The sequence below is a fragment of the Pelmatolapia mariae genome, linkage group LG18, assembly GCF_036321145.2.
Source record: "Pelmatolapia mariae isolate MD_Pm_ZW linkage group LG18, Pm_UMD_F_2, whole genome shotgun sequence".
Taxonomy (NCBI): Eukaryota; Metazoa; Chordata; class Actinopteri; order Cichliformes; family Cichlidae; genus Pelmatolapia; species Pelmatolapia mariae.
In genome coordinates, this window is record NC_086243.1 from 22,345,235 (window position 1) to 22,416,763 (window position 71,529).

A 71,529-nucleotide genomic window follows, 5' to 3' on the forward strand; every position below is an offset into this window, starting at 1 on the left:
TCTCAAATACACTCAGCATTGAAGTCACCGAGTAATAAAACAGATTTGCACCTGCTATACACTGTGTTGGCTGTTGGAGTCTGGGGCTCAAGCTCATATACGTGTAGGAGTAACAAAAGAATTCCAATCAGAGTATTTAATCAATTAAATGTTCAGTTTATTCCATAATAGAAAAGGCTTTTGAATTACATCTCTGCTCTCCTTGTAATGTATGCATTTAAATAAAATAATTTGAATGCAGCTAAACAGAAACAACATAAAAAACATTAAATTTTCAACTTCATTTAACCCGATTTAGGCCTAGAAGTCTTTTACCACATGTTGTGGGCATCTGTTGAATTAACAGCAGCCTTTTTTCTTCTTTTAAAGAAAGATATAAACTCATCATTTCAAATCCTTTTTGTAAATTGCTTCCATTTTACATTTTAAGCACCCCCAAAACAAAAGCTTCCCTGTCAACTTGTGGCATCACGGTAGCATCTTAGTACCATCTAAGTATGTTTCTCTAAGTGCGAGGAGAATGGTGATACTGTCATGTTTGGAGTTGGTTCAAGTGTGAACCCAAAACCAGACAGAGGAGGAGGCAGATTGCAAAGTGAAGCAAAACTAAATACAACATACATGAGACAAGAGTTTCCAAAATAAACCAGGAAATAACTAAAGCATGAGAACGCCTTAACAAAACATGGGAAAAACAGGGAAGGTGGTATAGACTAGGGGTGGGTTTTGATTATCGATTTATCGATTAAAATCGATTCTAGCTTGGATAACGTGATATCGATTCATTAAAATCCTGAATTGATTTTTTTATATAAATTTATTTTGCCCGAAAAGCCAGAATCTCAGGTTAAACCTCACAAAGTTTCAACAACCACCAAACAGCTAAAACAGTAAATGAGAGCAGGTACACGGATTCTGCACAAAGACGTAAACACAAAGCGGGGACCCGCCGACACATCAGAATCAGTGAGATGTCGCATTCTCACCCGACGGCACGGACATGGTCGGGGCTGAAAGCCGACAGCTCACTGATTCTGATGTTTCGGCGGGTCCACGCTTTGTGTTTACGTATTTTTTGCGCTAGATTCTGAGCTGCAGGTTTTATCTCTCTCCAACCAAAATTCACTGAACCAGCAGTAAAAGAAGCAACAAACTACGCTTCACGTTTGATAAACATCGTCATGAATTCCCTCTTACTTTTGCTGTTTTGCTTCCACCACGATAAAATCACACTTCATGCAAAGCGCTCTCGCTCTCTTTCTCAGTACACTTCAAGAACAGTTTCCCGTCTAAAAATCTGTTTTCTTCATTATTCGCTTGCGCACAAGTGTACCGCTGTTTTTTCCTTTTACTTACTTTCGAAAAGAAAACCTAATTTCTGTTGTTCAATAGGCTACTGAACAAATTTAAACTTTTTAAAATTATGCAAAATTTTGCATAATTTTGCATAATTGCAAAACACTCAGCTGTGTCTCTAATAAAACCTCTGTAACTTCGCTTTGCTTCACTTCAGCAGCATCAGGTACTGTTCATATGTTGATTAATGGTTTTCTTTCGTTTTTTAGCTACTGCAGAATATTTTTATAAAATCCCAGGCCAGGAAAATCACCATGTTTTTCTGTGTTTTATCCTCAGCTACTTTGACACAAAAGCATCTGCTGTGATGCTTACACCTTTGATAAAGTCTCTCAAGTGTCAGCTTTCTTTTTATAGATATAAAAATATGGAAATGTACTGATGCATGATCTGAATTATAATATTTCTGACTGTCTGAGGCAAAATTTAACCGATTCAAATCTAATCGAATCGTGGATTGAATCAATTCGGGACCTTGTGAATCGGAATCAAATCGATTCTAGAAATCAGTGATGATACCCAGCCCTAGTATAGACTGAAACAGTGACTATAAGCAAACTATAACCAAGAACTAAACTAGATAGCAAAACTGTAAATAAGAATAGCCCAAGGATGAAAACAAAGAAACTAACCATGAATATTTGCAATAGAAAACTCCAAAAACTCAAAGCACCATAACACAGGACGCCCAAAAATAAACATAAAAGCAAATGACATGATTTTAACTAGCTGTCTCTCCAGCAATATGCTGTCCCCAAATCTTAAATGAAGAAATAAGATGTCATTAATACAGCAGTAGGCCCAGGCTATAACTAAACAATGGACACACCATGCAGTTGTGTCCTACATACCTGGCTTTGAAATGACGACTCTGGTTCACTTTTGTTGAATTCCTATTTCCCGACTCCGCACTCCTTTGCTTGTATCTGTGAGGATGTAGAGACTGTGAAGAGAGAATGGGGGATTGAGAAACAACAAGGGAAAAGCAGAAGTGCAAAATGCTAACCAGTGTCTTATTTTAAGAGTAATATCTTTGACAGCCCATGTTGCTCATATGCAGAGGAATTTGGCTGAAAGTCTTTTCTCCTCAGTGCATCTCTCCATCAGTATTTTCTAACTGTATCTTTGGGAAATATAAACATGCAAAACAAGTCCATCTGAACAACACTATGCAGCTCTGTGTGTCTTCATACGTCCAAATCAGGTTAACTTAGTGTGTGCAAAGTAACTTTATTGCCATCAGTCAAACAGACTATTTAATAGAAATATATAGAAATGACCACACACACACACACACACACACACACACACACACACACACACACACACACACACACAAAATACAGCACTTACTTTCTTGCTATGTCAAAATAAAAGCAATACAAAAACAACTTCTCATCATTATACTGTTTTTATGCTTTATGTGTAATAATGGCCATAACTCCTAGCAGCTAATAGCCATACTTTAGGATAACCTCTTGAAGTAAAGCTGAAAGTCTGTGCATAAATCACATATTGACTGAAGAAATATGCATTAAAATCAGTCATTTAATCAAATCAAATTTGATTATTGGTCACATTTAAGTATAAACAGATATGAAAGAACGCCCTTAGCTCACACTGGATGTGCATGAAGTGTTCTGAAGTCTGCCACATATAAAATAACACATTTATGCTTTTCACCTGTCTCTTGCTGTGATTTCTTGCTGCCTCGACGTGAAGACAAACGTACACGTCTTTGTTTCAGAGGATCTCCAACACCGTCTGGGTTTACAGCTGTGTCATCCAGAAAACCAGAGTTTGTGTCCCCATCTGAGCTTTTATTCTGCCCGTGAGTTTCGTTTTGAGTCACTGTAACGGGACATGTTATGCTTTGTGCTTTTTTTAAACTTTCTGTTTTGGGGTTGTTTCACCAGCTATTTATTTTCGCTTTCAGAGTTAGTCATTTGAGCTGTTTGCAAAGGTCGAGGCATGTAAGGGCTTAGAAACGTGACACTGAAAACAAATGTTGACTTTTCACCTGAATCATTATTGTGGCTGGGGTTCACTAAACCTTAAAATATCAATGTAGCCTTAGAACACACATGCATCAACACTACACATGAGCAGGCGGAGGGAGGTTTGGAGTCTTCACACACCCCCGTTCTCTGTTGCCTGTTGGGGCAGGGGGGCTGGGAGGAGGAGTTGGCCGTCCTATTGGGGTCTGGAATGTGGGGCCTCCCTGCTGCTGCGGAGTCGGGGCGGTCTGCTTCTCTCCACCCCAGGGAAGAGGGTAACACTACCTGGGTCTGGGTGCAGTTTCCCCCTCCAGGAGCAAGGGTACCTAGACCTGGGGTATAGAGTACGCTTGGGGAGCGTGATTGTGTGTACAGTGTCTATTTATGTCTGTCTCCACATTGGGTGAGTGCTGAGTAATTGCATATGAGAGCATGAGGGTGGGAATGCATGTTTGTATCTGTGTGTGCCTGTTTGTTTGTGTCTATATGTCAGGTCGGGTATCAGACGCCACCTCTCTAGGGACATCTCAGGCCCTCCAAGGTATGGAGGCCTATCTCCCCCCACTACTCCCCCTGCCAGTGGCAGACGCCCTCAGACATCGGTGCATTGGTGGTTCTTTGTGTCCGGGGATGGGCGTCCAGGTACACACCGGCTCACTCCTGGTGGCTGCTTGTCGGGGCCTGGAGCCTGGGGCTCACTCGGGCCCCTTCTGGGGTGGGGTGCCCTCGGCCTCTCAGCCCGGGGCTCAGTCACTCAGCTGGCTGCCGGCGGAGCTCACGGGCACGTCACTGCAACCCCTCCTGGCTTCTGCTCCGCGGCTGCTGAGCGACTCCTAATCTGGGGCTCTCCTCAGCTCTTTCCGGGATAGTGGCGCGGCTGCCCCGCTATTGGTCTTCCTTGGTCTCTTGTGCTCTGAGGGCCTCTGGATGTCTGGAGCCTGGATCTCCTCCATACCTGCTTCATGCCCTGGAGGACTGGGCTATGGCTCCCCACACCCTCTAGCAGAACCTTTTAAATACAAGCGCACTCATGCTCACAGGTGTACACACGGTTGCTCACACACACAAACGACACCGTTTTTGGCTGCTACCTCAAAGCACACTATGCGCTGTCGATCTTACACAACAATATTCAATATTTAGTATTTACTGTTATATTCACATAGATCATCACGATGATGTTGTTTATTATATTGCTCTCCTTTCTTTGCTTGTTTTTTCTTTCTCAACAGGTGATAAAGGTGATTGATATATGTATTTTTTGTCTGTTTGTTGGTTTTTGTTTTTTGCCCTTTATCACCGTTCCTCTTCCCCGCTGTTTTTCTTCCCCTCTTTCTTTCTCCCTTTTCTTTTCCCCAGTCAAGTCTGTCCCATGTTTAGCAAGTGAAAATAAAATAAACAATAAAAGCAAAGGTGAATCAAATAGACCAATACGGCAAGGCTGGGATGGTCCATTTGGTAAAGTAAATCTGTTGGGCATCTTTCTTTGCCTTTAGACAATAATTCTGATGGCAAAAGAACCAAACGGGACAGGCGAAAAAATATATATATATATCAATGTAGCCTGACAGCGTGGTTGAAATAACACTGATTTATAGGATTTATAGTTATAACGTATTGATGATCATTTATTTCTAGATTAAAGATATTATCACTTGGACTATTCCACCAGGCTCCTCTCACAGTGGTACATCCCATCTTCCCAATATAGAAAAGTCACGAGTTTTCTGAGAAATTATGTTGAAATGTCCTTAATTTATGGTTGACCATAAAACGACAACGATGCATACTAAGTAGAAAACCTTGAATGAATAAATAAGTGAGTATAAAAGTTTGTTATGTTTTTTTTTCTCATTAGATTTATTCACTTTTTGCTTTTGGTTTGCTTTTGTAGATGGAGTCACTGAGTAGTTGGGCTGAATGGGACTCTCCTTTACAGATATGATCCAGACCAGTTGGAGGCAGAATATCACACAATTAAAAAAAACAATAACACCAACAAAACAAACAAAAACAAAAAAAAGATTCTAAACTTTTAATATTGATTTAATAAAATGAATATACCTGTGATTTTAATGCGAAGCTGCCTCTTGTTATTTACATGTTAAAATCCTAATGTTTAATGGTAAGGTTAAAAAGGTTAAAAATATATGAAACAGCATCATCACAACATTCATCCTGGCCATACATAAAGAAGCACAATAGTTTAAAGTGTTATTAGTAATTTGCTGTGTATCAGCAGAAATACCATTAAAGTCTTACTGCACTTTAGCAGTGACCTCACTGTTGTTTAAGTATTGTGTTAGGGTGCAAATATGGTCAAGAATCAATGTCAGACTTCAACATATATATTCAGTTAAATTCAGTGATGGGAATAACGGTGTTACTTTTTTCAGTAACAAGTAATCTAACTAATTACTATTTCTATCGTTACAACGCCATTACCGTTACTAACAAGAAACTTGACCACTTCAAGATGACAAAGCAACAAGGTGCTATATACCATTTTTTAAATTGTGTTGATAGGCCACGTAAAACCAGAGTCATGATAAAAAATATTATACGTGGTGTTTTTTCCTGAATACTTTCGTCATGTTTACCGTCTAAGGGCAGCGCTAGCAAGAACTCTCTGCTTATGACCAAAAAAATAAATAAAACAAAACAAAAGACACCCCTTTTGTGTTGGTGGAAAAATGCATCATGTCGACCAATCAAAAATGATATGGCAACATGACATTTGGTTGTTTAGGAAGAGGGGGAAGTTTTAGGAGTGACGGCAAGAGAGAGAGAGAGAGAGAGAGAAAAGAAAGAGAGAGAGCGAGTTTTGATATGTGAGAGATTTGTAATCTTTCTGTGTTGTGTGTCAGAACAATGAGGCGACTGCTGAATGTTACAGGTGCTGCTAAAAAGCCACCAAAGGCAGATTACAGTGTAAACGGTGTCTCCAGGTAGAAACAGGAGGAGTGATACACCTCCTGCTGTCAGACCTGCAGGTATCAGGCTGTGATGTTCTCCATACTCGTTTGGCTCTCAGCGAAGGCGGTCGCACTTTCTCCTCTCCTCTCCCTTATCTTCCCTGCTTAGCTTCTTATGTCCTTGTCTAGTCTCGTGTTTTCTGTACTTCCCTGGAACACTCTCTCATAGTCTGTGTCTAAAACCTAAAGAGAACTATGGATTTGATCAACTGGTCTCTGAATGCTATTGACACCCTCTTCTCAACGAGAAGTTTGGGCTCGGGAGAGCCTGAGTGCCCTGGAGGGACTTTCCCTGCTGGATACACGATGGACGGGTGGCAGAAATGGAGGATCGTGTGCCTGGCGGGACTGTCGATCGAGGACGCTGAAGATATCTACCTATTCGGAACCATGATAACAGGGTTCTTGCTGATCGGAGCTGGCTTGGCCCTGGCTTATCGAAGAATTATGACAGCGGAACCAGCTGCTAAAACCCCCACAAAGCTGCCCGCTGAGATTGAATTGACGGGACGAGGCGCGGCTTCTCAGAAAGGGCTCACAGACGGGGATATGGTCAAGAGCTTGGAGGCTATTGCGGCTGCAGTGAATACTCAGAATAACATCTCTGAGCGGATACTGGGTCACATCAGGGAAGAATCAGCTCAAATCAACAACTATGGGCGGAAGCTGGAAAACATCACGGATCAGTTGGCTGCGGTCGTGAGGTCTCAGAATCTGCTTTGTGAGCAAAGGATTGACAAGACCACGGAATTGCAGGTAAACAACATCATGGAGAAACTGGCGGCTGTCCAACGGGAGATGGAGAGACCAGTGTCGAGGTGCTAAAGCTAAAACAGCTCGAAATTTTCATGAGTTGTTGGAAAGAAATCGCCATCTTAATGCGGCTACCCCCTCCGGCGCCAGCTGCGGGCTCAAGGCTGGAGCCGAACAAAACAATCCCTGATAACGACTATGTTGACACTGTTCCTCCCCATTCCATGCAAGGCCACCTGGGTTGGCTGGCAGACTGTTTACTTAGCCTGGCAGGGCGAAGGACACTGTCTCAGCTGAACTCTGGACACGCATACACATACACTTACACTGATGAGCAAGCACTCATTCCCCTCCCTTTCCAAACGCCTTCGATGCTTTTTTTTCCTGTGGGGGAAGACGGCGGGTCTGCGCGCCACGCTGGAATGGTAGCGCTGTGCAGGACGACTGCTGTGTTTTCCTTCGGACTACTCCTCACCCCCTACCCAACCCTGTGGCTTGTCACGTGCTCCAATGTTGTACTGTGGACTTTTATGTGCTTTCTGTGCAGAGCAGTTTTTTTTGTTTCCTGTTCTCATGCTGTCCTCCCATAGGTGCCCAGCATGAGTAGAGGTCTCTTTTTTTCCTCTTGTATTCTCCCCATTGTTGTGTACATTTTCAGTGTTTTTTCTGTAACGCTGCCGATCTCCGACTTGTATTCCCATTGTGTTGTCTATGTTGTGTGTGTAAGTCGGGGGGGTTCTATTCCTCTGTGGGGCAACCTGCATATGGCCAATAAACCAATTCATTCATTCATTCATTCATTCATTTATAGTCCACAGAAATTATTTTTTTGGAGTGGCACAAATAATTTGTGTGGCATCTTATTTAATGCAGAATACCTGATTGTTCTGTAAATAGTTTGAAATGGCTGCAAATAACTTTGTTTGCAAAACTTGTGCATAGGATTTTAAAATTTACAATTTATATTTGCATTTAAAGTTATGAAATATGATTCATTAAACATGTTTGTGGTTGTTACAGTAAAAAATAACTCAGTTACTTTTTTGAAGAAGTAACTAGTAACTATAACTAATTACTTTTTCAAAGTAACTTGCCCAACACTGGTTAAATTAAATATGGGAGAGTGTGGTGGTCCTGGCATCATTGCTCGAAGGCTCGCCATTTGTAAGCGTACAAGCGTCTAGTGCAGCGGTCCCCAACCTTTTTAGCGCCACGGACCAGTTTAATGTGAGACAATAGTTTCATGGACCGGCCTTTAAGGTCTTGTGGATAAATTCAACAAAATAAAATGATACGACCAAGACAAAAACTGTGGTATTTTGTGAATATAATAATAAACGTGAATTCACTGTGTATTTGTGTAACTTTATTAGCAGCGTCCTCCTAAAATGCGCCAACAACACTAAGATTAACATCCTCCTTTCTGCCCCTTAATGCTCTCTGGTCGATATGGTAACGCATAAATATTTCTTTCAAAATAAGACACAAAACTACAACACGGGGAAAGACCCAGGGAAGCCGAGTTAACGATAAAAACCCTGAAAACCATGAATTTCACACCCAAGCCTCAACTCTCGTGGCCCGTACCAGTCCATGGCCCTTGGATTTTATGTTTTTTGTCTGATTTTAGATCAGGTGTGTTAATACAGTATGTCAAAATGAAAACATAACTGTAAATTCAGACATGTGAGGTTGTGCTGAAAAGAATGATACCAAACAAGGCAAAGTAAATAGTTTTTAAAGATGAAATGTAGAGGTAAAAATAAAAGTAGTCAAAAACGGCCAATTATACTCTGGACCCCAGAAGGTTAAACATTTTTTAAAGTAATGCAATAGTTACTTTTCCTAGTAATTAATTACTTTTAGAATCTTGTAACTCAGTTACTTTTTTGAAGAAGTAACTAGTAACTATAACTAATTACTTTTTCAAAGTAACTTGCCCAACACTGGTTACATTAAATATTCAGTGTTGAGAAATCACAGTACCAAAAAAAGATTTACTGTTACTCGTTATTCTGAAAGTCAATCACTTCCTTAAACTTTGTTTCAGTTCTGTTAAAAACTTTCCACTCAGTTTGAGGCAACTGGAAATCCCGGGAACTTCAGCATTATAGCATTATAATGTTCCATCTAGCTTTCACTCAACAGTGTTGTCACAAGTGGTTTACTTTGGTCTGCCTTTGTTTGTCCCACATTCTAGTGGCAAACATTTCAAAGACCCATGAAAGTCTCGCCAAAGACACAAAGAAAACCTCTGCTTCTTTCCCAGTCTAAATCCTAAACTTTACTTTAAATTCATCATCTTTTGCTTTCAAAGTAGCAATACCACAGTATAAGAACCAAGTGTTGAAATTACCATAAATTTGATTTAGCAATGTAGTATTCATCACCCTAGCTCACATAAATGTTGCTGGCCCATTTTGTTGTTTTTATATCCCTCAGCTGTTGAGATCGTGTGAGATTTACAGACTTTAATTGAACTAAAGCCAATTTTATTTCAGGGGTCTCATTTATGTCATGAACTGGAATCGGCTTGACTGTTTTTGGATTCAAAAGCACAACCCAACAACTGACTTTTCCTTGTTTTCCAACAGGTTTATTTACAAGATCACTCATCACCGGCGTTTGAGGGACACAGTTCAGATGGACGAGGAGAGAGTGGTAAGTTGGAGCCAGAGCAGATGTAAAGCACTCCTTCCTCAGAGAATGCAGACCAGCTCAGAGTTTCCAGGGAAGGCTCTCACTGAAGGTAACATATTAACAAAACAACGATGCACCAGTGCTGAATCTTAGAACCTGATATTGGACATGGTTTAACGAACAGTTATGTCTATAACTTCTGTTCCCTGAAAGAGAGGAACGAGATATAACACGTACAAGTATGGGATATCACGCCCTCGTGTGTCAATGTAGGTTTGCAGCACATGCACTGGACAAAGAGAATGCATCCTCCTCTGCTCCTCAGATGCAAAAGGAGGGGAGCAAAAGCTCAGCAACTCAAACTCCATTGAGCTATAAAATGTAGGCATGATCTTGGGAAAATAGGCAGCATTTGGACGCAATACGACCTTGTGGCAATCAGGAGAGAACTGTGTGCTGGAGGGACGCAAAGACAGCACATGAAGGTCACCAAGTCGCTTTGCCAAAGCCAAAGTGAGACGTAATACAGTCTTATATGAGAGAAATTTCATATCCACAGACTCAATGGGTTCAAACGGGGTGCTATAAAAGACCTCCAGCACCAAAGACAAGTCCCAAGCAGGGACACTGGACCTAAGCACGGGTCTCAGCCGGCAAAGCCCTTTCAGAAAACATATGGCGAGGGGATGTGCGCTTGGTGTCACCCCATCAAAGCCAATATGACAAGCAGATGTAGCTGCTAAATAAACCTTAATTGTTGAAAATGAAAGGCCTTGGTCAAGCAGCTCCTGCAGGAATGTCAAAACATCCACAATAGAGCATTGAAATGGGAGAGGGTGGCGGTCCTGGCATCATTGCTCGAAGGCTCGCCATTTGTAAGCGTACAAGCCTCTAGTGCAGCGGTCCCCAACCTTTTTAGCGCCACGGACCAGTGGCGCTAAAGGCAGATAAAGGCTTAAAGGCCTTTAAGCCGGATAAAGACCGGCTTAAAGGCCGGGAACACTTGATGTGGTCACCTGAACATTTAACACACCTGAACAGGGAGTTACAACCTGAGGCATTTTGTGGGCTTGGGTTTTGTGCTTGGGAGACAGTGTTAGGAAAGTGCAGAGCCTTCTGGGGCTGACAACCTGAACAGAACTTAAGCGGCACCTCTTGGGCGGCAACAGAGGGGTAAAAGCAGCGTCTCCCTCCCGCTGGACTCTTTCTCCACTCAGAGCCAAAGCTGGGAGGGCTGAGGCCTCTTCCTCCTTGGTGTTGGGTCCCGCCGGGGGCCTTTGCTCCAGGCCGACTGCCGTGTAGCTCGGACTGGAGGATGTGCTCCCGCTGGTGGCACACCCACTGCAACAGTGGGCACCAGTCTCTTGCCAGTGAGAGCTAGATGCGGGCTTGGGCTTCGCCTGACGTCTGGGGATGATGTCGCGCAGAGTTTCTGTCTGCTTCTTCCTCAGATCAAACTTAGCCTGAATGGCTTCAAGTGAATGTCCAAATAACCCATCCGCAGACACTGGTTCGTCCAGATATACAGCCCTGTCCCTATCCGGGACATCAGCGAGGGTCAGCCACAGGTGCCTCTGTGCCACTACTGTCAAAGCCATCCCTCTGTACAGGGAGAGCACTGCACAGCGGGACTGACCTCATCAAGAACAGGTGCCAGCGGGCTGTCATCAGGAACCAGCGATCCGAGCTCCGCCAGGCACATCACCTGGTACGTCTGGAGCATGGTGACAAATCATAGATGTCCAGGCTGATGTCCAGGCTGATGTCCAGTACGTCATCGTCTTCCTGGGACGCACTGGCGGGCTTCAAGGCAGGCTGAAGCCTGTCAGCACTCCTGCATGGTTCCGGCTCGTCTTTGACTAACCCCTCAACATATTCCATGTGGTCAGCCCAGCTAACAGCGGGGACATCGACCAGGCTTTGGGCTCTGTCAGCGCTCTCCTAGCATGGACGATCCCCAGACAGGGCAGGCATCGTGCTGGCTGTCGTGCAAAGAGAAACCGCACCCCTGAGGACAGGGGTGAACAGAAGATTTCTGCTTTGCTCGCTTCGGTTTGAAGTCCATTGCAAAACGCAAAGCAAACCGCTGCCCAGGAAAACTCGAAATTACCGCTCCACAGGCAGCCTACGCACCGACTGCGCGGTGGACGCTAAAACCAACAGGGGTACTTAAGCTAAGTAAGACAACGGAGCTAACTAGCAGCAGCTAGATAGCCCAACTCAGCAAAGGTGTTCTCAGCGAGGTTAAGAGCGTATGAACTGAGGGATGACTGTGATGACAGCGATTATATGTGCAGGCGTGGCTGTGCGCATGTTATCACAGGTCATCTGCCTTAAAGGCGTGATTAAATGTTTCTTCAGCAAGGAAACGCGAAGGCGTGATTTCCCATATTTATTTGTTGTACCAAGTGAATCAACTTAAAGGGAACCTCTGGACTCTGTCTGCTTCTGAATTATAAACTACAGTGGTCCCTCGTTTATCGCGGGAGTTAGGTTCCAAAAATAACCCGGGATAAGTGAAATCCGCGAAGTAGCCAACTTTAGTTTTTACAATTATTATAGATGTATGTAAGGCTGAAAAACCCCTCACTACACACTTTATACACTTTTCTCAGACAGGCAGGAACATTTCCACTTTTTTCTCTTGTTTAAACACTCTCAAAGTTCAAGCCTTCGTAGAAAAAAAAGCCAAGTATTATAGAATGAAACCAAAGGCACCCGCGGTTCCCTTTGACGGTGCAAAATGTTTTGTCGTCATTGTTGTGTTTGTTGGGGAGAATGCTTACAAACATACAGTGCAGCACTTCAGAGTCACACTGCTAGCAATCAAAGATTCATGTAAATTTGACCAGCTGAACGCATTCTGTAATGTGCCGGAGACATGGCACGAGATTGATTGACAATGGTCCACAGCCAATCAGGACGCCAAACACAATGCGCTGTAACCCCCCCCCCCCCCCCCCCCCCCCCCAAAAAAAAAAAACCATGCAAAATTGCACAAAAAAAAAGTCTGCGAAACAGCGAGGCCGTGAAAAGTGAACCGCGTTATAGCGAGGGACCACTGTACACAATTAATACTTACCTGAATAACTCAGTGTATATGGCTTTCAACAAAACTGTCTGTTCCACAGTCACTTCCAACTGAACACCTCATTATATTTAACACTGACTTGCATTTTTCTACTTTTTAAAAAAATATTTTTACCCATGCCACTCTTTGATCAAACAGGAAATCAAGAAGCTTCAATTTATTTCTCTTTCAAACTCTTCCCCAAATTATTTGAACTTGATTTCATCACGATTTCCCTTGTAAAAAAACATTTCTGTATTTTAATATCCTGACAATTTAAAACCCTCATTCCTATGACCACTTCTCCACTTTTGAAATTGCTCCCTCTAGCTTCTTTACAATAAACTCAAAATTTCTTCCTCTTCTTGAGACTGGCCCATCACCCCCATTCAACCATCTATGTCCTTAAATAACAATGAAAATAATAACAGGTTCACTGTGCTATTTTCCACTAGCAAACTTCCTAAATAAATCCTTTATTTGTGTTGCACTAAAAAAAAAATACTTTATCCACATGTAGAATCAACCACTGATACCTGCTTAGATCATTTTATTTGGTGGAACTTCTCTCTACATCATTTCATGTGCTTTTTCTGTTAAAAAAAAAAAAAAAAAAAGACCAACACACTGTTTACTTTGCTTTTCTTATTTGGTAGGTTTGGTTGTATATGGTGTTATTTTTGTGCCACTATTCTGAGCGCCAGAAAGAGTAATATTTCAAACTCCGCCACTCTGCGTTCCTCCGCCACTGCCTCGTTTGAGTTTTGGACGAAATGGATTCTGGGATATTGCATTTCGTCATTTCGAGCTGATTGGAGACCAAAACAGCCAATCAGATTTTTTTTGCATCCAAGTCTGTGATTGGCTGGTTTTGTGGCACAAATATAACGGTGTACAGAAAGAGTTGAGCGCGCACGGGCAGAAATGTTGAGAGCGCAAGCAACACATTGCGAGCAAGCGCAAGTGCAAAAACTGAGCGAGAGGGGCTGCTATTGTGTGTGTGTGTGTGTGTGTGGATAATAGCAAACACTGAAATAATTTTTTTGCACGCAGCAATGAATTTTGTTCACTCAAATTTAGCTTTTCTTCGCTCAAAATTAATTTCTCCTCAAAATGCAACACTTGCACCTGCAAAATTTTTTTTACGTGAGCTCAATTTTTTTTTAGGTGCGCTCAGAATAGTGGCACAAAAATAACGCCATAGTTGTACTGTATAAGAAATAGTCAAAGGAGTTAGCAAAGAAAAGCATCTGGACTTCTTTAAGTTGCTTGAAGACGTTTCACCTCTCATCCGAGAAGCTTCTTCAGTTCTAAGGTCAAATGGCCGAGAGTCCCAGATTTAAACCCAGTGGGAGTGTCCCCCCAAAGAGGGACAAAGGACCCCCTGATGATCCTCTAATCACCTGAGCCAAGGTGTGAAAGCGGGTGTGGGACCTAATCAGCCAGGGTTTCGGGTGAGCTCATTGTGAAACCTGGCCCCACCTTGTCATGTGAATTCCTGAGGTCAGATGGCCCAGGATGTGAGTGGGCGTTAAGGCGTCTGGGGAGGGAACTCAAAACTGGATTATAGATGGCAGACAGTTGGTGTCGTAAACCACCGCCTCTGTTCAAAGATGGTCGCTCACAGTGGACATAGATGGCCTCTTTCAAACCATCTGTCCTCTCTGTCCAAAATGTGAACATTGGCATCCTCGAAAGAGTGACCTTTATCCTTAAGATGCAGATTGATTGCTGAGTCTTGTCCTGTGGAGGTGGCTCTTCTATGTTGTGCCATGCGCTTGTGAAGTGGCTGTTTGGTCTCTCCAATGTAGAGGTCTGGGCATTCCTCGCTGCACTGTACAGCATACACCACGTTGTTAAGTCTGTGTTTTGGAGTTTTGTCTTTCGGGTGAACCAGTTTCTGTCTGAGTGTGTTGTGTTGCTGGGTCTGAAGTACACTGGGATGTCGTGCTTGGAGAAAACTCTCCTGAGTTTCTCTGATACACTGGCTACATAGGGGATGACAACGTTGTTGCGTCTGTCTTTCTTATCCTCCCTCGCTGGTGTCTGATCTTCTTTTCTTTCACTTATCTAATCTTTCACTTAAAGAAGTCCAGACGCTTTTCTTTGCAAACTCCTTTGACTATGATGACCTGGATGACTGAGAACCTTCACAGATGTATAAGAAATACAATCTTTTCTTTCCTGGTGATATTTAATTTGGATTTCATAAGTTATCATTTAGGTTCTGTCTTTTAAAATGGTTTATTTAATCAGTCATTTGTTTTTTTTGTTTTTTTTTTTTTTTGTCTGTCCCATTTGGTTCTTTAGCCGTCAGAATTGTTGTCTGAACACCAACAAGGATACCAAATGGATTTATTTTGCCAAATGGATCATCATGGCATTGCCGTATTGGTCCATTTGATCAACTTTTGTTGTTATTATTTATTTTATTTTCAGTAGTTATAGATGAGACAGACATGATTGGGGGATAGGAAAGGGAGAAAGAAAGAGAGGAAGGAAAAGAAAAACAGAAGGGAAGAGGGACAGTGAGAAAGGGCACTTACAAAGACAAAGAGAAAAAAAAAATCTCCTGGATCACCTGTTGAGAGAAAAAGAATAGAAAACAAGCAAAAAAAACCCCAAAGCAACATACTAAACACAACACCATCATGTTAATCTAGCTAAGTGCAAACAGCAATAAATACTAAATATTGAATGTTGTTGTGCAGCACAGACAGCGCACAATGTGCTTTGAAGTAGCAGCTAAGAAAGGTGTAGTTTATAACTACGAACAGTGAACACCCATGTGCACACCCGTGTGGATCAGCGCGCTTGTATACAGAAGGTTTCCCCATGTAACTGTCTGCTAGAGGGTGTGGAGGGCCATAGCCCCGTCCCCCAGGGCATGAAGCAGGCATGGAGGAGATCCAGGCCCCAGACATCCAGGGACCCCAGAGTGCGAGAGCCCAAGGAGTACCACCGGAGGGGCATCCGTGCCACCCTCCTGGGAAGGGCTGAGGAGATCCCCAGACGAGGGGTCACCCAGTAGCCACGGAGCAGAAGCCAGAGGGGGCTGCACTGGCGCGCCCGCCGGCTCTGCCGGCAGCCAGCTGTGCCAGAGTGAACCGAGCTGCAGGCCCCGAGGCCGGAGGTTCGAGGGCCCCCTTTGCCCCGGAAGAGGCCTGACCGAGCGACAGGCACCAGGCCCCGCCAAGTAGCCACCGGGAGTGAGCTGGTGTATACCTGAGCGCCCAGCCCCGGACACCAAGAACCACCAATGCACCGACCCCTGAGTGCATCAGTTACCGGCAGGGAGTGTGGTGAGGGGAGATAGGCCTCCACACTTTGGAGGGCCTGGGTGTTCCCAGGGAGGTGGAGTCTAAGACCTAATCAGTCATTTGTGTCTTCAACTTGCTTTTGGCTGCTCTCCTGTCACAAGGGTTCACTACATTGGTTCGCTTCAAATTTGATTTGTCAGTTTTTGTCACTTCTGTTTCTTGTCCAGGTTTCAATTATGATATTTTGTGTGTTCCTTTTACCAAAGTAATTGCAATTGTACATTTACACTAATCAAAATTCAAGACAAAGTGATGTATTCCCTTGAACATTTTATTCAAAAAACATAAACAGCACAGGGTGGCTATAAATTACTACCCAGTACCCAAGTGTTAAGGCCAATATGTGACCCACCTACCACTGGGACACAAACTTCAACACAAGAGTAGCAGATTTAGGTCAGTGTAATTTCACAAACTAACCACCTATTACTAGTTTTAATTCACTTTTTGTATAAATAAATACATTTCTTAAAATATGGGAACCATACATATTCCCTTGTGAGTAATTTCAAGCGCTGGTGGGCTTCAACCCAGGCTGAAGGCTTTACACCAGCTACCCATCCTGACGTGACCCCAAAGGGGATTTTTTTCTATTTGCTACAATATCATCATCTTTATCTAAAGATTTAATTTCTCTTCATTTTTCCACTTATTTACTAATCTTATATGAACTATGACAAATATACAGGCAAAGCGTTTGCTTTTGCCTGTATAGCTGTCATAGCTTCATCATTCTCATCATTCTCTTAGGGCATCTCCTAATCAGAAGGTTGATGGTTTGATCCCTGGCTACTCCAGTCTGTATGCCAAATATCCTAAGATATCCAAGATACTAATCCCAAGCTGCTCTACGATGTGTGTGAATGTTAGATAGGACCAAAAGTGAGGAAAGTTGTGTAAAGCACTTTAAGCGCTCATATAGATTAGAAAAGCAGAACCAGTCCATCATGTAGCTACCCTGACATTTAATACTGGACACCATACTCTCTTTTAATGGAATTCATCCTTTTAACCACTGATCAGACTTCAAGAATTTCTGCATTTTTCCTTACCGTGTTTGTCTTCCTTTGCATTTTTACTAATTCTTCTTGTGACCTTTTGATTAAGATTTTTTTTTTTTTTTTTTTAAAAAGGTTATTTCAGCTTTTAATTACTTTACCACATTCCTTTGTCCACCTGGGTACAATCTTCTTTTTGCTCTCACTTCCTTCTTTATAGTCAGCTTGCTGCTTGTAGAACAGCATTATACACATCATAAACATTCATATCAACTATTTTGCATTTCCTGGCCACTAAAAAGCCTGAGTGTCCCCCAATCTGCAGAAATGAAACACCACTTCTGCACACCCCCAGTATCATACTCCTCTACACTCAGTTCGATCTCAGTCATTACAGGATGGTGGTTACTGATCTGAGATCCCTGTGTTGGTTTTGTTCTGCCATTATTATAACAACGTTGGTCCAGGTGATGTCATGGCTTTGCAATGTGAGGAAATTTTTAAAAAAGATAAAAAAGCCTTTGTTTCTGTAAAACTGTTAAGCATTTTGGGTATTTCTTTATTAATTTATGCAGCATCTTAAATATGCTATCAAGCTGTTAGCCAAATTTCCATTATTCATGTTGGTTTACTGTGAGTTGTTTTTTTTTTTTTTTTTTGCTAATGCTAACTGAATGCTCAGACAATTTCACTGGTCAGTTGTTCCCCTCCTCAGTTGTGTCCCTCAACATAAATACACCCTCAACAGAGAGTGTATTTTACTCACAATACACCCTCTGCTGAGAGAGGCCTACCTCAGGCTGTTCAGATCTGGGTGTTTACCGTAACATCTCAGCGCCCAGATGGGGTTATTTTTCTCCTCATCTAGCCATAGACTGCAGTGCTCAGCAGTCCCTGAAATTTCCCTGAGGGTGTTTAGGAAGTGTGTCTGTGGTTGTAGTGATGAAACCCAGCAGTCGACATCCACTGGGCAAACTGCTGCTCTCCAGATTTCCTGTTCTGCCTTCAGCTCGGTATATCGCAGCCTTTTCCTCTCACTGACGTCTTCCTTTGATACTGTAGTAGTAGTAGTACAGAGATAGGTGGATCAAAGTACCAGACTGGTCTTAGGATGAATAAAAATGTACTACTTTGGCACTTTTGTTTCTTGTCCAGGTTTCAATTATGATATTTTGTGTGTTCCTTTTACCAAAATGCAATCGTACATTTACACTAATCAAAATTCAAGACAAAGTGATGTATTTCCTTGAAATTTTTATTCAAAAAACATACACAGCACAGGGTATTGGCTATAAATTACTACCCAGTTGTATGCAAAGTGACCCACCTACCACTGGGACACAAACTTCAACACAAGAGTAGCAGATTTAGGTCAGATTAATATTACAAACTAACCACCTATTACTAGTTTTAATTCACTTTTTGCATAAATAAATACATTTCTTAAAATATGGGAACCATACATATTCCCTTGTGAGTAATTTCAACTTTTGCGAGATCTCGCAAAAGTTCATCTTTATTATTTTTTTTCTCCAATGTCTGTTGCGGGGCTCCGTATTTCCGGACTATACTACCTCTGTCTGAACTGTTTTCTTCTAAACTGGGGCACTGTGTCCCCACCACACTTCCATCTCATCACCTGTTTCTCCGTCTTTCTGGCCCTGTCCCACTACAAACCGTCATCCACTCATCTGGGAAGTCGGAATACTCCCTAGTTCAATAATTCTGATTTAATCAAAAACGCACCATGAATTCACGTCGTCTTGCTCCACCCAGTACGCCACAACCGGTGCGTTCCGGATTAAGTTTAAAATCGGATTCCAGTTTTTTCCTGTCGGAATTTTCATTTGAAATGGTCCTTCAATAGAGATTTCCACCTCGCAAACGTCGGAGCAGCCTCACAATCCCAGAGTTAAGCATTCAGAACACTGATAGCTTTTCAGCATGAACGCCCACACTAAACGAAGAACAACGTTTAAGCTAACTTTCTCTACAGAGTTGTAAAGGGTTACTGTTATTTAAAAAAGAATTGCTTCAGCCGCGATATAAGGCAGCATGTTAGCCTGTGATATCATGGTTTCTGTGTTCCTCGTATTTGGTAAGTCAAACAGCAGCTGCATGTTTGCAGCACGTCTTTTATGTAAAGCTAACCTTAGCTTAGCTTGTAGCCTGTGTGGAGGATGCTTATCACAGCGTCTTAATCCTGTGCTTGCCTGCAGCATGTCTCGCTGCCCCCGTGGTTTCTGCGGTGTCTTGTCACACAAAGGAGTATGCAACAAGGGATGGGCAGTGCTGCCCGATGTGCCAAGAAGGTACGATAAGAAAACATTTCTAGAAGTAAACCCGCCCACATTATGTAGGTTCCCACTGTGAGAACAAAGAGTAAATAAAGAGCCGTTTATCTTATTTGATGTTACATCTGCTTCTTTTATCTCACAATTCTTTAAGTTAATAAACCAGAAAATCTGCTGACTTCATCTCTTTTTTTTTTAATCAGTTTTTTCCCTGAAACTGTCAACTAACCTTCATAAATAGTTAGAATTGACACAGTTCAGATAATAGCTTTCAGGAAACATCACAAGTATTGTAAATAAATTGTTACTGTTTGTCTGAGGGGGCAGCACACAAACAAGTTATTAAGTTGCACGTTCAGATGAGATAAACCTTTTTTTTATACCTCCAGTCCACCTCGACTCAGTTCATCTTACACATACTGAAACGTCATTTCATATGATCATATGTGTTGAGCATGTGCCTCTACAGCACTGTTGGCACAGGGTGAAGTGTGGGGTAATGCAAGGCTTTGTGGCACACTATAACCATTTCAAATGTACCAGAGCTGTAGAGGTTTAAAAACAACTTGATCCCCATATTCACAGTTCAATTCACATGTTATTTATATAGCACCAAATCACAACTACATTCGCCTCAAGGCAGTTTATACTGTAAGGTAGACCCTACAGTAATACATACAAGAGACACCCAATGACGTCTTTTGGTATCGTCACATCTTGAAACTGCTACTGTGTGAACAAATAATGATGCACACAAGGATTGTACAATTCTAAACAAGGCAATTTCTTATACCCTGAAATATCAATACCTGAAAAAAGTTGATTCTTTTCATCTGCACATACATTTGAAACAGTGATGAAACATTTCTCTATCTATCAACAATTACTTCTTCATAATGCCCAAAAGATGACTAGGTAAGCTACTTGTCTATGTTATCTTGTTGTTCTAATAATTATGTGAAATATGCAGATGGTTCACAGAGCAGAGGCTCCTCCACTATTAGAAAAAGTTGTAAGTGGTGCATACTGTTATCTGCTCCACAGCACATGCATGCAGGCTTGTATTTTGCAATAATTGCACACAGCAATTGTTCTTGAAATATAAAAAATTTCAAAATATAGTAGGAGTACAGAGGAAACTATTATATTCTGGCAGTTATTTTGCCAGTACCAGCTGGTGGTTGCTTAGTAACTTTACACAGTCTATTGTGGTATTTAAAGTTTTCTAAAATGTGTGTCTAAAAAGATTCACCCCTGATTTAATAGACTGTGCATTCACTGTGGGTTTGTGTTCTTGACCTTTCATGTGTCTTTGATGTTCATATAAATGTTGTGCTGTGTTGAACAGGTACAGTTGTTCAGAGAGACTGCACAGCATTTTCAGGAACTCGGTGCCGTTCATGTGAAGTGGGGACTTTCATGAACCAACTCAATGGTCTGTCGAACTGTTTCCCCTGCACTACCTGTGATACAGGTACAGTCAGATGGAAACTTCTTAGTCAAATTTTAATTTAAAAAATACAAAAGGTTTTCAAATTGCACCAATGTTTTTTTTAGGTCATGGTCTCTTTGTCAAGCAGAAGTGTACACCAAAAACTGACACAGTGTGTGACGTTTTAAATGGATATCACTGCAAAGATTTGATTGAGAGTAACGGATGTAGTTTGGCAGAGAAACATTCACAGTGTGAAGCTGGTCAGAGGATAAAACAACATGGTAAGAAAAATTAAAGTCTAAGTCTATTTTTTAGATGAGCTGATAAATTATGATGTTTTTGTGTAACAAGGAGTGTGTTTCTTTCAGGAACCAGCAGAAGTGACACAGTGTGTGAAGACTGTCAGCCAGGCTTCTTTTCCAAGGACGGTGTGAACTGCACGGCTTGGAAAATGTAGGTCATAATTTATGATAAAATCACTGTAAATGTTTATTTTATCTTCAGTTATTGATCATCAATGTCTTAATGGAATCTCTCATATTCTTGGGACTAGGGCTGTGCCACATCATATCATCTGCAATAATACCGGTATTATACTGTGTGTTGCTATAGCAACATTATGTGTTTGTTTCCTAGTGTTTATGACAAGGAGTCAAAACCGTGCATGTCTAAATGTAAGAGCAGTTTGTCAGTGATAATTTAGTAACTAAAAATGGAGCTACTTCAGCAGCCTCCAGCAAACACAGGAGAAAACATGCAGGAAAACTGTTTGGAAAAAGTGGAAAACACTCCGTTGTAGAACGAGGCTATGAAGACACGAGACACGAGCAGTCACTAGCTGCACTCGCTAGTTAGACTCTTTATAACAGGAGGAGCAAACAATGTGTGGAAATTAGTGATGCAGTTACATGATGGAAAAGCAGGACTTTAAGCAGCTGGTTAAAATCCTGACACGATAAACCGCCCCAGATAGAAAATATTATTTTTTTTATATTTTTTGATTTATTAATAACAGTTCTAAAAGTTTTTTATACTTTATTTGAAAATTCCAAGGAAAATACTACCTGGGCTACTTTTGAACTTACATTTTCTTTCGTTAGATTCACACTTCAGTTTAAGTAGTCTGACATTGATCACAGTAGCACTACAGTTATAAATGCTGCTACCTGCAACCATTTTAAAACTCAATGCTTTTTTTTCTATATTTTCATATCTCAGTCATATATTACCCACCTCTACATGGGACTTTGGGATTTGCCCCCCTTTAGTAACCAGAGGGCCAGTGATTCAGCTGATTAAACAGAAAATTAGCCAACTTTTGATTTTAATGTTGTAATTGTAGAATAAATACTTTGAATTTGTTTAAAATAAAGTTTGAATAGTTTAAAATACAGTCATATATTATCGGAGATTCATTAATGTAACATCGTGGTGTCTCAGTTACTGTGTATAGAAGATAAACATGAGTACCTCTGGAAAGGAGGTCGTATTTTTAATAGGGTGTGTGTGCATGTGTGCCGTTCTGTCTGTAAACATGATAGCTTGAAAGGTTTTGAATGAGTTCTGATAAAACCTTGTTGGAGTGTAGAACTGACAAAAATCCTCATAACTTAGAGCAGTGTTTCCCACCCACTGTGCCGCGGCACATAGTGCCATGAGAAATGATCAGGTGTGCCGTGGAAGATTATCTGGTTCCACCTGATTAGTACTCTAAGCGTCCGGCATGACAACCCGTTCTCACTCCCAAAGCGTAACATTTAACGCTAGGTGGGCTCGGCATGAGTAACAGGCAGAACAATTACATTCTCTTCCACTAGAGGACACTACAACTATCTGCTCTAATTAAATGAGTTGCCAACTGCCAGTAAAACAGAAGAAGACCAAGAAGAAATTATATAATAGTCACGTGGTGAGTGAGACAACGCAGCGCATAATAGCAATAAATAAATATTTAAAAAGAAAAAGTAGTCTGACCTGGGTCCTGGAGAAAATTCTGACCCAGATGATGCCCCTAGCATGAGTAGTGGTCAGAAGAAAGCAAAAAAAAGTGTACTGGGGACAAACCGAACCAGTTCTGCTATACCACGTGCATGGGGAAAAATGATCAATATGCTTTTTGTGACATTTTTGTTTTTTGGTGTGCTGTGTGATTTTTTTTTTTTTTTAATGTGAAATATGTGCCGTGGCTCTAAAAGATTGGGAAACACTGACTTAGAGTGTAAAATTCTTACATACATGTTGCATATTATCAACACATAGAAAGCACCATATAAAAATGTAAAACACCATGTCACATTTGACCTCTGACCTCTCCTTCAATAGACTGAGACAGATGACAGCACAGTTGTGGCATCAGTTAATCCTGATGGCCACATTCAAACACATCTACAGATGTAAACAGGAGCTCTGCTTTATCATAAACTTCTTGTGTTTAGAATGAAAACACAAGATGTTTGTCAGTAGGAATACTAACTGTAGTCCATGTACTTTGTTAAGGTTCAGATATTGGAGATGGATACAAGAGGAAAATCAAAATAACAACACTGGTCCGGCCGGGTGAAGTCAAACGATGATTTTAATGAACACACGTGTGGGAGATGAATACTGTATGCAGACAGCATCAATCTCGAAATGGTGGAGCACTGCTCAAACTCTTATAGCCCCTAGTGGCCCCCACCTAATCATAAAAGCCTAAACATTCACATTCTTTCTCTCACACGGCGCCTAAGTTATGACCTCGGCTCCCTGTTAATCTGCTCCCAACAATGTGGTGGGGATAAAACTCCTGTAGAATGTGGTCTGTCTCCTCTGCTATCAGAACAGAAAGGCCCTGACTCTCTGTACACAATATTCTCTTCATGATTCAGCAGTATGAAATGTCAAGAAACAGTGTAACACATTCACAGCAGATCAATGGTACAGGATAATACACACCTATCTAACAAATCTAATAATGGTCACATTCTTTTAACTCAGAAATATAATGGAAACTAAACTACATACACATCACACAATCTAGACTAAGGGATATAATGTGACCTACAGCAGTATCATAATTCAACCACTTTGATTACAGATATAAGGTAACATATAATAGCCTGATAATCTCACAATTTGTACAATGCACTTTACAGATACTAGTACACTGTTACATTAGATGTCAGGCTCATAAAATAAGATAATAATTAACTTAGATCTTAAAAGTTAGAACTACTGATTTGATATTTAGACCTGCATAATTCAGTTTTTCATCAACATATGACAGGATATTGAAATATTATAACAATTATTATCTTGAAAATTCTCTGTGGTCCTGCTCCTTCACGTGGTTTTATTTTGATTTATGTGTATTTTCTTTTTCTTTCACCTCTTCTTTTACAACAGTTGCTCAAACAGACAGATAAAGGTCAGAGGAAGCTCAACCAGTGACGTTGTCTGTGGGAGAACATCAAGTCAACATTACTTTGTGTTTTTGCCTTTTTTGCTTTGCTCAGTAGCATTTACTAGCCTTGTGACAGGTTAGTGTGTCGTCTGCATTGTGTTGATTTTTCAGTTTAAAGCCTTAACAACAGTGTTGCCTTTTTATTATTGCTTAGGGGTTTTTTTTTCCTGCTGTAACACTAATTTTCTTTGTGTAATAATAAAGCGAAGAAAAAGAAGGAAGGAAAAACATTTCTTTTTAAAAAGAAAATTGAACTCACTAACCATGAGCAATTTATTTATACTATTAGTAGACTTTTAGCTGGGAAGGCCAGAAGACCCAGCATCGACAACTGAACAGGTGCATTTAGATCACGGTGTTGTTCCAAAAGGTGATTTCTGGTGTTTCTGTATGTTTTTTGTTTTGTTTTTTAATGTGTAATGTCTTTCCTTTTATTGGAAGGTAGACTGTAGTTGTATATAAAATAAAGAAACTACCTGTTTTGCAAATATCTTTATGACTGCGTTATTGTACCCAAATTATAATCAGTCTGGTTGCTGGCCACTTAAAATGTCTAAAAAACTATTATGTTATATATTTGTTGCAATTTCTGCTAGCCTCTTGGCCCAACATCTCTTTAAAAAGACATTTTTAAATGTCTATGAGGTTTTTTTTTTAACTGGATCCATGAAGCATATCTAAAAGTCACTTTATCAAAAACTGATTGCAGCTTCCACCTTGTGGAAAAAAGGGTTGTTTGTGGTTCAAAATGACTCGATATCATTCATGATGGAAACATTTGACATATTTATTTTTTTTTTTTTACACATTATAGGCCAACGGGTCATTTATGACAGTTTAAACGGGGGCAATCACTTTTTTGGAAAATGCTGAAAATCACTTTTTTGGCACCACAGTTATCCATAGAAAACAGATATGTCCAAAGTCAGAGGCTGTATTCACAAAAAGTGTAATTTAGTCACAAAGGACTAACATTGCAGAAATGTAGTGTATCCTCTGTGCTGTGTGTGCTGATGGCTTTGGTCTGAAGGAAAAGAGTTCATGTACAGCAACATCAGATAAAGTCTGTGGACGGACTTTACTTTACTGAATCTGAAGGAAGACACAGAAACACAGGAGCTGTAAACCAGGACACATGAGCCAGCATGGTTGATTTTCTTGCTATAAGACATACCAGAGTAACAGATTGATACAAACATGTAATGAGCTTAGAGGCAAACAGCTCAAAGCAAACCTGATGAAAAGAAGCAACGACTGTGGGAGAAGCCGTTGGAAAAAAGAACTGCGATAAGAGTAAAAGTTACAGTGAAAATAAGATTTCAGAGGGAAAACAACGTTAGGACAAAGCTCTAGGAAATCACAAAGAATACTCAAAGGGCTACTAGGCTACACTGATGCTAGGTAGTGTGACAATCCAACGAGGAAGCAGCCTCTCCTGCCTTCTTAAGTAGTCTGCCAGGGATAATACGTGTGACGAGACGCCAGAGCAGCATCAGTGTAAATGAGCCACAGGTGTGTGTTGAGGGCGGGCTCAGAGGCAGGGAAGCAAGGTCCAGTTGTGCCCTAGTGAGAGAAAAAACACACACCACAACCTCTCCAGACCTTGAGAACCATGACAGCATCCTGTAGTGAAGCACTTTGTGATATTTATGAGATGATCAGACCTTTCAGCATTATGGAACAAATGAGAGGAGCAGTTTGAAATGTTTTTATCTTTGCTATACACATTTTCTGTGGAATTAGTTAAAGATGTTTGTGTAGGTACAAGTTCATATTTATCCTTGTAATGTATTTATGGGGAATATTTCATAAACAGGTTGACTGCACAGAGACAATAAAGAAATCCTTCAACAAACTTGTGTACAGCAGACGTACAGTAGTTCTTCATCAGATTCATGGACACGTTTTCTAAAAAGTTTCCATCTTTTTAAAAAGTTAACATGTTAGTTGGTATCACAGACAGCTGGTTTTATTTCATTTCTTGCATCCTCACATTTCCAAGATTCAGTGTAACTGAAGCACTGCCATGTTGATCATTATGAGGTCACAAATTATTTGAGTCTACATACAAAGAAGATTAATCAAATGGAAGAGGAGACTCTTGGAGACAGAGAGGCTTTAGGATGTCCTATAAGATAACATAACTGTTGAAACGGCTGTTTTTTTTGCAATCACTGCTTTGTAGTGATGCTGCTTAATAATACCAGTGAAGAGGTGACTGGCTGCAAGTCATTTTCAGTCAATTCTATATAAAGACACTCGTTTTTTGTTTTTTGTTTTTTTTTGTCTTATCTGTTTATACTTGAAGTATTGATAGTACAGAACTTTATTGTATACCATAAGTTGCAATATTTACAACAATACACAAACTATAGTTTGTGTAGTAGATTTGTGCTCTCTCTCTCTCTCTCTCTTCAATTTGGGTCATTGGATTTTTAACTCTTTACAGTGCATACATCGAGTCTTCTCACCATCTGGAAATTAAGGTTCACCAAAATAATGTAGCTTAAATAATTACTCTTATAACCAAAATATTTAAAAATCAGTCTGGATAACCATCTAAGTAGCTGTAAAATTATTCACTTTTTATTTCACAGTGGCAAATAAGAATCCAGGTACAGGTTAAATAAAAAAAACTCAGTTTAGCTACTTGATTGTTCATTAGTAAAATCTTCGGCTACGACAGTGGTTCCCAAACTTTTTTCGCTAGGCCTCCCTTTGTTTTACAAGAAAATCTTTGCGCCCCCCACCACCACCACCTGAACACCCCCTGCACAAATACATCCTCCACACACGCCCATATTTTGTTTTTGTTTTCAAACTCCATTGCAGTTTATTTCACACCTCAAACCTTTTGTAAACAATTAAACAAATATGAGAAAACTGCAAAAAATTACTGCAGGTTCATCTGTAACAGTCCTTGTGCCACAGATCAACACTGTTGCTTCTACTTTAAACAGAAGAGCAGCGACATGGTGCAGGTCTCCGCGACTCCGGCGATACAGGTGCAGTGGGCATCTTCAACCTTCCCTATGATGCTCACAATGACCCATGGCTGCAATGCTGGTTCATTCAGTCTTTGAGACTGCAGTACCTGAAACACACACAGACAAAGTTCATTTAAAGACAAAAACTTTAATGAGGCAAGGCTGACACAAATGTGTTTTATCTACTTTCAAATCCATTTATCAGAAATTTAACAAATAAAGTGTTTAGAAAGTTAGCACATACATGTATTTTTTTTATCCATATATAGACAGCTGCCTGTTATATTCTAAATCTGCCTGTTTTTTGTTTTTAAAATCTGCCAGCAAAAAATGAACCTGAAGTATGTAATGCAAGGATGTAGTCACTTTCAAGAGGGAGAAAACATAAAGTCCGACTTTAAGTGACAATTATGGACACCTAATATGATAAGGAGATTCTGCAGGTCATTAATCGATGTATAAAACTAAAATAGAATGTATTTTTAGTGACACAGGACACAAACAAGGAAGAAAGATGTGTAATTAGGATTATTTATAATAAATATGAATTAATTAGTGCAATTTCTTAAACCACAGAGAATGACTAAATCCTTCAGGACAATGTCACATCAATGCACTGAACTCACTATGTTATCAATCAAACAGAGCCTCCACATGTTCTCACTGTAGTTTCCCTCTCATGAATGAATTTATGCTTGCACTAATCTGAATGTTCGGGGGGAAATCAAACGCATTTTACTCGCAGTACTCAATCTGACTTACCTCAAAAATAGCCAAATCTTGTACCCAGTCCTTGGTGAATTGGATGTGCGCCTCCAGAGATTTTTAAATTGGCATTTCGCCGTGTATGCGCTGACTCCACAAAGGTAGGAAAATATATCAGGCTAAGTCAATAGCGGTTGGTCTTCTGGGTTTCTACTCCACGTGTCCACATTTCCAATGTACGCTGTTTTTTGCAAGTAGCGTCTCTTTCCATCCGGACGCAATCTGTCTCTATAACGTCCTTTTTCTTTTGAGCTGCTTTTAAGTATGGTTCGTAGCAAACTTCCTTCCAACACAGTGTTTTGATTCGTGGCCTGCTAAAATGGTGCCGCGCTCCCACAATCAGTGTTGCCAACTCTTCAGTAGGGAAAATCGCTGTTGGCTGTCCTAAAAGTCGCTAGAAGTCGCTAAATGACGTCATCGCCTAATTTGCATAATTGGTCACACTAATGTAATTGTAACCTACGTTGTTGGAGAGAGAAATAACATCGTGGAAGAGACAAAGTGAGTAAAAAAAAAAACTGTCCTAAATACAGTTAGAATTTATTTAGAACTACAAATTAAATTTTAGTAATTATTGTTTTTTAATGTCACAATTCCAACCCTGCTCCTTTATCCGGGTTTGAACCGGCAAAAGTGACCCGAAATTGGCACTCTGGTGGAGTTACTTTGTGTGTGAGAGTGTGTGTTTATAAGTAGTTTTAAACCTTGTGATCCACATAACAGTAAAAGTTATGCTGACTGTCTTACAGTCAGTGCGGAAGCAGCGGCTTCGCTCATGCGCGATTCATTTGCCGTTTGGACGCATAGGGGTGAACATCTCCTGCCCTGATAGCAGCTGAGGGAGGACTATCCTCCGCCTGTGAGTGCTTTGGCACGGGTGAGGTGCCCATGGCAGCACCGCTGCTTGTTGAGTGTAAGAGCGATACGCGTTTTCACGTCAAAAAGTCGTCATAAATAAGTCTCCAATAGTACCAGAAAAAGTCGACAGATTTGTCGCTAGTCGCTTTTTAGAAAAAAAAGTCGCTAAGGGGTCTGAAAACTCGCTAAATATAGCGACAAAGTCGCTAAGTTGGCAACACATCCACAATAGATTGCGGCGTGACGTCAACTCCAAAGCCCTATACTTCCGCGATCCTCAGTCTTTGATTGGCCAAGTTTAAACGTCGTCTCGTGTTACTCATAAATATTCATCGGGTTCAGGAGAAGGATTAAAACAATAGCTGGAATGTGTACATATTAAACATTAAGACCAACGATTTTCTTCATCTTCCTTCAAGCTCTCTCTGTTTTATTGTCTCTATCAAAGCAAAGTCGATCCTTATAGATGATAAGTAAAATAACTTATGTCAGTGTGGGATCTGGACTGCTCATTCTTTGACTTCCTGTTTACGCCCATGCACCGAAAGCGTAACTTAACGTATTTTAACCAGTCAAAATAAGTTCCCGTCTCCGTTGCTGGTTAACTGGTTAAAATAAGTAGATATGGTAGATTTGTATAGGAATTTTGTGAAAAAGTGCCTAAAAACGTGTTATAAGGCAGCGTTTTAGGATGTGATATCATGGTTTCTGCGTTGTTTGTCTTCGGTAAGTACAGCAGCAGTTTCATGTTTGCGTCACAGCTTTTAGCTTAAGCTAACCTTAGCTTAGCTCGTGAGCTACCTCAGATCGTTTTCCCACGACATTAATATTATTGTGTTCTTTCCTGTAGGCTATGTCGCCGTCTTCGTAGTGCCCGTGTTATCCTGTCGACCAAAGGAGTATAAAACAAATGATGGGCAGTGCTGCCCGATGTGCAATCAAGGTACGAAGAAAAGCGATGACTGCAATCAAGTTCCCTCCAGTATTTAAACCAACTATTGTTTGGACAGAAATGTATACAAACCTCCAAAGCAGGTTATTCTGAAACATAATAGCTTTATAGAACAAGGAAAAAACTAAACCACAGATCGATAAGGGGACATGACGAATCAAATATTTGATCTTTTTTTGGTTTTGGTTTCGAAACTACACGATAGACAACAGTGTTTCTAACATGAAATGAAGGGTTTGCATATAGACATGACAACCCTGTTTATATTTTAAAACTTAAGTTTTAAAAATTATATTTTTAGTGGTAAATGAAAAATGTTCATCCATCATCTGGAACAGGTGTTGCAGATTAACTGGCGTTGGTCGAACAGATGTGTGGTAGACTTGCTTTTAAGGAGCCGCTACCGGCAAACCAGCAAATAAACACCAAATATTTCATCTGTGACATTTGTGAAGTTACATCAAACACAGTCCGTCAGTCTTGTTGCTGCTGAGCAACAAAATATTTAAAAATGTCGGGAGTTTACCTGGTGATATTCTCATGCACGAGGCGATCGCAGCCAGATTAACTTGTGACTCGCACATCTGCACCACATCTGAATTTGGTTCATGCACAACACATTTGTAACTTTCAGTTTTGTCTGTTTTTGCGTCTTGCAAATAAACCTTTAAACTGAATGAAATTATATTTTTTACTGATGTAGGCCAAAAGTAAACACATAATATCATGTCTTTTTAAGTAGTTTAAAAAATAAACTACCTTTTGTGATCCACAAAAAGTAACAGTAAAAGAAGAACATTCTTAACCATAACATTGTTGACATTAACACCAGAAAAAGTCACCAGATTTGTTGCTAGTCGTTTTTTTCAGAAAAGAAGTTGCTAAAAGGGTTTAAGAACTCGCTAAATATAGCGACACAGTCGCTAAATTGGCAACACTGGCAAGGAGCAGACGGCTGAGTTTATTTAACTCCACCGAGACAGCTGGTGACGCAAATCTGAAGGCTAGACCGTCCAGTTTCACAGCCGCTCACTTAGACCTTAGGACAGGGGTCCCCAATCCCAGTCCACGAGGGCCGGTGTCCCTGCAGGTTATAGATCTCACCCTGGGTCAACACACCTGAATCACATGATTAGTTCATTACCAGGCATCTGGAGAACTTCAAGACATGTTGAGAAGGTAATTTATACATTTAAATCAGCGGTGATGGATCAAGGACACATCTAAAACCTGCAGGGACGCCGGCCCTCGTGGACTGGGATTGGGGACCCCTGCCTTAGGAGGATGCAGCCTATGAATTTGGACACCCCTTTTGTCAGGCCTCTACCCTAAGACCTTACCAACTTAGATGTCCTACCTCTGAGGCACGCAAACCCCCTGACCACATTAACTGAAACATAAAACAATAAACACTAAAATAAAATATTCCTCATCAGATTATAACAACTAAAAACATGGCATTTACCTTAACTGAATGGCCTATATCAACTATAAAAATAACACTTCTCACTATTTCCAATATTAACAAAACTAAAAAGGGTATTTAAAAAAAAAAAAAAGTAAATTCACCAAATCTTGAAAAATAAAACTGAAAAATAGAATAAAAAATAAAATAAAATATCCATCCACGTTTTTAAAACCAACAGCATAAAATGTATTTTAATTGGATGGCCTAATTCAAATAAATTTGCAAAATCAGGTAAGAATAAAATAAGACCTCTCAAAATAGCCAATATTTACAAAACTAAAAAGGTTTGGCATAGTAATAAAAAATCACCATGTCTTTTACTACAATTCTCAAGCTAATTTGTAGAACACAATGGATTTAGGACAGAACATTTGAACTTTTTTTTTCTTTTTTTTGTTTTGTTTTAAGCTTGTTTGCTTAACTGGACTCAGTTTGCAACTGAACAGCTCCACTCTCCTTTCTCCTCAATCCACTCTACAACAACAGTCTCCTGCTTCCCTTTTGAAAAACTCTTACAGATTCATCCATATCCAGTTTATTTGCTATGGACTTCTCATGGACCAAGATGACCTTTTATGTAACAGGGGGTTAGGACCTATCACACAGCATTAACTTTCCCTTTGCAGGCTGCTTGAAGCCTGGGTGAAAAGTTACTGAGCTTTACTAAAATAGATATATTTATTAGTTGTTAATTATCTCATGAGTCGCTGTGATTTTGACAACAGAGATTTGCTGCTTCATCTTGCTCTGCTCTGCCTACTGAGAAACCTGACACCGGGTCATTTGCATACAAACAGTGATTGGATGTTTAGCTGGGGGGAGGGTGAGAGGGGGTTTTCTGCTGAGTTTTGTTTCAGCCTGCGCACAAACGGAGTACGAAGGGAAAGAGCGAACAAGAGGTGAAACCATGTCATTTGTGCCTTTTCCAGTGCATTTTTCAGATGCTGTAGAAAATTTTGTCTATATATTCAGTTTGTGGGTAATCTATTATTTTCTTCCTCAACTTCTGAAAGTTTGATTTAACAGGGCAGGACGTTTGTTTAAGGGGATGTTGCCCCCTCTTGCCCCAGTGTAGAGCCGCTCGGTCTATCATTAGATATTTTATGTTGCATTCAAGTAATTAATATTGACTTCCTGCTTTTCAGTCAAATGTAAAAGGAGAAATATGTGTGTTTTATCTTTTATTGACCCAGAAAATCTGTTGTCTTAATTTTTTTTCCTTCCATCAGCTAAATTTATTGATAGTTAGAACTGACACAGTTCACAAAATGTATTCCCAAAGCAGTAAAATGAAGCACAAGTTGCATCACCAGCAATGGGAGACAATATATGTAAAGGCAAGAAGCCAGTAGTGACCAAGAAACTTATGAAGTACATTTCAAGGTTCATCTTTACGAAAGATGGCTAATATGTATTTACATGTAAATGTGGTAATAGTGTCTGTTTAAACACTTTCCCCTGATTATTTTCATGTTGGCTTGAAAAAAAATATCTCCCTCTGCTGTTACTGTAACTTCTTCATGCTTTAACGACTTGTCTATTATATGTTTTGCCTTGATACTGGATCAGGAAACTGGGCCACATTGCATTTGCAGATCAGTAATGTTGTAGCTGTTTGACTTACCGTATATTACACCCAACACTACAACTGCACAGCTGTAGATTCACACTCTGGCTTAAATGCTAAAAGTTTGACACAAATGTTGTGCTCTGTTGAACAGGTACAGTTGTTCAGAGAGACTGCACAGCATTTTCAGGAACTCCATGTCGTTTATGTGAACCGGGGACCTTTATGAACCAACCCAACGGCCTGTATAACTGTTTCCCCTGCACTTCCTGTGATACAGGTACAGTCAGATGCAAAATCTTTTGTCAAATTTAGATAGAAAAAAATAAAGCTTTCATTTAAAAGTAAATTACAGAATTTTTGACACTAATGTTTTGTGTTTTTTTAGGTCATGGTCTCTTTGTCAAGCAGAACTGTACAGCAACAACTGACACACTGTGCAATGTTTTAAATGGATATTACTGTAAAGGTTTGACAGACAGTAACGGATGTAGTTTGGCAGAGAAACATTCACAGTGTGCAGCTGGTCAGAGGATAAAAGAACCTGGTAAGAAAATTTAAAGTCTAAGTCTATTTTTTTTAGATGATCTGATAAACTATGATTTTTGTTTTTTTTTTCTGAATTCTGTGTAACAATGAATGTGTTTCTTTCAGGAACCAGCAGAAGTGACACAGTGTGTGAAGACTGTGAGCCAGGCTTCTTTTCCAAGGACGGTGTGAACTGTACAGCTTGGACGATGTAGGTCATAATTCATAATAAAATCACTCTAAAAGTGTATAATATATTCAGTTATTTATTATCAATGTCTTAATGGAATCTTCAATATCCTGGGCTGTGTCACATCACATTGCCTGCAATAATACCAACATAAATGTCCATGTGATTTAGTGTCATACCAGAATATCATTGCTATAGCAACACCATGAGTTCATGTTCTCATGTCTGTATATACAGTTGTATATTATTAATAATGATAATTGATAATAATAATAACCAATAATAATGTGGTGTCTCAGTAACTATGTACTGATGATAATCATGATTTTAATAATATAATATCTATAGTGTGAAAGTCACACAATGATAAATAATTATTTGTTGTGCACACTCTTGTTACATTCTTAGACTCTTTTTTTTTTTATAGTTTAATTATTTTGCCACAAAGACAAAATAACATTTTAGAAAACTTTGACTTTAAACTGTTTCTATAGATATTGCCATAATGATTAATTACATGATTGTTGTGAAAATTATGTCATGACAGCCCAATAAAATGTCAATAAAATGATGAGAACTGGATGGGCACAGAGAGATTACTGGGTAGTTACAAATAAATAGATATTTAAGTGGAGCCAGCTATTTGTTGATTGGGTCCATTACAGGACATGTTTGTGCTGCATATCTGAGCCACAGACATACGACAGGACAGTTAAACAGTTAATACTGATGATCATGTTGTTGCAAACATCTTTACAGTGCAAACACAAATAAATACTCAGAATAATGATTTATTTATATTTTCTTTCTCTTTTGCCACAGTTGCTCTGAAAGCCAGATTGAAGTTGAAGAAGGAAGCTCAACCAGTGACGTCGTCTGTGGAAGCGCATCAAGACATCGTTATGTTTTTATTTTATCTGTTGTGCTTTTCCTAATAATAGTAATTTGCCTTGTGATAACAGGATTTGTGATAACAGGTAAGTGCCATCTAACCAGAGTCAAATCTGCTCACTCTGTACAGCACCCACAGTCACTAACATGTTAATAACTCTGTTTTTTCGGGATCACAGTTAAGAGCAGAGAATATTCGTTGAAGGACCACCAATGATGTCTGAGCCTGATGGCAGAATGCGAACCTCGTGCCTGTCATCTCTCCTCCATTTTGTTAGTAGGAGTGATGTGCTGACATCGATGATGGCTTCACCTGGTTCGGGACTCACTGTCCAACGTGGCAGGTACACAGATGTGCACAGCTGTTTAATCAAAGTGCCGCTGCAGTCGTCTGTTGAGTGTGATGACCAGCCATCACCAGTCTGGTTTCCTCTGCTTGATGCTCGCTCCATTACAGACAAACCACTTATTGTAAATGATGTCTTCATCAAGGAGACTCCAGACTTCATGCTCCTGACTGAGACATCACAGCAGGATATGGATCATGTTTATTTTGAGGAAATCTGGACAGCTGGCATCTCCATCATTGTAACTCTGTGTCTTTCAGGATATGGCAGAGGACTTTCTGCTGTGTACCAGCACAGACTCACATGCAGGCTGATGAAGTCAGACTCTATTTCTTCATTTAAGTTAAAGATGATTAAGGTTGGTTCTATGAAAACCTTTTGCTGTATTTTAATCTACCAACCTTCTAGAGTATTTTCGGCTGAATTCGGCGACCTTTTATCATTTATCATTACATTGGGGAAGGTTGTAATTCTGAGATATTTTAACCTTCATATCGATGGATCCTGTAACTCAGCTGCTGATCTCATAACAGAGTCTTTGAACTTTAAGCACCATGTTTCTGGCCCCACACATATAAAAGGCCACACGCTGGATCTTGCTTTCTCCCTGGGTTTAAAAACAAATGATGTATGTGTGAAAAATGTACGTTTTCGAGACCACGGCTGTATATTTTTTAGTCTGTCATTTGTTCTGGATCCTTCACTTCATAAACTGATGATTCAAATGTGGATTATAAACCAGGATCCTGCTGAGAGGGTCCCTGCCTTTTTTGATGCCAACATGACTCATAGTGATTTTCACACATTTATTTTGTCCTTTAACAATGAATGTAAGTCTACTTTTAACACACTGGCACCCCTAAAACAAAAAATTGTCCAATGTTCAAGTTTTTGTACTTGGAAAAATGAACATATTAATTATTTCAGGAGATATTTGTACAAGTTGGAACATTTGTGGAAGGCTTCCAAGCTCCAGCTTCATGAGTTACATGTTAAAGAATCAGTTTCTACACTGAATGACAGGTCAAAAAATGCCAGAATAGAGTATTTTTCACATCTTATAGCTTCAGAAAAGAAAACTCTTAAAGTCTTGTTTGATACAATTAAGAATTTTGTCTCTCACAATATTCCTCATGCACCAGTGTTTTTAAAGTCTGAGTGCAATAAGTTTTTGCACTGTTTTGTAATTAAGCTAATGATAAACAGGCTTAAGGACATGTTTGGGAATACTGGTGATGTTTTAAAATGGCTCATGTCATATCTATCTGGGAGATCTTTTAGTGTTTTTATGAATCAGGTTATCTCTGAAGCAACAGTTGTTCCTTCTGGGATACCTCAGGGGTCTGTTTCGGGTCCGATTCCTTGTTTGCTTCATGTGCTCCCTCTGGACCGAAATATTAGAACTCATTCATGCTGTACAGAGTCTACTAACTCTTTAAAAGAGCAGCCAAACACATTTTTGTACAAAGCTTCGTATTTTATGTTGTATTATATCTTTATGATACATTATCCTTTTGTTTCTTGTATAATTGTGAGGCAGTTTATTTGTAAAAAGTTACAAAATGTAAATAAATTTTACTTACTCTCCTCTCTACTACACTCGATACTGTGTCCTTGTTTTACAAGAAGAATTTCAATTTTTTATTAATCAATAACACTTCATAATAACTGTAAACTGTTAACATAAGTAAGGTATTAGTTTTCAGTCTCCTTCACATTTACAGTTCAGATTAAGGAAAACTTGTAATCACTTTGTCTAATCCCAAACATCTTCCTTGCTTTGCTCACTGTGCATTTAAAAATCAGCCTTTATGAGCACTTTAGAGGATGTGGGGGTGATAGTCCATCTGTTCTGTTCCCAGTTCTGCTTTTTTTTTTTTTGCTGTGCTGTTTGTTTTTAAGCCCTGACTCAATATACATGATTTCCTGCACATGCCTCAGGCTAAGTACATGCATTATACTGTGGAGTCCAAGTGTTCAGAGATATTTATAGTGAACTACATCAAGACTTCACCATTAATTTTAGGTCATTTTTATTCTTCTCAAGAAAGCGCCTGATTAGTCCCCATATTCATTTTACAACAACACAAGCTCAAAGATAAGAGTCACAAACAACTACAACCACAATTCCAAACAAGATGGAAAGATGTGCAAAATATAAATAAAAACAATGCAATTATACTTACCTGTTGCTATGTCACCCGATGAGATGCAAAATGTTCCTCCAGCTGTTTCTGTTTGTTGCTACTTATTTCTTCAGCCTTCTGTTGCACTAATCGCAATGTTTTTCAGAGCTCTTGCTGTCATTGAAAATTTTTTTTTCTTAAAATGTAAATAAAATATGGGTTTATGAGATACAAAAATAGTTTATTTAACTTTCATAGTTCAAAACAGTAGTCATATACTATAATATATAAGCACTGTCTCTGAACTACAAAAGCTGAATTTACAGCCAAATTAACAGTTTACCTGTGTTCTGTTGCTCCTCATTGGTCGCCACTGCCCTGCCTCTCCTGCTCTTGGCTGTGGGAGCTCTGTCTGGTGACTCCATCTCCCCCTGCTGGGGTGGAGGCACAGTTGCGATAGTGATGTGTGGCCTTGGGTTTTCAACACTCATGGGGGACCCCGGATGGCCGGCGTCTCCTGGTTCTTTCTTCTCTGCCTCTGGCTCTCCCTGTTTTCTCTTTCAGGCACTGCGTATAAGTGTGCTTTGCTACAGATGCAGCAATTTGAGACCAGCATGTCTGCTTGTTTCATCCCCCACCCCACTTCTTTTCTCTTTCTTTCTGTCTCTTTTTTTCTCTGTTCCTCTTTTTTCTTCTATCTTTTGCCAACCTGGCCTTCTCCTCCTGCCTGCTCCAGCATAATATCCAAACAGATAACAATAAAAATAATAAATAAATACAATAAAAATATTAATAAGAGGAGCCCACAGAGAGTCCATAGTGCTTCTCTTGGAAAAGCAAATGTGTTTTGCACAACAAAGCAATCAGATCATGATTCTACAAACTACAAGTGTTGCATATGGCAGGTGTTTAAAAAAGACAATCTGCTGATCTGAATTTCCTTTAATACACATACAACCAATAATTATAAATCATTTAACAAACATAAATACACTTATATTAGCCCAGTATTTTCATATTTCACAAATATTCGATTTTTTTAGTGTAATCATGAACCTTTAAAAAAAACCCACACACATCAATGCAACAGATTCAAAAAGAAATCACTGAAACACTGAAAATGTTGCAGCTTCAATCCTCTTCCTCGGTCATCTCCATGGATACATCATGTTTGTTTCCTGTGGGCAGAGTTAAGAAATCAGGATGGAGAACTGAAGTGGATGATTGGTGTATGTGTTCAAATCTAGATAGAAGAGTGTACCTCATTTCCTGCTGCAGCAGATCAACAGCAGCAGGATGGTAGAGATGAAGTATGGACAGAAAACCAGCAGGTGGAAGAAGAGTCTTAGTACAGACACAGAGGGTGAACGAGGACGAAGAGAGGAAGAGGCCGAAGGCTCAGTATAACCAGAGGGCGAGGGTGAGGGTGAAGGTGAAGGTGAAGGAGTATACATTATGGTTGTGTGAGGGGGAGGAGGAGGAGGAGGAGGCTCTGCAAGAGACGTGATGAAGATGGTTCAGTTTATTATCAGGTCAGCAGTTTAGTTTATGCTTGTGAATGAATGCTTTTCTTATTTTAAGTTTCTCACTTCCTGGAGTAAAGAGAGAGAGGGATTTGTTTTAGATTTTTTTTGCCCCCGACTCATATCTTTACAGCAGGAGTGATGTCGCTGCTCTGACCTTTGACCTTCAGCCTGCTTTGAGGAGACTGATGAATAAGAGTAGAACACGAGTAGAGTCCTTCATCAGACTGCTGCACATTATGGAGAATCCATTTTCCTTCAGGTCCATCTCCAAGTTTGACTTTATCTTTGAAGAAATACGATTTTTTTGCTGAACCATTTCTGGGTTTGCAGAGCAGAGTGACATTACTTCCTGTGTTCACTGGAAGTGCCGGGATCTCCAGGATCAATTGTTTTTCTGACCAGCAGAGACAAACAGAGTCGTTTAGAGACAGAGGTCCACAAAGCAGAGTCACACAGAGACAGCAAGACAGATGGGAACAGATCGCTTTCTGTACCTGAAACAGCGATGGAGACTTCATCGCTCTTCTGTCCAGATGAGTTTTCACACCAGAAACTTCCACCAGATGAGACAGAAAGATCCAGAACACAGAAGGAATTATTAAACCTTCTAAAGTCTGCAGCTGTACTACAGCCCTCAGTCGATACTCCTCTGGTCCTCTTTACTGTCCATCCATCAGCTGTCTGACCATCATCGACACAACTCAGGGAGACATAACGGTCTCCTTTAAAGAACTGCTGATGGTTTGGGCTGACATACAGAGAGACTGGAGGACAGACAGAAACACAGACGGAGTAAATGTATTTGTATTATTGGTCGAGTGCCACTGAATAATTTCACTTCCATAAACTCACCTGCAGAAACAGTCGGTGCAGATAGCAGCAGCACACACACACCTGCAACATGAAGACAGTCAATAAAGGTCAAAGGTCAGAGAGAGAGGAGTCTAAGTAAATTTTAGCAGTTATTAAAATTGCTGTGGGTAGTAATACATCTGTGGGATGACCCCAACGATCATGGTGAGGTTTTCTTCTCGAGTCATCTTTTTTCCCCTCGTTCTGTGTTTATTCATTAGTTATTATTACTCTCTGGCTCTTCCACAGCATGTCTTTGGTCCTGTCTCCTTCCCCACACTTGCTCATAGACGGTCATCTGATGTTTTCTCAGTATAATTAAAGAACCGTCATCTTACAATGTAAAGCACCTTGATGTGACTGTTCTTGTGTTTTGGAGCTGTATATATTAGATTTTATTGAACTGTATTGACATTTAGTTATTATTTCACAAGAATACACTTTGCTGGCACAGTTAAGCCCTGATAACCTGACTGTTTATGTTGTACACACTTTACCAGTTTGAACTGGACCTGATCAGAGAAGCACAGCAGTTTAACAGTAGAATAACAGTTTAATAATTCAGTTAAAACTTGTAAGGAAACAGAAATTAGGGTCAAGTTTTTGCATTAGATGTGGGAGTTATCAATGTTAAATGTTTTTTAAATCAGATAAAAATACTCTGCAGGTTAGTGCAGGATAAACAGGTTAGTTTGCTGTACTGTGTGATGGGGCACATTGGCTATGATGCTCATGGTCTAGTATAAAGTTAGTACATATAAACAGTATACTTCCAGTGTAGAGGATGGACACCTCATGAAACATCTGCTTTCATCTTGATAAATTTAGTTGTGCAAATCCACAAAGAGCAGTAAACCTCAGAGCAGCAGCAGGTCAGCTGATCACAGCCTGTACATTTATAAAATCTACCGCAGCTCTCAATAGAAATTATTGTAAGTTATGATTCTTTTCTGCACACTGAGACATTTCAGCTGATTTTGGGGTTTTCCCACCTGCTGTATCTCACTTTAACCCCTGACTGTACACAATTTCTGTTTAGAGGCAAAGTCACCCTCTACAAAGTAGGAACAGAAAACAGAGTTCGCCTTAACTGACTCAAGCTGAGAATATTTATTAGAATTAAAATTTAGACTAAAATAAAGTTTGTATTCCCATCTACTAATATTATTTTATTATTACCTTAATAAAGCAAGGTTTGGTTAGCTTTGCACAAAAATAGCTCTAAAAAGAATGTGTACTTTTTCACTTTTACTTAAGTAAAGAAATTGAATCAGTACTTCAGCTTTTACTAGAATATTTTTTAATACTAGTATCTGTACTTCTACTTAAGTACAGAATGTCTCTACTTTTGCCACCTCTGGTCACTTTCATAATCACAAAAATAGTTTCATTTTTACTTTGACTTTTTTCCTTTTTGATCAGGGGCGTAATTTCCAGGGGGGTTAGGGGGGTTATGACCCCCCCAATAATCAGACCCAACCAATATAACACCCCCAATAAAATTATGAATTATCTTGCATAAATAGGCTGTTGATTTTCTTTACTCGTTTCAATTATTACCAGCAAAATAGTTGTATGTTTAATCATCTAGGAATTTACCCAGCTTTATGTTCAGCACAAAGTTATGCCGATGTTTTTGAGTGTGCACTGTGGTTTCCATTAGCTTCTGTTGTTTTCTAACATCTTTCTTTATTATTTTTTTCAGTCGTCTAAAATGTTTCATATCTAGGTTTAATTAACTGTAAAAAGCTTGATGTTAAAAGTCTTCAGAAAGTCCTGACCCTTGTCTTAGATAAGCTTCTTCCCTGTCGGTGAAAGCTTACCAAATCCGATTCACATGTTTTCTGTTTTTTTCCTTAAGGTCAAACTTTCACTTCATTTTTTTCAGACCTTACATCTTTCCTTGTGACTGTAATGACCAAAGTTACAACATTTGTCTTAACAAAAACTGTCTTTAACTAACTTCGGTTTAATACTTAACTGAATTCTTACATAATTTTGCTCATACAAATACAACTAAAACAAATACAAACACAACTTTATATATCCCAACAACAAAGTTGTTTCTTTTACCTTCCCATAACATGTGAGTCCAGTAAAGTATGACTTAACACAGCAGCCTAATTGATGACATCACGATGTCACTAGGTGCTGGAAAATTTTATCCATCTATTCATTCTAATCGACTTATCCATTTCAGGGTTGTGGGAGTGCTGGAGCCTATACCAGCCTATATAGGCAATTTAGAATCACCAGTAAACCCCATGCATGCCCTTTGATGGTAGGACAATCTGGAGTTCTCGGAGAGAACCCACAAAACATGGAGAACACACAAACTCCACACAGAAAGACCCTGTCAGATGGCTGATTCAAATGCATGACCTTCTTGCTGTGAGGCAACAGTATAACAGCAACAGAAATGTATAAAATAGAAGATAAAATGTGCCTCTTAAAGTTACAGTGAATGTTAGATGTCTTTCAATGCAGTATTAACTAAAAACAAACAGATATTTCTGTGTTTTAGAGACAGAGTGACCCTCAAACTCAAACAGATAGTATGAGAGAGAAATTCAACTAATCTCAAGGAGACTTTAATCTGTCTCTGAAATTATGTGTTTTCCGTTATTCATATGTTCTGGATCTATACTGAATTAATTAATAAATGACTAAAATAGAAGCTCTGTGTTTGACTCACCGAGTAGCAGAGAGACAGATGAAGTTTTCATGGTGTCTTAATGAAGATTTAACTCCACACTGAGCAGATAAACAACTTCAGCTTCCCCACTTCCCTGTTAGCACATCTAGGGATTTACTGGTTGGACTCTAAAGACTTTTATTTCCTCCTCTCTGTGACCTCAGTATCAGTGCTCCATGTTAAAGGTTCTCTCAGTTCCTTAAATGTCTCAGGAGGACAGCGCTATCCTTTAGAAGTGGGAAGCATCACATTCATCTGTGTTATCATTTCCCCCAGGCTGCCAGATTTATTCTCCTTCAAATACACACCAGTGCAGAGAACAATAGAAGATGATATGAAACACTGGAGGAATCTCCCACTATCAACCATCAAAATTAAAATCCTTTGTTGGACCATATTAGTCTTGATACAGCCTCTGCTGCCACATTAGATCAATCTCTCTCTTGTTATTGTAGTTGTTGTCAGGGTGTATGGGCTAGGCGTGTCTGGGGGTTGATACAGGGGCTGTGGTCTTGGCCAGCCCTGGCCCGAGGGCCTTTGGTGCATGCGTGGAACTGGTCTCTTTAGCTGGTGGGGAGCACTTTAGAACAGCACGCATCAACACCACATATTAGTGGGTGGAGTGAGGCATAGGGTCTTCTCAAAACACATACAAAACATATTTGGATTCAATATTTAAATTGCAAAAAAGAGCTATTAGAATAATAAATAAAGTTGGATATAGGGAGTCCACCAACCAGTTTTTTGTAGGATCGTCTATGTTAAAATTCATGGACATTATATATTCTAAAACTTTAGAAATGATATATCGAGTGATGAAAAAGAATGTTCCAATTTGTATTTTAAGTATGTTTCAACTAAGAGATGGAAAATATGATTTGAGGGGATCTTATAAGTTTGAAATACCTAAAGTGAGAACCAATGTTAAGTATAGATGTGTGTCAGTTTTGGGAGTGAAATTATGGAATGGACTTAATGATGAACTGAAGATGTGTTTTTCTTTGACATTTTTCAGGAAGATTTTAAAAATTTGTATTATACAAGGTTATAGAAATTTGGTTTGATAAAATTTTTTGTGTTGATTTAATTTACTGATTTATCATTGATTTCTTTCAAACTGTTATGTAACTTATTTATCAATGCTATTTATTTTCTTGGTTAAGGATTTGATTATTTCTATGGGGGTAAGGGATAGGATAATTATAAGCCACAAGGCTTCAGCCTATTCCTTTTTCGGTTACTGTTTGAGTACTTTTATGTAAAATTATAATCTGTTGTTATTGTTGTTGTTGACTGAAATAAAAATTTCAATTCAATTCAAAACCCCGCTCTCAGTTGGTCATCTGGGGCAGGGGGCGAGGAGGAGAAGCTGGCCGTCTGGTCAGGGTCTGGGCTGGTGGGCTTCCCTGCTGCTGAAGGACCGGGGCGTTCTGCTTGTCTCCACCCCAGAGTAAAGCGAACCATCTCCTGTGTCTGGGGGCAAATTGCTCCTCTGGGCACGCTGGTGCCTGGACCTGGGAGTATAGAGTATATATGGGGAATGTGAGCGTGTCTACTGCATTCAGTTCTCCACCACTCCACCTCTATTAGAACATCTTAGGCTCCCCCAAGTGTGGGGGCCTATTTACCCCACCACACTACCTGCCAGTGGCCTGTGCCCCCACCCACCTCGACTGATTTGGTAGATGGACTGATTCTTACATAAATTCTCAAAGTGCTTTATACAACCTGCCACATTCACACAAGCATTTTTCTATGCTTTAAATGCTTTCTAGCTAACATTCACACACATTCATACTCCGACGGATGCATCAGAGAGCAACTTGGGGTTAGTATCTTGTTAGGATATTTGGCATGCAGACTTTATGAGCCAGCCCGGGGTTTAGTCTGCTAGGGCATAGCCGGCTGCCTGCAGAGCCTGCGGGGTTGTTGCTGCGGCCCCCTGTAGCTTCTGCACTATTGGTGACCCCCATTCCAGGTCCTCCTGGGGCTCTTGTGCTCTGGGGGACCTATGGAAGTCTGGGGTCTGGGTCTCCTCCATGCCTGCTTTATGTCCTGGGGAGCAGGGCTGGGGCTTCCCACACCAATCATTACATACTTAAATGGAGAAACCTTATTAGCACACACAGGTTTGCACATAAGTATTCACACAGCTGTCTAAACAGGTACTTACAAATGCACAGTATCTTGGTCGGCTGCTGCCTCTAAACATGTCATGTGTCATTTATACTGTGTGCTGCTCAGTAACATTTAATATTTATTATTTACTGCTACGTATGCATATGTTGGTTGTCTCTGTGGTTTCCCTGCTGTGTTGTTTTTTTTTTTTACGTGTTTTTTTCAGTGTTTTTCTCTCTCTCTCTCTCTCTATCCCTCTTCTTCTCTATTTTTCTCTCCCTCGTCTTAATTTTCTTCCCAACTTCTCTTTCTCTCTTCTTTCCTTTTCCCGGTATTGTCTATTTGGGCTGTAATAACTCAAAATAAAAAAATGTTTATAAAAGTCTAATACAGTACGCATATCAAGCGGACTAGAATAGCAAAAGCAATAATGCTCCACTTGGACATTTTGTTTAACCTTCAGACAACAAATTCGCTACACTGCCGTAGAGGGCAGACAAAAAATAAATAAATAAATAAAAAAAATAAATAAAAAAATAAAATAAAAAGTAAAAGAAAGAAGTCAGCATCAAATGCATTATTATACTTTAACCAGAACATGTTTTATTCCTTAAAACCTAAGCAAATTAATTGTTAAGCTTTATTATCCACAGCAGTTTCCCTTGTATTAAAAATTAGTCAATAATACAACAACTCAAAATTTCAGAGAGTGGATATCCAGTGTGGTCATCTCAGGCACACAAAGCTTCTGCTTACAAGGAGCAACCAAACAGAAAATGAACACGTAATCTTAAAAGAAGAGGAAGTAACATGGCTCATTTCAGACAGAGCTGAGGTCAACACCAGTGCCCACCAAAACTGTGAAACAACTGTAGAAGAGATACTTTTCAAGGAAGCATTTAAATCCACTGATTTTTTTTTAAATTTGGAATAAAATTTTTCTGTTTGAAGCTTTATTTCAGAATATCAATGCACAACAGATAAACACTAACTTATCTTTTACACAAAACCCCTAAGAGAAATAAGCACAAACCACACATTCATTTCCAAAATGCAGAGAGAAGACATGTATCCCCTCAAAACTCTGTTACATATCTGAGCATTATGTGTCAAGCAGTCAAATCAATCACTAAATGCAAACATACCAGCCTTGCTTATAGATTGTTGTTCTTAAATGTCAATGAGCTAAAACTCTTTGGTGGAAATAAAGAGAGGCTCTCTCGGTAAGAGAAAGAAAGTCAAACAGGAGGATAAACAGGAGAGGATTGAAAAGATGTCGAAGAGTGAGCAGCTCGTTTGGGTGCAGGTCAGCCACAAACACAAAGTATTGGTATTGTTGAAGCTTTCGTTCAATTTTACTCAATGTGCAAAGTTTTTCATTATAATTTATCTGGATGCTCTCACATAAAGATATTTAATTCATTTTGAAAGTTCAATCTCACTTTGCACCATATTTTCTCTTTTAAAGATTTTAATTATTTTGGCCTTGAGTGCTTCAGCTTCAGCTAACGTGCACATTAACAGATATGAGAATTTCCTTCTTGCATCTATGTAATGTAGATAAAACCATATATGTTATAATGATGCTAATCATAAACTAATGTTCTGTATAACCCTGACGTCTGTGTGGAACACACAACAGAACACAGAACATTATTTAGCGTCAGCCCTCCGTATGTTCATGAAGAAGCTCCTCCTCTGCTACGTGTGTGAATGTGAGCAGGTTGTGTGAGGGTGAGCAGGTATTCATGAAACTCAACCCGTCCAACATATTGTTTCACTTCAGCTATAAACACGAGTAAGTTTAGCTGAAGGCTGAACCGCACTACCTCATATCTAATCAATTATCTTTTTACCTGGAACTAATCACAAGCATATAACTTAATATCATCGAGAACCCATCACATAAAACTTTCTAAGTCCATTTCTGTGTCTGTCCTCAATGAAGCACCAACACGATTCCCTCAGTAAGAGCTCTGCTCACGTTTATTCGCTGAGGCTCTAAAACCGCACCCACACTGAAGCTCACCTTTCATTTTCTGTGAGCAGATAACATCAGACATGTTCACAAAATAGTTACCAATGAAGAAGATGAAGGTCCTCAGGTTGAGCTCCTTGCTTCTGTTTCACTGTCAGAGCTCAGAAACTTTCCGCAAACCTGTTTACGTCACCTCTGAGTGCAACTTAAAGCTTCAAATCATCCGCAGCATCAGAAATCAGCACCACACTAACACAGCTTCCTGTGTGACTTCAGTGTGGGTAAAACAACAGGCTCACTCATCACTACTTTAATAACCTCTGAGAAAAACAAACTGCATTATCTGAACATGTGTTATTTTTAATATTTATGTCTTTAGCACATTAACACTTTTTTTACACTGAAACACAAAAAGATTTTCTGCTGCCATCCGTGAACCTCTGTGAGGCCCCAGCAGGAGACAACAGACCTTTAAATGCTTTGAGTCCATCACAACTTTTAACCTTTAGAAATGTTTTACAAGAAACTGAAGTTCATACTGTATGTTTATTGTATTTATGATCACCCGTGTCAGTATGTAGTATAAAGAGATTATAAAGGATTTAGGAATACTTTCTCTTTCAGGGTTTAAAAACGAACCCTTTTATGTAAACGTGCATTTGTTTCCTGAAAGGAGGCTGACTTGTTCTGCAGAATCTTAACCAGCTTCATGATGTTGTCATTTTAAATGGTTTTCAGACACATTTCAACATTTGCTGGAGGAGGCTGTGTGAATCAGACATTTGGTTCCCCAGTTTAACATTTACAGGCAGCATTTAATAAAGCTGTGACACAGTTGCTCATTTCTACAGTGCATCTGGAGACACAGATTCCACCTATATCTGACTACCAGGAAGCAAATGCAACTTTCTAGATTCTCTTTCACCCCATAAATGATCGTTTGAGTCTCGTTCTGTTAAACTTCTGCTCAAAGTTCTTCTTCCCCACTTTAAAAGGAGTGCTGTTAAAAGGAGATTGTCTGATCACTGTGTGCTGTAGAGTCTTTACCTTATCATGAAAAACACCTTGAGAAGAGCATTGTTGTCGAGTGTTGTCATATAAATCAAATTGAATTGTAATTTGATCTTTTTTTCCATAAAGTAATCATATTTGTGGCTGAAGCAGGTTGTTAACTGCAGGTTAAGTTTGTGGGAATAAAAAAGAAATAACAGTTCGCTCACTGCAGAACTCCAGTTTCCTTATTTACTGCATCTTCTCAGGCATTTCGAGCACACCTACTCTTCATCAGTAATAAGGTTTGTCAAAATCCAGGGGCTGCAGCCATCATGAAGCACGGGGCAGTACCATCTTAAATCAACTATGATAGGTCACATGACCAATAGGAATAATATCCAGTCAGAACAATGTCTTATGCCAGACAAACAGGTGATAAACCATCTATAAGTGATACATATTGCCTTTACTTGAGTGAGAAAAGGGCAAACAGGAAGAAAGAACAAGTTAAAAAAAAGAAATAGAAAGAAGATTAAAAAAAGAAAAGAAAGAAAATGAAAATCCTCATTCAGATTGACTAGTTTTTCTCAGTGCTCCCAATCTTATCCATAACTCAGTCTCTGAGCTCCTCAATCTCACGTTTCTACTGGAAAAGCCAAAAAAGCAGCTGACCTGAGGACGGGCTCCTCATCCTCACTTCTGCTTTTCAGATCGTCATCTGTTCTGACCGCACTCACTCATAGTCATTTCAACACCATCAACACTGAACCTTCAAAAACACACTGCAGCGTTTTTAAACCACATCAGGATATCATATACTCACTCTGTGATCCCTCTTTAACATTAAAAAGCTGGGTAACAGTCAGACAGCATCAGGTGACCCTGCGCATCTGTATTTGTTCTATACAGAGTATAAAAACACAGGTGGACAGTGAGACTAACAGACTGACACTGGGTCATCCACAGCAAATAAAAGCAAATATTTACAGAAATATCAATTTAAAAAAGGAAAAAACAAATGCTTTGGTTCAGGTCATCAGCTTAATTCAGTTTTCCATAAAGATTGCAAAGAACATCACTGAACACACTAACAAGACTACACATGGTGAGACTTTTTGATGTCTTTAACTGTCAAAATAAGGAGAGTAAAGAGTGGTGAGGACATGTATTGTAGTTGCTGTAAAAATAAAGGATGTTAGCAACGAGAACCTGTAATTTTGTGTTTTTGGAAGAAATCCATTTTCTTTTAGGTCTCCTAAATGTCTCCCACCAAGTTTCAGAATTAAGGTTCTTATTAAATAATTAATTGAAAATAAAAATAAAAAAGAGCAAAAAGAAAAAAAAAGTTAATTAGTCGATCACAAATGAAAAAAATATTTTACAGAAGTCGTCCATCTGTTTTAGAAAATTTTATTCTTCCAAAACCAGGAACACAAAACTACAGAAAAGTCACAAAACGACATTGTCGTGCAGATAAAACATAACATGTTTCAATGAGTTGTGTTAGAGTTTAGCAGTAATTTAAAGAAATGTCCAGTATTCTTACGCCAGTATCATCCTCTTTGGGAGCGAACAGCTTTGAGCAGAGAGTTTGGGACCTCCCAGTCACCTCTCAACAAGGGTGCAGAACCCTCTTATTTTAGGTTTTCTGTAGCACTGGGATTAAAGGTATTACAGAAATACAAATACAAAGTAAATGTTGCGATTTCCTCCAAAACTATTTGTTTTGAAGCTTGTGTCCATGTCTCTGCCCTAAATCTGCATTTTTTTCTACTCATGATCATTGACTGAATATTTTCTCTTTGCACTGTTACAACCAGCTCACAGGCCTTAACAATGGTGTGTGGTTAGCACCATTGCCTCACAGCAAGAAGGTCCTGGGTTTAAAGCCACTGCCCAGCTGAGGTCAGCAAACTTTGTCCATCTACTCACGTGCATGACAATAACCTGTCATGACAATAAGTCAAAAAATGAAAATAAATAGATAAAATAAATAACAAATATAACTTGATAAGGACATACCTAATAGAGACTATAATCCAGCATATTGGAAACAGTTCAGTGCAGGTCAGAACAGTGTAGCGCAATTATAACAGTGGATATGAAAAAAGATTAAAGTCCCTTAAAAAAGGAGAAATAATGAATAGATGAAACGTGCTGCCAATCAGCTGATCAGTTTGGTCTGAAAGGCAAGCTTATACAGTCATGTCATTATTGCAGTCCCATGGTAGGCACTCTGCTGCCCTCTACTGTCCACAGTGGTACACATTTACTTGAAACACCAAATTTGGAGGACTTGGTGAAACTCATAACACAAAACTGTGAAATCTGTTTGTTCGAATGAATTAAATTAAAAGGATCTTATTTTCACGCTAAACACAACAAATAGCAGGCTAATAGCTTTGGAGGGTGTGAAGACGAGGCCACTGCAGTGCAGCAGCCCCCATGAAGCAGCAGGCCAGAGTAATGTTCCAGGAAAGAGAGTGTGCTCATAAACTCAGATAACATCTCACTCTCCCAGGCTGTGGTGCCAGTGTGCCTTAAGACATGTACGATGATTGCAGCAGTAAAAAGCATGACTATCACCCGTTAGCTCTGAACCTGATAGTCATGGCCCACTTACAGAACAACATCAACACAGGAGAAAGCCACAAACCCGCTCTGCTATTCATGGAAGCAGCAGAGGTGGAACCACAGAACCACAAAATCACTGGTAATGACTGCTAACACCATTTGATTTTACAGCCACTAAAATCAACATCCTCGCCACTTCTGATTCTCCTTATTGCTCCTTTTTTCAGCGTTTGCTTTCATTTTGCTGTATTTGGTCCAGTGTCAGTCTGTTACTTTCACTGTCTGTCTCTGTCTTAATTGACAGAATCTCTTTTTCTGAACATAACAAACCAAGTTCTTTGGTTCAGGTGGGTTTAAAAAACATCACAATGTGTTCAGTGTTGATGATGGGCACTGAAGTGGCTCAGTGTGATGATGGGTTCCCAAAACAGATGTGAAGATCTGAAAAGCAGAAATGAGGTGCAGAAGTTGTTGCTCGGCTCAGTTTCATATTCATGGTGTGGTGAAGTTATTCAGTCCACAGAAACAGTGTTACTCACACTTTGGATCTTACTTCTGTTGTTTCTGTAACCTGCTATGTTTACACCTGCATTTGTGTAGCGTTTGCATGGACACGGTTTGTCAGCTGCCATTTTCTTCTTCTTCTTTTCTTTTTTCATTCTTCTCTTCTTTCTCAGAGAGGCCCACAGCCATTCATGCTCACATTCACACCTACAGTCAATTTAGAAGCAGCAGTTATCCTTATATACATGTCTTTGGACTGGGGGAGGAAGACTGAGTACCTGGAGGGAACCCACACACACACAGGACCAGGAAGAAGAAGATGGGAAACTCCACAGCGGAAGAACTCAGCTGACCATCAGCTTCAAACAAGAAACTGCTGTGTCACTCTCACGGTTTTTTCAGTCCTTATCAATTATTTGGGAGAATGAGGAGAACACAATAAACAGTAGATATAAAAAACTTTGACTATAAAAACATTCACAGAAACCCAAGTATAAACTAGAAGGTCAGTGTTTGCACAGCACAACCTGCAGCTGAATCCAGTGCCACCAATATAACTTTAATTCTACTGTGAACACCCGGCATATATTTTGAAGGTTGCTGCTCAGTAAATGTTAAAATCAATCCTCTACTGGTTGAATGAGTCATGCTTTCAACAAATGCAGACATTTCAGTATTCAGTATAAAACTGGAGAGAAAAAGTGTTTATGACGTGTAGTGGGAATAAAGAATGACTCCTAATAACACGTCTGTGTCATTGTGACCCTGTTTTCTGTAATCACGGAACTGAAAGAGGCAACTTTTAACCCGCCGTTAAACACTCGACTGAAACTATGAAGGAGAAAATAAGTGACTTTTAATGAACTGACTCCATATCAGTATACGTTTATTCATATTTAAATGTTAAATGTAGAATAGAATAGAATAGAATAGAATAGAATAGACCTTTATTGTCATTGTACATGTACAACGAAATTATGGGTGATCCATAAAATAACAAAGAGGAGAAATACATACGATAAAGATGTATTTCTGTATGTAAGTAAATGTATGGTTAGTGTAGACCCGGAAACTGTGTAAGGAAAGGAATAGCATTCAACACAATCAGAACAGAGTGCTGCACATGCAATAACTAACTGTAACAACTGTGGAGGAAGCCACATGGCAAAAAGAGATAAATGCCCAGCATATGGCAGTAATGTCATAAATGCAAAAAATGGAATCACTTCCAGAAATGCTGCAAGTCAGTGTAAATCCCTCTTTTTAAAGGGGATTTAAAAAGAGATCTGTAAACAGTGTTGAGATGCAAGCGCCCAGCAGTGATGAGGAAATGTTCTTTGTGAATGGGGTCAATGTAGACTCTGTGAATCCCTGTTTTCTGTATAGGAATGACATATTCACCACTGTGCATATTAATAGAAAACTAATAGAGCGGCGCTAAATGTAATGACATTCCAGCCGTTCTTTTTGTACAACTGAAACAAGATGGAAAACTGCCATCACAGAAAACCAAACTGGAGGAATATGGAGGTGAGGAAATCAAACAGCTGGCACAGCTAAACGCTCGTGTCACTCTGGAGGCAAGGAATACCCTCTGCAATTCTTTGTAGTGGATCAAGATGTACAACCTCTACTCTAAAATTCAGATGACATTAGACTGCATTGATCAAAGAGATTTAAATAAAGCTCTGAAACGCCTGCATCACCCTATGCGTACCATAGAGGCAGTGGGCGCACAAATGCCTAACTTCACAGTCTTTTAGAATAGAATAGAATAGAATAATCCTTTAATTGTCCCACAAGGGGAAATTTGGATGTATCAGCAGCAAAAACACACATATACGAACAGAGCAGGACACAGAACAGAAGCACAATTTTTACATATTTACATCATGGACAATAGTTACCAGAGCAGAGTACTGTACAGTTGTTTAAATTAGCGTACACATAGTGTGCAAACTGTCCTGTTCTGTTCTGTCCTGGATGTGAAATGCTCCTCTTGGCAGATAACACTTGACTTCAAGTCATCCATGCTTACAAATTTCAACTCTCCATTTGGCAGATTCTGCTTTCTCAGAATGCCATATGGAATCAACTCAGCCAGTGAGGTGTTCCAGAGTGCAGTAGAGCAGATCTTTGCTGGATACCCCTGTGCTGTCATCGTTGACGACATAATCACTGGTGGAAGAGATATGAAAGAGCATTAACAGAATCTCAGAATGGTACTCAACCGTGAAAGGGAAGTCAAACTGGGACTTAACCCCCTAAAGTGCAAATCCTACTCAAAGAAGTCTGTTATGTTGGACATGTTTTCACAGGCAAAGGCTTTAAGCCTGATCCAGCGAAGACCAAAGCAATTAATGAGATGCCCACACGTCACAGCTCCAAATCTAAACTGATCATCAGCCATTAGTCACAATCCTAAACAAGCCCATACAGTCAGCTCCAGCCAGACTGCAGCGCATGATGCTGAGACTGCAAAAGTACAACTTCCAGATGGTGTACACAAAAGGCTTGCAGATGGCTGAACAGTCCTGTCAGCTTGCTGGCAGTTCTTACATTAGATGATCTGGGAGAGTTTGCAAGCCAAAACTCCATGTATGAACACTAAGGCGTAGAAGATGGACTGTTTAAAAAATGCTATTGCTATTCATGGAAACTACATGTAACTTAATGATGACAAAGTGAAATGCTGATTATGTTCTTACCAGTGAAAGAGTTCCAGGTTTGAAGTGAATGATTATTTTCAAGCTATAATGCTATAAACTAGAATCTATTGTTAATGCATTATGCTGAAGATGTCGTTAGTCATTTATACAATCCTAAGCCAAAGAAAGAACATCTCACTAGTGTTATTGTAAAACGGGGGTTTCCCATACCTGTTCGAAGCAAATAGTGCACTGCGCATGCACCAGTAAAAATGTCTCCCCAGCCCTGAGTCATGCTGTTTGCATGTAATGTCTCCTCTGTTACAGTAAATGCTTACAAAGAATCACGAATCCAGCGTCTTTACTAAACATCAAACAGTTAGAATAACAATATTAAGAATCAGTCAAATATAATGATGCGGTGAATTTAATGGCTTTATAAAAGCCCAGAACATTGTTTAGTGAAATTACTTAATACGTAATTTTAAAAATGTATTGTGAAAGCATCAGACTTCCGGTTCAATCCGAAAGTAAAGGTGGATTCATTGTGGGAAGGGCGATAAACTAGTGCAAGGTGAAGGAGGTCTGTTCATCTGTTTTCTTCCTCTCGGTCACTTTAATCTGGTTCTTCGGTCTGTCAGATTAAACTGGAGTCGTCCAGGAGGATGAGGATAACCGTGCTGCTTGTCTCCCTCCTGCTCGGTAACATCACCTTTATTCCTCTTTCTGTTTCTGTCAGTTTGATCAGTCAACAGTTGAAATACTCACTTGGCGCACACACGCACCGGGTGTGGCGATTCTTCACGTCCAGTTGACGTTATTTCACCACAGTAACAACTTAAGATTACTCAGATATAACTTGTTAAAATGCCAGTATGAAGTTAAGAACATGAAGTCGTCTGTGTGAGCATCTGTATCAGTTCTTAATCGCTGCTTTCGGCTCCCTCCCGTGTGCGTGTTTTCTTACGTTTTTCATTCTTTCCTCAATACCTCTCTGTCTCTGTCATCCTTCTCCCTCACTTACAGTTGGGTAAATATTTAAATTCCACCGCTTTTCACAGAGATATCAACACAGATATAACTAATAGCTCAGGTGGAAGCAGGACTCGCGCAGGGCTGCTCTGCGTTCAAATATGGGTTGTTTACTTGCGCAGAGTGCAGAAGAACAAAACATGATCTGCGTCGGACACATCCGCATTACACAGTAACTGTGTCATTTGGGTAAATACGCACATACACATGCCAATGTACTGGTATTGTGCAGTGTCATATTGGGTATTTATTAAAGTCGGTAGCCTATTATGTACTGAAAGAGTACACATTAATGTAAGACACGTCCGAGTCCTATTAATTGTTGCATTTTGACAGACATTTCAGTTTTGTATAGTGCAGGTCTGAGAGAAGAAGAAATATACACTACCTGAAAGTAAGATGTGGTGTTGTAGAGCTGACTGCATTTGTGTTTATTATGGACTTTTTGGTTATTTTTTGTTAGCATGACTAAAATCCTGCCAATCCACTGCTTGATTGCGTGCATGCATTTTGTACTGGGTTTCCCCTGCCGCTGTGAAACTGGCTACCCCAGGTCATCAATAAGCATCAATGCTGTTGAAACCTGTCCTACTGAATTGTACTTTGCTTCTCTTACTTGACAGATGTTGATGATGTATGTGCAGTGACACATTTATTAGGCTACTTGAAAATATATTTCATTAAATTACAATGCATGTGGAACATTATGATATTAGGCAGAAGACTTGGTCCTGAACAGACTGTGTTCTCTATATGTTAGTATAAAGCATAGCATTAGTTTATTAATGTTTATTAAATTAATTGTATTTATATTTATAATCAATAACTAACATTTCTGTTCATCTAAAGGTCACAAAAGAAAATGCATGAACATCAGAGAATCGCTGTATATTGACTAACAGTACTTACTGTCATGTCACCCTGAGGCTCTGAGGCAGGAAATTTCCTTATTTTACTCGATTTACACACCCTGTGCTCCCCCTGCATGTTTTTACATGTGCTGACAGAGTTTTCACACAGTGTGTATACCTCTGAGGATTTAAACTATAGTTATATTGAATAAGTGACATTGTCATGGTCCTCCATCTTTGAGTTATGGACCTAAGAGTTCTGTTTGCTGTTGACTAATTCCTGCTTGATTCATAGTTTGTATATTGTTATGTTTTTTCAGTTTTGTTTTTAGTAGATATTTTCTAGCTTATTTCTATAGGTTCTGTCTTAGTTTTGTAATCTAGTTTTGCAATTCTGGTTCAGTTCAGCTGTATCTACTTTTCCACTTGTTTTTTAAACATTAAAATAATTCATTTAAATTATGTCCTATTTATACACTACTAGTTTAGAACAACAGTCACCTCAAGGAGCTTAATATTGTAAAGAACCTACAGTATTAGAATCAAAACCTCAACAGTCAGATGATCCCCTATGACCAGCACTTAATGACTGTGTGAAGGAAGAAAAACAACAACAAAAAAGGGAGAGAAAAGACAAAGGGTAATGATATCCTGTAGTGGTGTATAAATGCACGGGGAATGAAAAAAATGGGAAAGGAGAAAAAATGCATTATGGGAAGCCTCCAGCAGCCTGAGCTCATAACTAAGGAATGATTCATTGTCACCTGATCCACCCCTAACTATGACAAAACTCAGATCTTCTTTCAGAAACTGATCTCCAGTCTGTTTTTTAGCCTCAGGAACTCAGTACAGAAGTTCACCCACTACTGTTTTCTTTTTGTAGTTTCTTAAATTTCAGAATAGAAACAGGACAGCTGGACTTTCTTTTCATGTGTTTGCACAATTGAGCTACAGATAATTCTACACCGGCTCACATTGTTTGTTTAGTATGGAACTCAGACTGATTTAACCTCTTTCTGCGTCCTCAGTTTCCCAGTATGCCTCAGGAGTTGAGGTGTATGAGGGGGAGGAGTCTGTCCTTCTGCTCTGCCAGCTTCCCGTTCCAGCTGAAGAGGGTGTAGTTGTGTGGGGACGCGATGACCTGAATCCTTCAATCATCCATGTTCGTACAGAGGAAGGTGATTATTTTATAGAGCAAAATAAACAATACATCAACCGAACATCTATTCAGAAGGACGCCCTGAAGACCGGCGACCTCAGCCTCACTCTGAGAAAACCTACATTTTCTGACAGCGGACTCTACACCTGCAGCGTACGCAAGCATGGACAAAAACAGAACCAGACTGAAGTGCAACTAAAGGTCAAAGGTCAGTGCTGTAGATTCTCCTTAGAGAGTGACCAGAGAGAAAAGTGACCATCCAACATTACAAAGATGAAAGGCTTTCAGGAACGGTCAACATAACCAGAGAAGATCAAAGGCTACGTTCACACTGCAGGTCTTAATGCTCAATTCCGATTTTTTGATCAAATCTAATTTTTTTTGTCTGCTTGTTCACACTACAAATAAAATGTGACAGCAAACGCGCTCTAGTGTGAACCATTCACGGCCCTCAATGCGCAAAAGAAGACGTCACACACAACCCGCTCTGTTTAGATCCAGACCAAACAGTATTGTTTGACTGATGGCCTTAATATAAAGACTTGTTTCGGACTTTACGTTTCCCAATTTTGCTTTAAGTTATAAAGTTATTTTGTTATTTACATATGGCCTAATAATTATCCTTATTGCTGTTTTAGAGAGGAGCGGTGCTTCAAAGGATAGTTGCAGATTTCTGTCAGAATCTGCAGATTATACAGTACAAATAAAATGTTCACATTTCTCCAACGTTGTCTTCCCAACAGTTTCACTAACAGCTACACTGGATGGCCAGGAAGCGTTCACGATGTCTTGCCAGGCGCTGATAATTGGCGTCTGTCTTGTGTCAGTGATGTAAAAGGCAGATTTAATGCGACATGACCATTCAAACAGCAGTCGCTTTCTAAAACATCAGATATGTATCGGATTCAGTACCACATACGAAAGTGACCCAGATCGGATTTGAAAATATCAGATTTGTGCTGTTCAAACTGTCATACCATGATCGGATATGGGTCGCATAGGGTCAGAAAAGTCGGATTTGATGCGCTTTTGCCTGCAGTGTGAACCTAGCCAAAGTCAGACTTCTGTTTAAAAACGATAAACCAACATATAACTGTGATTTCATCAGCAGAAATCATTATTAAAACAATCAAAATAAGATTTAAAAATCTTAAATCCATTTGAAGCAGATGTCATACTAGAACTCATTTCAATTAGCATTGTTATTAACAATTAATTTATATTAATTATAAATGAATTCTTCAAAACATTCAGCATCATGTTCAGGTTGTGTTTGTGTTCATTACAGAGCGTCCGCCTCCTCCTCCAATCTGGCCCAAAGTTCTCCCAGCCGTCCTGGTTCCGGTGCTTGTCCTGGCTATTGGCATTAGTGTTTTCATGTGTCTTGTATATCAAAGGATGAAGAAAACAGCAGGTGGGTGTAGTAGTGTGTGAGTGGGTGGGTGGCCCTTTATAGATCACCATAGTAACAAATACTGAATACCTGGCCTGCTCCTAAAGGAGCGGTGCTTGCAGTTTCAGTTTCACATTTGATGTCACTGAGCTAAGTTTCTACAGAAGCCCCAACTACTACATGTTCTGACTGGATATAAAAAATAAGATAATTTTTTTTCTATTTTCCCCAGAAATACTTTTGGAAAAGTATTATTGATAACTTGACAGAGTAAACCTATAACACACCTGTCTCTGTTGGACAGGTGTGTTATAAAGATGTGTGGTATGAATCTGTATCTGTCCTCCTGGCAGCAGAGCTGAATCAGCCTGAGCAGCAATCCTTCTGCCTGTCCAGCAGCGGTGTGTGGTGACACTTATAGGAAGACTACCAGAAATGATGCTTTCTGCACTTCTTCTTGGCTTCAGAATTGTAAAATATTATTACCTTTATAGTTGTCATGTAATTATTTTTTTAATTTTGATTTATTTAAAACCATTTCTTTCAGAAAAGTAACAATAAAACACCATGAAAACACCCCAATACACATAAAATTGTATAAAAAGGACATCAATTATCAAAAGTAAATGTACTATGGCTTAAACTCTGTACATTCATGGAAATAAGTGATTCCTAATAGATGTTTTTTTGAAAGATGGAGCCTGCATCTGTTCAACTTACCAGTTTTATTAAACAGTGTTGCTGAGATGGTAACAGAGAAGTGAAAGAGCCAAACGCAGGTTGCCTCAAACACTTCTCCTCCATCAGGCTCCCAGTAAAGACCCAAAACATGTGTGTCCAATCAACCAGAAAAAAGCTAATGACCTCTCAATGTCATTAAATCACATTTCTCTCAATGAAGACCCCCAATGCAGGATTTAAACCTCATGTTAAAAGAACAAAAAGAAATGTATTGTAACCTTTATTAAAGTCAAATTCAAAGAGCATTGAAATCCAAAAAGCCAAAAGAAGTCCAAAAGAACATGAGGGTAAAAAAAAAAAACAATGAACAAAACAAGGATAAGAAACCTGAGGAGGACAATACAGAAACTCTGACAAAAGACAAAGGTATGCTGGAGCTATGTATACATACAGATACAATGAGGACTAATTAGGGTAAAGTGGAAACACCTGAGTGGAGTTTGTATATTCTTGTTGTGCTATCTGAGTTCTCTGTGTGGATATTCCTGGCATCTCAAACCTGCCAAATGAAAAATTAAAGGCAACCACTTGTGAGTCAGAGAATATCCAGAAGTAGCTTCGTCTCATTTCTAATGTTTTTAAATCAGTGTTGATGTCTTGTGCAGTTTCCTCTTTCTATACCTCTGTGAAACCTCTCAATTATCTTTTGTCTGAATAGTGGAACACAAAATAACTTGACTTAATGACAATTATTCCTCAATCAGTCTCCAAAAGTTGATTCTGTTCATCTGGACGTAGCGTTTTGTGGGAGAAACGTTTCGTCACTCGTCCAAGTGACTTCTTCAGTCTCAGCCGACTGCAGGTTTCCCCAAATCTTATAAACAGTACATTTGCATAATGACTGAAACCAGCCCACTGAAGGAACAATGGGCTGTGAGGTCAGTTCCTTAATCATAATCATGCAAATTCTCATGACTTGCAGCCATTCCCCAACTCTCTGTGAATAGTACTCATGGCCATTGATCAGTGGTCTTTGATCAGTGGGTTTTGGTCAGTGGTTGTTGATCAATGGTCGTTATGCAACTGTACTGTTTATAAGATTGGGGAAACCTGCAGTCAGCCTAGACTGAAGAAGTCACTTGGACGAGTGACGAAACGTTTCTCCCACAAAACGCTACGTCCAGATGAACCGAATCAACTTTTGGAGATTTACTTTCCTAGATGATTGAGAATGCATCAAGACATTCCTCAATCAGATTTTTAAAAACATTTTGAACACTGATTTTCGTCTCAACTATACTTCAAATGTTTGTTTTTAATGTGATTTACAGTTTCTGTTTGGCACAGCTCATGTTCTGCTCTGTTCCCTCAGTCTGCCAGCTCAAAGTTGTTGATGTCACAGAGGGGGCAGAGTCTGTCCTGCTACCCTTCATATCCAAAAAACTGAAGAATACGGAGACCACCAAAGTGGAGTGGAAACATATCCAAGAAGACGAAATGAAGGTCGTGCATGAGAAGAATGGGAAAAATCCAGACGTGTCTCACACAGGCCGCACAGAGATGAAGAAAGATCCATGGAAGACAGGAAACGCCAGCCTAACTTTGTCAAGACCTCGCTCTGAAGATGGAGGTGTTTACATATGCACCATGTATGACACGCATGGAAAGGCCCTGAAACAGAAAGTAGTGGCACTCTGGGTCAAAGGTCAGTATTAGAGGATGTGAGCTTGTAAGAACCTGATGATGTCTTAGTGTGTTAACTTGCTTTGTTTCAAAGAAACATATACAGTCACATTGAAGCATATTACTGAGTTGTCTATGAAGGTCTGTTTTCACATAAAAAAAACTTTGAAGAACTGATGAGTTATACAGGAAATGAACAGCAGTGTGAGAGACATCAAGAATCTTAGAACCTGTGTAGTAAACTACAAAAGTGGCAAGTGACAGCAGTTGTGAGCTGTGTTGATGCAACAGGCAGTTACATTTGTAGGGAAGAGCACATCAGGTTACAAAATGGGTTACCTCATAGCATTTCAGAATGGTTTGCAGTTGCAATTGTGCAGATTTCCCACTGAAGCATTAATCTCCAGTAATAGTGAAGAAATGGGAAGAGTTTATTACAGATGAAATCATAGAGAATAAAACTACAGTCCTAAGTTATAACTATATTTTTTAGTACAAAGTAATTGTTTTCAGCAGAGATGTTTTCAGGAAACAGGAAAAATAGCTCTGAATGTGAGTGTCTATTATCCTCTGTCCTTCATACTAACTGTACACAGTCATTTTGATCTTGGTCTTGGTCAGGACTCCGATCTGACCTGATGCTGTGTTTCTCCTTTACAGAGGGCTGGCTGAAAACCATCAGAAGCTTCTTCCCGTGTGCCAGACAGAACAATTATGTCATCTGAATCAAAAGGCAAAGGTGAATCTGTTCACTGTTCAGTCGATGTGATTTATCTCCTGACAAAGCTTTTCCAAATGAAACTCACAGTAATTAGTGTCATTACCAAATGAAAAGTCACATTGACAAATATGTAAAACTACTGTGTTTGTGAGCTCTCAAATGTCTGTTTCAGTCAGTTTGAACACTTGACACATGCACTCAGCACAACCTGAACTAATATTCAGATTGTCTGTGCACACTTTAAACTAAAGTTATGCATAGAGAGGTGAGAGCAGTAAAGTGTTTTTTAGTACATTTTTAAATACATTTAAGATTTATTTCATTTATTTGGGAATAAAATAGAAAAATTCCAAAAATGTTAGCTATCTAACATTTACAAAGGTAAACAGTTACTTTGATGACAGATGTCTGTACTAACTGATACTGTAGTATTTAACTATTTTAACTTTGATTTGGATTTACTGAAGGTTACCTGTGGGGTTCAACAGGGTTCAGTGCTGGACCCCAAACAGTTTATACTGCACATGCATGAATCGTATCTAAATTACTAAAACTTTATTTGCTGTAATGTATCATCAGTTATAGTCATTTATTTTTCTCTGGGAAAAGTTTAGAACAGTGCCTGAATGCAGTGGAAAAAAACATGTTGTGACAGATACATCATCACTAAATTACAGCAAAATAAAATGTATAATAATTAGTAACTAGTCAATAGTAGCTGTTATAAATTATTATGAGTGTGTACCACTATGTAAGTTTTAAAAACATGGTGCTAAAAAATATGAAAGTGAATCAAAACTTTCATTGTTCATAAAAAAGTATATTTTTGTGTGTGTTTATTTCTGTATGTTTGTTGTTATTTATTCTTTCAAAATTATTTTACTTTTTTTATTATGTTTTCCTTTGGTCTTAGTTTCGTTTATTTAGGATATACTGCATGTGAAAAGTGTAGTTGGAACATGCTGTAGCTTCAGCTTTCAGCTTTAAGACTATAATCTCCAGTTCAGTTAATTTTTTGTCATTTATTTATTGGTATAGCATCTCTTGGTTGTTTTTGTTAGTTAGGGTACTCTTTGTATAACAGATGTTTGAAGCTGTTCTGGAGTTTCAGAGCTGTTGTAGATCATACATAAATTATGCTTGTGTGTGTTCAGACTGTTTGTCAATGGGGAGACTCTCAGGGAAACATACAAATTGGACTCTGCTTTCTATAGAGAGTCCAATTTGTATGTCCAATTTGTACAACTCCTGAAACTCAGGACTGTGCACTGTTGCACTGTGCTGTTGTGGATCTAGAGAAAACATGTGCTAACTGAGGAACTAATGAATGAGGAAGTAAGGAGTGTCAGAAAAGTATGTGCCTGTCTGAGCCTGCAAAACATTGAATTTGAAACCAGGGTTGTACCTTTATCTGTTGTCAGGTACAATGCAGTGCTCTCTGCCGATGCTAGCACACATTAGGTCTTGGTGTGGATTTTATTGTCATTCCTTGAAAAGAGAACTGGTAGAGTTCCTTCTTTCATTTTTCAGCAGTCACAACAAAGTAACTAAAAGTGCCTGTTACAAGTATTTTTTGTAGAGCTGAAGTTGTCCCTGTTGATTCTGCATATTTGTGCCATAACAGTGATATAAACAGGAAATTATTGAAACCAACTCTGTGAATTCAATGAGAGGAACTGTTACAGAAAAAAACAATAACAATGTAATGTTTACTTTATCTCATCTCTCTTTAATCCTAAGTCTGCTCATCCTCACTTACTAGCTAGCTTTTTTTGCTATCAGCTGTGGCATGATACTTAAACTGAAACAGTAACGTGTATCCCAGACATTGACATATCCCATCTTGTGCACAGTGTATTCCATTTTTAATGGAATATCTTTTGAGGACAACCAAACTCTATTACCAGAGTCATAGGTACAGGCCATGGTCCTAAGGTGATGTTTGCTTTGGTCTGCAGTCCTGAGTAGAGCTATTCAAGTATCAACACTACCATAGACCAGTGTCTATGGTAGTGTTGAAGATGATGCTGCACTTGGGAATCCCATTTACTAGTTAAACTCTGATTAGTTTAGACAGTGATTGAAAAAAGGCACAAGAATATGGAATTTTACAAAAAACTGTGAAAACCCCACTCCTGTCCCTGCATCAGATGCATCTAGTTCTTCATTAAATTCACATGGGCTCTTGTTGACCTTTAAGTAAAAATATGTAACACAACACTGCAAAAGTGCTTGCAGTAGTGACGTCGGAACCGGGACCAGGACCTTGAATTTTCATGCAACGTGGTGTGTATTGTGCTCTTATTGGTTTTCAGCTAATAGCTCCTTGAGAATAACATTTTAGGTGCAAAAAATATTTTATGTCAGTCCAGTTGTATTGTTAGTTTTTGCAATATAGATTCAGAAATGGGAACAAATTGTGTACTTTTGCAACATGCTGCCATTGTAGTAAAGTGCCTAAAGATACAGATTTGCTAAGTTGATTCACAGGTCAGTGTTAAGTGGCTTAACGAACAAACAAAAAACATAATTCTGAAAGCAGTCAGGTACAATAACTGGATTGAAAGTGCACGGAAATGCCAATATAAGGCCATGCATTCATTTCCAAGGCAATGAAAGAGCTTCACAGAGCCGAGAGAACTATTGCTTCAAACTACTTTATAAAACTATATGACAGTCTTTCTCCTGGGTAGCAAAATATGAAGAAATAAGTGTGATTTAAGACTCTTGCACAATGTTTATTTACAACAATCTCTATATACTCTTTTAATACAGAATATCCTCAACTGTACAAGTTATCTTTTGTACGAAATGTTCTGATTGTACTCTGTGACCATAGTGGGTAGATCATTTCTGTTTGTACTTCTTCTTGGTCAAAAGCCTTTCAGACTCTGTATTACTCTGTACTGATTGACCCCTTTGCAAAGGAAAATAAAACCTCACAAAGACAACTTGTTTGTGCGCATTTCAATTTATTTTAGATTTCCTGAACAAGGTTAAGATTTTCCTTCACCTTTAATAATTTAATTTAAAATAAAAAAAATTATAAAAAAATATTTCAAAATAAATTATTAATCCATTAATAAATGCTTGATTAAACTTTCTATTAAAATCCCGTTTTTAAAGAAGAAATGTTCATAATTTTGTTTTAAAATACATTTTAAAAATAGCAACGTAAGTAAATTATTTCAAAAATCAAAGATTTATTTTAAAATGGTGATTCCACTCCTCATTTTCAAAATTATTTCCTTATTTTGCTCTTCGAATAGCAATTATATTATTATATATAACTATTACATACCTATTACTACATAACTAATATAACTATCACCTCAGCTCAGGACTGCCAATTGAATTGACATGAGTTCCCATTGATATGAATTCCCATTGTTTAAACATCAGCACAAAAACCTAAGCCTTGACCTGAGTCTCTTTCCAACAGTGCCACACATCGCCAACAGCTCCACGTTTTCTCCCTCTGTACCTGTATAGTTCCTGCCTGCAGCACCAAAAGAAAGCAAGCAACGTCTGCCTTGCCCTAGCAGTACCTGTACCTATCCTCCTCTATAGTTCCACTTATCATAAACTCATCATCGTATTCTTATCGTATCTTTGGTAAATTCTGTTTTTTAGGGTGCTGAATCCAAAAATTATCCCAATTTACCTCCGTCACTTACAATTTTCATTTGCAAAACATGAGGAGTTAAACGCTTAATTAAACTAAAAAGTCTCGACCTTACTTTTAAAAATTTGTTTAAAATTTAAAAAAAAAAAGTTTTGAAAGAAAACCTGACATGATGGAGTTTTAAAAATATTTTCAGGTTTCAGTGAGTAAAAAACGATAAGAAATTCAATCAAAAAAAAAAAAAATCCTACGCAGTTCTTTGGTTTAAAACCTGTGTTATCAGCCATTATTATCAACTGAGTGAGTGAGCACATGTGAGCCTTTATGCATTTAAATAGCAGTATTTCACATACCATTGACAGACGGAAGAAGTAATAGTTCCTACCAACTTTTTAGACACTCCCAACTTTTTAAAACATCAACATTTTAATATGAGAATCAATTCTAGAACATAAATATCTGGTATTGGAGGAAGTGATATTTCAGTATTAATCCGCACACCACTGCCAATCAGAGAGATGGCATTGCTAATCTGTTAGCTAGCATAGGAGCTAATCCGGTAGTTAATCTAAAAGCCAGTTCATTCGCCAATTCAAAAAAAAAGATTTTAGAAAATCTGTTATTTAATTGGTAATTTGAAAATGTTATTGTATGAAATTAGGTTTTTATTCAGGGTATTTAATTTACTATTTAGTAATAATAGGTACAGATATTTCATTTTGAAATACTTATTTGTTTGTTGTTTATAGTTTTAATTAAATAATTGTACAACACATTTATTTAGTGATGTTTAAATATATAACATAATTAAAACATAAATTCTTAAATGAATTCAAAAGTCATTATTGAGATACAAAGTTTTTATTTTGATGCATGTGGTAGGTATTAGTGGTGCAACGGATCACGGTTGATCCAAAATCCGAACCGATCCCACTCCACGGTTCGGTACGCACGTGATCTGAAGATTCGAAAAAGAAAAAAAAAGTATGTGTATGGTGCGCGTGGTCAGTCTGTCAAGCGGTAGTTATGGTCAGCGCTAGCGGTCCAAGTGGTGGAGCAGAGGAGTTTGCAGCATTTAAGCAGCACTTTGTTGCCCAGTCCGACCGGGCTAAAGCTATTACAAAAGCTAATGGGGTGTTTAGCTGCAGACGGGAGGCCGTCATCTGTTGTGCAAAACAAGGGGTTTAAACTGTGATGAACGTGCTTGAGCCACGCTATGATATCTCGTTGCGCGTCCACTTCAGTGTGACAAGATTGTTTCGAGCATGTATAAGCAGGAGAAGTTTAAAGTTATGGCTGAACTGTCCCAGGCATCTTCTGTGCTCTAACTACAAAAGGGTGGACCTCCAGGGCAACGGAAAGCCACGTGACCGTGACTGCTTGTTATATCACAGCGGAGTGGTAGATACAAAGCCCTGCACTGCCCTATAGATTACATTAGATTAGATGAAACTTTATTTATCCCTCGGGTGGGTTCCTCCGGGAAATTCAGTTTCCAGTAGCACAGCACCGACAGAAGTTGCAACTATAAAATGTATATCTTGGCCCCAAGATATACATTCGTATATCGTATATGTTCGTAATTTTGGTTCAAGTGAATTGATAAACTTTTTGAAGGCAATTGACTCACACAGTTGTGTAGATATCCCAGTCCCGTTGTCTCGGGATGCATCACGCTGCCTTGCCTGGGGTTAGCTTCTGTTTCTGGGGATGAGGGTTGAGTGTGCTCCCTTATCTTCTCAAGGCAAGCTAGGTTAGCCTTCTTGTGTGAGTTTTTCAAGTGCACTTTAAGGTTTGTGGGATTTTTTCCCTTAGAAACATCCCTTATAATTTGTCTCTTTCCACTACAAGACACTTGCTTTATCCAAAACACAGTCATATTCAAAGTAATCCCAAATTGGACTCTAGCGCTTTCTTCCGACTTTTCCTGACATGATTCTGCGCGTGGCGGGAGCAGCACCACAGACGACTTGACTAACGTACTGCCACCTGCTGGCATAATGAGACACAGCAAGAAAAAAACCTGGAAACTAAACTTCATTTTCACCCTTGACTGTTGTATGACACACACACATCAATGAAAACTAAACACATTTTTGCTATAAATTCAGTTAATTTTAGTTAGTTTTGTGAACACTGGTTACAGTTTTAGTTAGTTTTCCTTTTTTCGTAAAGTCTCGTTTTTATTTTTATTTCCGTTAACGAAAATGTTTTTTCACTTCTAGTTTTCGTTATTTCGTTAGTTTTCGTTAACGATAATAACCTTGGTAATAAGTTACAAATAGTTTTCCTTATTAATTAACTCTAAAATATCAGTAAAAACCTAAATGATAAAGATGCCAGAAGAATTTGCTTTCCTTCACTGTCATTATTTTTGTTTGTTTATTTTGTTATTAAAAGTCGTTACTCACACACTGTTTTCTCGTGAAAGTGTGATTCAGTATTTTGATACCGGTTTTGTAATTTTGCTGGGAAAATGCCTACTGGGTTTATTTACCAGATAGTTTTTCACATTCTGAAACTGAATACAGGAGATGTGTGTTTTGCCTCTATGAAAGCACTGAAGAGGACACTCAGATAGTCTATTGACAGTTTATGAATTCAAATTGCTCTGAGAGTAATCAGTCATGTAGTCTGAGAAAAACTTTATTACAGCATTCTGTGAGTCTTTGTGTTCTCTTTGTGCTGCGGCTTAAAGAAAAAAAGGTGAATTAGAAATATCAATTTATCTGATTTTGCAAAACATGAGGATTTTTTCCAAAACAGACAGAACATTTTTTGTTGCTATTTTTAACAGCATTTCTAACTATTCTGTTATGTTATACAATGTACTATATTCAGATATTACAAAACTCACTAAGTAACTAGTCACAAAGTCACTGAAATAGAAACTAAGCAAAAACAGCACAAAGCCTGTCTTAATTTTACAGTTAACATTGAGCTACAATGGCAAAGCAAGCAGTTAGGATTTAACTTTTTCTGTAATGTACAGTCTGAAAAAACAAAACAACAAAACAAAACCCTTTGCTTATTGCTTTTTAAAGCAATAATCAAACTCACATGCGTCATCATAACCAACTGGTCTGTAGTATTGCCCTCCATTATACACATATACGTATCGGCCACGAATAACACATTTATATAAATCATCAAACGAGGAGGCAGGATTTAAGGACATTTGCATCATCTAAAGCAGGAGCCCATGTTACTCTCCTTTGGTGCTTGGTTCCCCATTCTTGATTGTGTATTTAGCAGTAATATGTTTGTTTCTGAAAAATGAAAAATAGATTACAACGATGTTTAACATAACAGCTGTTTAAAACTTTATCAAATGCTGCACTGAGATCATTGGGGCCAGAACAAGCAGAGAGATGAATATAAATTTATATATTATTATTATATGATATATTATAATATAATATAATAATATATATAATTATTATAATATAATAATATATATAATAATATAATTATATATTATATTATTATATATTATTTATTTATAAATATATAAATAAATAAAGTGATAAAGTAGGCTAAATTGCTATCATTGAAATTATTTAAGCTTTAAGAGGAAAAAATAAAAATAAGTAAATAGCAGCTCATATCCCATTTCTGCTTCAACTGCCAACTAAGCTCATCTAAAAGATGAAGCTAAAGCATCCATCCAAGAAAAGGTAAGCACTTTAACTACAATAACTTCATCTGAAAAGTGCTGAATAAAGAATAAATGAAGAATTTGAAGAAAGGCTTCTTACCTCCAAAATAGAGCAGATGACATGCTTTGGTCTTTCAAACAGCGCCTTATAACAAGAACCAACCCCTCCTCTTTGTGACTCAGTATGTCACTCATGTAAATCAGCAGTAGAAAATTTATACCATTAATGGAAATAAGAAGGTGAAAATTGATAACATTACCAGAAATGAGCAGAAGTAGATTAATAACATCGAGAACATTGCAAAGTAATGCAAATTGCATTATTACATCGTTATCATGGTTCAACTGTGAAAACTGCACCATAGTCAGCCAAATGTGGACTTTATTTCCACAGCCAATGGTGGTTGAGCCGTGAAAGTAAAACCAAAAATTTGAACCAAAGTGTACCTGGTAAAGATATAATATCATACAGCTACACAGTATCCACTACAAATTGACCAGCATTAGTGGATGCTTTTTAAAGAAATATTTTTATTATTCTTTACGTTTATGTAAAAACCAAATTACATTACAAAATTCTTTAGAAATTGCTAATATATACAAAAATGTCTTGGTTATTTCTGAGTGGAATCAGTCATGTCACTGTAATATGAATCACAATCACTACTGCAGATAAGCTATAATATCTGAATGAATGAACAAAAATAGATACATTCATTTTTATTGATGATAATTCAGGAACTAATAATATATCCAACAACACAAAGGTTGTGTGACGGCAATGAAAACTGCTGCAGAATCAGTATGGAAGTAGCTGTTATTATGGAACTTGTTTCCTCCCTCACTGCTTTTTCCATGCAAAGAGCGGTGTTTCCAATTCTGTGAAATGTCAGAATTTATTTTTATCTTTAAGGTTCATGTATCCCATTATTTTATGTTGCTTTGTGGTGTGTGGCACAGATTTGTGTTTTGTCCTTTGCTGCATACCGATTTGCATTTTATTATATACACAGAGAAGCCTTCTTTTTTGAGGAATGTGTGAGGAGGGATGGTCCACCTGGATTGGTGATGGCACCAGAAGGTACAAATCTTTAAGGCTGACTCTCCTATACCAAAAGAGGGCCATAAATTCTGGTGTTAGGAAATGGTCTTCCAATTCTTCCCTCTTCTTTAACTCTACAGCCCTAAGCAAAAGGCAGTCGGTGGTTGCCATGGTAATGCAAGTGTTACCTGTAAAAGGGCCATCTCTATATACCAACAATAAAAGTGTTTGCTGCCTGGGTGTGGTGCTCTTTGTTTGTTTTGGTCTCCTGAGTGAGCTAAGAGACACGGCTACCGTTTTTAACTTGAACCTTGAACTGATTAATACATTTAAGAAAATAGACTTTGAGCATATTTGTCTTCTCTCTGATAAAAATACCCAACAGGAAATGAGGCAGCTTGACCTGCAACAAGTAACCCATAGCAATGGTTTGCATCACCCACAGAGAGTTACAGTTCATTCATGTAAACCAGCTAGTAATACATACACATCAAGTGGGTGCAACCTGGTGAATCTGAAGAGAGCAAGAATACTTTATGGTTGAAAAATTCACCAAGTAACGTTATCTTTGCTGAAATGCTCCCCATCATCCAAACTGTGTGGTGTTCATGAGGTCTGTCTCATAAACCCCACATCAATCTCTCCAGCTAATCAGCAGCCCTCCAGCAAATCATCCGCTGCACAGGGACATCTCAACATTTAACCTGTAATATACATATTTTTCCTTGCATTACATAATTAATCATTACATTATTTACCTGCATTATATCAATATCTATATTTACATAATGTCCCAGCTTAATTTATAGCTACATGCTATAATTATGCTACTAATTCTTTCACTGTACATCTTTCTGGCTTTTATGATACAAAGATAGCATTTTTTTTTTTTTTGTATCTTATTAGCTCCCTCTGTCTAGCTCTTGCAGAATAACTCCAGCTGCCACCAGAAAAGAATGATAAATAGGCATTGCTTAGATCTAAATACAAGAGATGTGTGTTTTGCCTTTCTGAACACTAGAGGTCACTCAGGTACTCTGTGAAGTTCATGAATTCAGAAGCCTATGAGAGTGATTGTTAATGTTCTCTAAGAAACACATTGCTTTTTATGTGCTCTTTATGCTCTGGCTGGGGAGTGAGAACATATGTGATCAATTTCAGCTTCTCATATAATTGAACATGAGTCAAAAGTTGGTAACTGTCAGCATTGGTTTTGATTATTTTAAAAAACAAAAAAATCTTATATCACCATACAAAAAATATTATGTTTCTGAGTTGACAAACCATGAGCTTTTTTACATAATTCGAACAACATTCAAAATTGTTTTATATCCTACATAATGTGCCATATTACAAAATTATTAAAGCATAAAAAATAAACAAAATAAAAACAGTTAAAAAAAACTGCCTGAAATTTACTATTGAAATTATGCTAGTATGGCTAAACAAGCAGTTAGGATGTTTTTCTGTGATGACCATCCTGAATAGGAAAATAGTCGTTATTAGTCACGACACAGAGAGCCCTATTGATGATGATCAGCCAGGTGGAAGATCTCCACAGTGTCCTGTGTGATCTGCTTGTAAGTCACATTCTCAAACCTCACAAACTGAAAACACAAATCCATTCAAATGAATGCCACTCTAAGCACCTCCATTCCCTTTTATTAAGAATCACACATAAGTTATGTATACGTGATTTATTTCAATGTCATTTTAAATGTGGTCAGTGTTGGGGAGTAACGGAATACATGTACCGCCGTTATGTATTTAAAATACAAAATATGAGTAACTGTATTCTGTTACAGTTACCGTTTAAAAAGTTGGTATTTAGAATACAGTTACTTTGTTGAAATAAATGGATTACACGGCGGTACTTTCCTGTTTCATATTGTCGCGGGTCAGGACTGTTTGGGTTTGTTTGACAGCTACGTTCTGTTATTCCAGGCGGCAGCGTTACGGTTGCCATGGTTACAGGGTGACGCTCTCTCTCTGCGTGTTTCCTGGGTGAGAGAGCGCCTTTTTGTTGTTGTTGTTGTTGTGCTAAGCTAATAGGCAGAATGCTACAGGTATAGCTCTAAAGAATGTAGCATCATGGGCAGTGTAGTCCGTGCTGCAGGGAGAATGGACTGCCACACTCGTTATGTGTCTGTGAGCGCGACGAGGGAGAAAAAGGCAAGCTGTCACGGAGCAAAAACGGGAGCTGGAAGCATGTAAATATAATAATAACCACTGCAGCCAAGAAGAGTGCCGACGAGCCCAGTTGTAAGTAAGCTATTAAGACTCGACTGTACCCTGTGTTCGTGTTTTCCTCCGAAACAATAAGTTCCGTTGGAGCAGCCTTTCAATGCCTCTCTTTGTCTCTCGCAAGCAAAGTTGACCCACACAATAAAGTAAAGCTATTTTTCGGCTATGAGCCCAACACGGAACCCGCCGTATTAGCCAGAGGTCCCTTTACTACGGTTCGGAGCCGTGGACCTTCAGTAACAGTAATAAATCACACAGCAATAGTACATTCACGTAGTTGTAAAAAGCATGATAATATATTAAGTAATCCAAAGTATTCAGAATACGTTACTCTCATTGAGTAACGTAACGGAATACGTTACAGAATACATTTTGGGGCATGTATTCTGTAATCTGTAATGGAATACATTTTAAAAGTAACCTTCCCAACACTGAATGTGGTTATACCTTTTGATCTGAGAAGGTTGGTGACTTCGTTCCTGTATGGCTCATTTTGATCATTGTAGCCTGATTTGCCAATCCAATCTGTAATTGTTTTTAGATCATCATCTGCTATAACACCTTTGATTTGAAGCAGAGAAAACCATGTCTTT

At 38.9% G+C, this 71,529-nt stretch overlaps 4 protein-coding genes across 5 annotated transcripts; 3 read left to right on the plus strand and 1 right to left on the minus strand.

The window, feature by feature from the left end:
• The first annotated feature begins 18,593 nt into the window (after positions 1-18,593).
• Positions 18,594-24,750, plus strand: LOC134616789 (tumor necrosis factor receptor superfamily member 14-like). The gene is made up of 6 exons (XM_063461793.1): positions 18,594-19,207; positions 19,329-19,421; positions 20,752-20,877; positions 20,961-21,119; positions 21,207-21,291; positions 24,223-24,750. Exons 1-6 carry the CDS (start codon positions 19,165-19,167, stop codon positions 24,359-24,361), a joined length of 645 nt encoding a protein of 214 aa, XP_063317863.1. The 5' UTR covers positions 18,594-19,164; the 3' UTR covers positions 24,362-24,750.
• A 4,696-nt stretch (positions 24,751-29,446) lies between these two features.
• LOC134616720 (tumor necrosis factor receptor superfamily member 14-like) lies at positions 29,447-36,394 on the plus strand. Of its 2 annotated transcripts, XM_063461684.1 has the most exons (7): positions 29,448-29,616; positions 29,741-29,833; positions 33,032-33,157; positions 33,266-33,424; positions 33,532-33,616; positions 34,418-34,572; positions 34,666-36,394. In XM_063461684.1, the coding sequence occupies exons 1-7, from the start codon at positions 29,592-29,594 to the stop codon at positions 34,701-34,703; spliced, it is 681 nt and encodes a 226-aa protein (XP_063317754.1). In that variant the 5' UTR covers positions 29,448-29,591; the 3' UTR covers positions 34,704-36,394. The 2 variants fall into 2 exon arrangements, with proteins under 2 accessions (XP_063317753.1, XP_063317754.1); XM_063461683.1 differs by having other exon boundaries at positions 29,447-29,616; positions 34,418-36,394.
• A 1,511-nt stretch (positions 36,395-37,905) lies between these two features.
• On the minus strand, positions 37,906-42,128 carry LOC134617389 (Fc receptor-like protein 5). The gene is made up of 6 exons (XM_063462614.1): positions 42,033-42,128; positions 39,338-39,379; positions 38,980-39,249; positions 38,640-38,879; positions 38,221-38,451; positions 37,906-38,137 (listed from the first exon to the last, which is right to left on the minus strand). The coding sequence occupies exons 1-5, from the start codon at positions 42,061-42,063 to the stop codon at positions 38,222-38,224; spliced, it is 813 nt and encodes a 270-aa protein (XP_063318684.1). The 5' UTR covers positions 42,064-42,128; the 3' UTR covers positions 37,906-38,137; position 38,221.
• An 11,287-nt stretch (positions 42,129-53,415) lies between these two features.
• Positions 53,416-60,712, plus strand: LOC134617344 (myelin-oligodendrocyte glycoprotein-like). Its single transcript, XM_063462555.1, has 5 exons — positions 53,416-53,549; positions 55,759-56,097; positions 57,178-57,303; positions 59,336-59,668; positions 60,307-60,712. Exons 1-5 carry the CDS (start codon positions 53,513-53,515, stop codon positions 60,369-60,371), a joined length of 900 nt encoding a protein of 299 aa, XP_063318625.1. The 5' UTR covers positions 53,416-53,512; the 3' UTR covers positions 60,372-60,712.
• The last annotated feature ends 10,817 nt before the right edge of the window (positions 60,713-71,529 follow it).

What these genes read in the sequence shown, in the direction of transcription:
- LOC134617344 (XM_063462555.1), top strand. Translation starts at nt 53,513, where the DNA reads ATGAGGATAACCGTGCTGCTTGTCTCCCTCCTGCTCG. An exon ending in GCTTGTCTCCCTCCTGCTCG is followed by an intron (nt 53,550 to 55,758) that starts GTAACATCACCT and finishes CTGCGTCCTCAG; the next exon opens with TTTCCCAGTATGCCTCAGGA. An exon ending in AGTGCAACTAAAGGTCAAAG is followed by an intron (nt 56,098 to 57,177) that starts GTCAGTGCTGTA and finishes TGTTCATTACAG; the next exon opens with AGCGTCCGCCTCCTCCTCCA.
- LOC134616789 (XM_063461793.1), top strand. Translation starts at nt 19,165, where the DNA reads ATGTTAGCCTGTGATATCATGGTTTCTGTGTTCCTCGTATTTG. An exon ending in CTGCCCGATGTGCCAAGAAG is followed by an intron (nt 19,422 to 20,751) that starts GTACGATAAGAA and finishes TGTGTTGAACAG; the next exon opens with GTACAGTTGTTCAGAGAGAC. An exon ending in AACTGCACGGCTTGGAAAAT is followed by an intron (nt 21,292 to 24,222) that starts GTAGGTCATAAT and finishes CTTTTACAACAG; the next exon opens with TTGCTCAAACAGACAGATAA.
- LOC134617389 (XM_063462614.1), bottom strand. Translation starts at nt 42,063, where the DNA reads ATGAAAACTTCATCTGTCTCTCTGCTACTCG. An exon ending in ATCTGTCTCTCTGCTACTCG is followed by an intron (nt 39,380 to 42,032) that starts GTGAGTCAAACA and finishes TTCATGTTGCAG; the next exon opens with GTGTGTGTGTGCTGCTGCTA. An exon ending in AAGCAGGCTGAAGGTCAAAG is followed by an intron (nt 38,452 to 38,639) that starts GTCAGAGCAGCG and finishes CGTCTCTTGCAG; the next exon opens with AGCCTCCTCCTCCTCCTCCT.
- LOC134616720 (XM_063461683.1), top strand. Translation starts at nt 29,592, where the DNA reads ATGGTTTCTGCGTTGTTTGTCTTCG. An exon ending in TTCTGCGTTGTTTGTCTTCG is followed by an intron (nt 29,617 to 29,740) that starts GTAAGTACAGCA and finishes TCTTTCCTGTAG; the next exon opens with GCTATGTCGCCGTCTTCGTA. An exon ending in CTGCCCGATGTGCAATCAAG is followed by an intron (nt 29,834 to 33,031) that starts GTACGAAGAAAA and finishes TCTGTTGAACAG; the next exon opens with GTACAGTTGTTCAGAGAGAC.